We start from the raw sequence: 72,089 nt of genomic DNA, 5'->3' as shown, positions 1-72,089 counted from the left end.
GTCTGGGAGAAGATTAGAAGAAGCAGCCTGTTGGGAATGGTGCTCTGGGAATAGTAAGTCATATCAGAAACAAGTTTGGATCTAATTGTATCTTAAGATCACTGCAGACCTTCAATAAAGCAAAAACAATCATGTCATAGTCATACATAATCAATAAGTAACTCTCCAGCAGTTTCTAACCTCAGGAAATGGTTGGTAATCAATGCCTGTACCTAATTGCTCAAGTTGCAAAATCGAGAATATTATCAAGTGATACTGAATTGAGACCAGTGAAGACTCTGGAAAGATCTAAATTTAAAGATTCTTTCTTAAACATCTGACAGATTAAAAACCCACAACCAGGGTGTAGGCCCTGGACTTATCAAAGTCAGATTTTAAAAGACAACAAAGACCTCCTAATTCCTCTGGCAGGCAGAATAATGGCACTTGCAGAGATACCCACAGCCTAACCTCCAGAGCCTGCAAATATATTAGGTTATTTGGCAAAGGGGGATTAAGATTACAGATGAAATTAAAGTTGCTAATCAGCTGACCTTAATTAGGGCAAGGGCCTTAGATTAAACAGGTGGGCCCAATGTAATCATGAGTCCTCTATACCAGAGGAAGACAAAGAAGAGCCAGAGAGATGACAGTGTGAGAAAGGCTGGGCCCAATGTTGTTGTCTTTGAAGATGGAGGAAAAAGGATGGTCTCTAGAAGCTGGGAAAGGCAAGAAAACAGATTCTCCTAGAGCCTTCAGGAAAAAAAAAAAAAAAAAGCATTCTGCCAACACCTTGATTTTAGCCCAGTGAGACCCATTTTGGACTTCTGATATCCAGACTGTAAGACAATATATTTGCATTGTTCTAAGCCACTTAATTTGCGGTAATCTGTTACAGCAGTCACAGGGAACTAAGACGGTAAAGTAAGTTCGCAGATAAACTATTTCTCCAGGTAGTTCAGGTTTTTATTTTAACAACACACCTACAGGCTGACTCTTGCCTACATGAAACAATGTTAACAAAGCATCATAGACTTCCATTTGTATTCTTGACAATGGCAACGGTCTTATCCACAAATTGAGCGTAAAAACTGCTTACTGGGTCATATTCTATTTAGTCCCCCATTCATATTAAAAAGCCATGCTGGCAACAGTGATTCTCACATTCTGGGAGGCAACTGCTTCCTTTTCCAGGACATACCCCTAATTTAAAAGCAAAAGAGGCTTTGCTTTTAATGTAGTGATCTGTGTGAACATATAGGAGACACGCCTCTGTCTCGGCAGCATAATGTAAGGGGAAAACACCTTGCCAAACGAAGACACTCAAACTATATCAATAATTGGTTGGCATAAAAAGGAGAATGGTGAAGGTTGTGACCTTATTTTCCTCCTGCCAGCTTCCTCCTTTCCAGGGTGTTCTATAAGCCCGTGCTCTCAGTTAAGAGGCACAGCTCTTTCTGCCAAAGCTTCAGCTTTATTCTCAGCAGGGTTCTGGGTCTGGGGCTGTGTGGTCACTTTAAGATCAATGCAGCCCTTAACCTTATTAAGTAACAAGACAAGTCCAGGCAGTATGAGAGGCTGTAGTCCAATAAAAGTTCCTTTAACCAAGTCCCAAGTGTGATAACACAAGTGATGTCGCCTTGGAATATAAAATGAAACCTGCTCTATTCAGGGGTCAGAAAGTAGGGGAGAACTTAACTTGGTTAAAAGAGCCCTGTAGCTTATTTTAAACAAGTTCCTGCTCAGGGGTCTCTAAGATGGAGCCAGCACTGTGCTAGCTCAGCGGTATTACCTGCACTAGAAACCATATCACTCACCTGCTTAACTTTAGTCAGTTACAGAAAATAGCACTTCTGACTTCAGTCTAATACTTTGAATTTCATGGGTGAACATAGGTTCTGTAATAGAATAAATTAACCTCTGACCACAACAAAACCAACCTCAAAAACCTGAGCATGTTCCTAAGTGGAAAAATAGAAAACGCTGGAGCCAGGTAAGAATATATGTCGGGCTCAGAGAACTCCTTCTGCCAAGAAGACCTAGAATTTCTTCTCAGGTCCAGATGGTCAGATAATTAATAATCAACCGAGAGTTACTGAGAGTTCAACCAAGCATGGTGGAAGGACCCAACAAGCATAAGATGTGCCTAATGCCTTCAAGAAATTTGCAATTAAGTTGGGGAAATCAACCATGGGAAGGTTACAACAAGTAATTATACACTTCTTTGTGTATTTATTGGTCCTGACTTTATAGAAAGAGGGACTATATGCATCTTATTCTTTGCTGCACCCACAGTGAGTAGCACAAGGCATGAACTCAAAACTACTTGTTTAAGGGAAGAGTGAATCCCCAAATGTGTGAACAGTAGCACCAAAATGTCTACACAGAAGTGGTTTAGGAGCCACGGTCCGCTTAGAAGGGAAATAAAAATCCATATTTGCCCAGCACTATGCATAAGATTGAGGACATGTCAACTGCACATAATAAAGAGGTATGTGTGTGTGTGTGTGTGTGTGTGTGTGTGTGTGTGTTGTATGTACGGTAGGGAGGCCAATAGATATTACAGGATTATGGGATTACGGAAAAACGAAAATCCCCCAATTCCTTCTTACTGCAATGCAATCCAAGTGTAATGAGGGCTCAGAGCAAGGAGAGATCGGTTTTAGCTAGTTAGTGCTATATACTGTTTGTGTCCTTCAAAATTCGTATGTTGAAACCTAATCAAAAATTTGTATGTTGAAACCTAATCCCCAGCGTGGCGGTATGAGGAGTTTGGGGCCTTTGGGGGATAGTTAGGTCATGAGGGTGGAGCCCCTGTGAATGGGATTGGTTTCCTTATAAAAGAGACCCCAGCTCCTTCTGCCCTCGGAGGACACAGTGAGAAGACCACTGACTACAAACGAGAAAGTAGGTTCTTACCAGTACTGAAATTGCTGGCACCTTGATCTTGGACTTCCCAGCACTCAGAACTATGAGAAATAAATGTTTGTTGTTTAAGCCACCCAATTATTCGTATTTTGATATAGCAGCCTGAATAGACTAAGATAGCTAGTTAAGAAATATTTCCCAGAAAATAATCTGTTTTGCTCATTTTCCAAAAATGAGCAGAAGACATGTTTCACACAACAGTTCTTGACATCTTACTTTAGGAATTAGAAATACTATAAAGAAATGCCCACTGCATGCGGGACAGAGGGAGGGCCACTAGGAAGGCCAAAATTCAAAGCATATTGACCACTCTTTCCTCTCCATATAATATGGCACAGTGCTTATGAATTCAGATTGGGCTTTGAGTCCTGTCTCTGCAGATCACTAGCTGTGTGACCTTGGGCAAATTACTTCTTTATGCTTCAAATGTTCCTAACTATTTAATGGGGATAATAACAGTAGCTCACTTACTGGTTAAGGTGGAATGGCAGAGACAATAATGCTTATCAAAATATTCTATGTGCTCCCATACGTTCTCCATTTCCTTGCAGTGAAGTGAATCATAGGACTAGTTCTGGTCAACAGGCCATAAGCAAAAGTAATTGTGTCACCCAGACCACCAAAGAGTTTAGGAGCTGGCACACAATTTTCTCTGTTTTCTTCTTCCTCTGCCATAGTGAATGATGATGATCCAGGCAGTGGAGCCTCCGTCACATTGAGTACCTGGGTGATATTACGTGGCGAACACCCCTCATCACCATCCACATTAGATGTTACATAAAAAATAAATAAGCTTTGTTAAAACCTCTGAGATTTCGGATGAAGTTAGTCTTGCAGCATCACCAGCCTGTCCTGAGTAATACAGTTGACACAGCTTGAAAAAATAACCAGGGAAAAAAGCAGTCTTCCAAAAGCATGACTCAAGAATATAGCTAATAAGGAACTAAATGCTACAAATTTTGAGTACATGAACATATGAGTAACTCATAGTCATGACTCTTGGGTTCAAGATAAAATTTCTTAAAATTAATCCTCCTCACTCCCACTGAAGAAAACTCCCAGAGCCAGCAGAATTCCAAAATTCTCCCTAAGACATCTCTGAGTGCCACAGTCTTAGAAGTTCCAGGGTTCTTCTGCCCTCTGACACCCATTTATCTTAACCTGGCTTTGTCTCACAATTACCTAGACAGTGCTCTCAAGCCCTTTTCTGGTTGTTTCAAGAAATACCATATCAGTTAAGTACCACTTCTAAGATATCTCAAAGAGTTAGAATGTCATAAACATTACTGACAACATAAAGCATCGTCGTGTCAAACTACTATTTCTAACTTGTCTCTCTTCCTCCCAGCCTCCTCCCTTCTCTATCTCACAGGACTTCCTAATTATTCTTCCTCTTTAGAGTAGCTTCTCTGACTTCTAAATGACTTCTAAAGACAAGGGGCCTATATTTGTTTCCTAGAGCTGCCATAATAAAGTACCGAAAACTGAGTGGCTTAAAACAACAGAAATTTATTGTTTCACAATTTTGGAGGCTAGAAGTCAAAAATCAAGGTGTCAGCAGAGCACCTCCCTCTGAAATCTGTAGGGAAGATTTTTTTCCTCGTCTCTGCCTAGATTCTGATGGTGGCTGTCTATCCTTGGCATTTGTTAACTTCTAGATACATCACTCCAGTTCGTGTCTCCATCTTCACAGGGCATTCTCCCTGTGTCCCTGGGTCTTCACGTGGCCCTCTTCTTATAGGAAGAGCAGTCATATTGGGTTAGGAACCCACCATACTCCAGTATAAGCCCATAATAACTAATTATATCAGCAATGATGTAATTTCCAAATAAGGTAACATTCTGAGGTACTGGGAGTTAGTATCTCAATCTATCTTTTTGAGGGATATACAATCCAACCCATAACAAGACCCTATTCCTGTATAGAACAGAAACTACCCCAAGAATTTATCAACTCTATTTGCCTTTGCACTCCTCGTGCCTCAAACTGTATCTAATACGTACGTCTTAGATGATGACACAAACAGTCCTTCCCTGCAAAAGACATCCAGTAGGATGGTAGGTCAACATTTTCAGGAACAACTTAAAATTCAGAATTATAAAAAAAAAATATTTAAAGGCATCAGCAAGCTGCTGAAACAAGCAGAACACAAGGGGACAAGATTCTGAGAAGGAAAGAACTAGAAAACACACTGACACTGCACAACTGTTTTGATGATTCTGGATTTGGAGCAAAAGAATGCAAATCCAGATTGCACCCAGGCAGAAGGCCACTGCTAGGGACAGAAAAATGAGCAGAATTTTTCACTGTCTTGTAAGGGTATAGAGAGAAAATTTGAAACTTCAAGAGCCAAATTATTGATAACAAACAGAGGAATAGAGAACTAAGCCTGATATACAGCCAGCTTTTCCCTTAATATAAATGTCAATTTCTGAAGCAAGGCCAGGAGGCTTAGAAGCTAAGCAGATAAACTGAAAAACAGAGCAGTTTTTAGGAATCTCAGTTGTTAAAGAGAAAAGGACTAGAGTTTAGGTCCTGCCTGGGAGAGGGACCCAGTGAACTCCTTAGCATTCAGGAAGGTTAGGCCTTATAAGTAAGGGTGAACCAGGAGTAGAATGAGCTTTACCAAAATTGAAGCATAGTCTTTACTTGAATTAAGAAACAGCCCCGGGGGCTTCCCTGGTGGTGCAGTGGTTGAGAGTCCGCCTGCCGATGCAGGGGACACGGGTTCGTGTCCCGGGATCCAGGAAGATCCCACATGCCGCGGAGTGGCTGGGCCCATGAGCCATGGCTGCTGAGCCTGCGCATCCGGAGCCTGTGCTCCGCAACGGGAGAGGCCACAACAGTGAGAGGCCCATGTACTGCAAAAAAAAAAAAAAAAAAAAAAGAAAAGAAATAGCCCCAACTCTGCCCAGCAGAAGAAAGGTAAACTCTGGCTAGAGGAAAATAACGTTATCTGGAGCCATCACAATTTGTTTTTATATACAATGCGTGGAATTTAATTTTAAAACTACTAGGCATGCAAAAATACAGAACAATATGTCTAAAAATCCAAAGAAAAACTAGACATGGAAATAGGTCCATATTGATCCAGATATTAGAGCTAACAGAAAAGAAACTTTAGAATAACTATGAGCTATAACTTCAAGAAACTAAAGGAGAAAAAATTTTAAATAGATGAAAAGACAGAGACTTTCAACAAAGAATTAAAATGTATAAAGAAGAGTCAAATAAAAATTCTAGATCTATAAAATACAATTACTGAAATTAACAATTTATTGGATGGACTTAATATGACAGAAGACAAAATTACTGAACTGGAAGACAGGTCCATTAAAATATCCAAACTGAAGAACAGAGAGGAAAAGTGTTAAAAAAAAAAAAAAGCATAAATACCTATCAAACAACAAAACAGTCTAACGTACATGTAATTGATATGCCAAAAGAGAGACAGTGATAGAACAAAAGTAATACTTGTATTCAGTTATGGCTGAAAATTTTCCAAACTCATGAAAGACAATGTCTATAGTTTCAAAAGTTCTGAGAACCCTAAATTTAAAAAATTAATGTGAAGAAAATTATATCTAGCTATGTCCTATCGAACTGCTAAAAAGCAACAAAAATTTTTTAAAATCTTAAAAGTAGAGAGGGGAAAAAAGACATATTTTAGAGCACAGTAGGAGAATCAGCTAACTCTCATGAGAGATGATGAAAACTAGAAGACAATGGAATGACATCTTTACAGTGTTGAAAGAAAACAACAACCAAGATTTCAATACTCAAAAATAAAAGGAAAATTAAGATACTTTAAGACAAAGCCAAAATATGGAAAGAAGACATTTCTAGCAGACCTGAACTAAAAACTAAAATTACTAAAAGGATTTTTTTCAGGCAAAAGAAAAATAATCTGAAATAGCAACACTGAAATGCAGGAAGCAATGAAAAGCCTACATTTTCAAAAATCTGTCAGTAAGCCCCAGAACAGCAAGAAGCTCAACAACTTGTGGACAATTCCTAGTACCCTGATTATCTCTTAGTAAGTTTTTAACTGTTAAAATAACATTACCTGCACCTTGCTCCAAATGAATAGTTTCCTTACTCTTCACTTGAGTCAGAGAAATTTTATAATCCTTAAGAATCCATCAACCATTAAAAAGGAAGACAAAGAACGATCCAAGAGCCTATTCTTGGGTCTGAAAATGACTTTATTTCATTCCAACTCCCCAAATGAAAACTAAACCTTAAGAATATAAGTGCCCCCCAAACCTCTTCTTCCACTTAATACTTTCATTCCAAAAGAGAGAGATTACCTCAAATAATTCTCATTGTCAAGGAATAACCTCCTAAAGGAAGGAACCTCACAAATCAGCTGATTCTTTTCCTTGCCATCAGTAACAATCCTAAATCTTTTTGCTATGTTTTGTTTTATCTGCACAATAGGAAGCTGGGGGAAAGAAAGTATGGGAGTAATCCTTTGGACTCCTTAGATGCTTTCCATTACATAGTGGCCACCAAATGTATTCAATAATGAACCCCTTTAAAGGTTTAAAAGCTGCAGCAAGGTTTAATAGACCATATAAGTCTCTCCCCAGCCCCTTTAAAGAATGTCTGAAATCCAATGACAGGGAGAAGGAAAGACTGGCCTTAATCAGAAAAACAATGTTGTCTGCACGCCCTTTTTATTCCAGAGGCTTAGAAACGCAATCAGCTTTCTTGGCTGTGACCCTTTTGTTCGCAGAGCACATTATGCAGCTTTCTTCGTGGCACAGAAGCTCCCTGCAGTGAAAGCCTCCTCCTGAATGGGGTTTCTGAGCACAGACATTTCCTTGCGTCTTATTTGCAGCTTTCTACAATAAGCCCTCTCCCACACAAATATATATTTTCATTATCTTATTTTTAGAAATGCAATTTGAAGAGGGGAAGTGTGATTTGACATTCTAATTGTGGTGGATTCTTCATTCTGAGTCTCTCTAGAATCTGGCTGCAAATGCAACAATTCTAGCACTAGATTTCAGCACACATACATCAGTTCCACTTAGCTGTATTAAAGCCATGTGCACTGCCATCACGGGAGTGCCATCCCACACATTCATTAGTCAAAGCATATCATGCAATATGATTATCTTCCATTACAGCATTAAGTGTCTGATCCAGACCGAGAGTGTAGGAAATAAGTTTAGGGTTCTGTGGTTCGGTGAGTTGAACTCTCAGATTATTCTCAGGTCTTAACTTAGCTTCTACGTACTACACCAATAGTTTCAAACTAACAGCCCTCTCAAACTACTTCATTTACCAGCTAGAAGAACATTTGTTACCTGAAGAATGTGAGAGAACTAAATGCAATTCCGAAAGAGTGGAGGTTGTCTTAAAACTAGAAATTTACCATCTCTCATCAACTCCATCTTTCCTTCCCTCTTTCCTTCTTTCCTTTTCCCCATCCTTTCTGCCTTCTTCTTTCCCTCCCTACTTCCACCCATTCTTTCTTTATGAAAAATTATCTTAGCATCTAAGAAGCTCCAGATACTGTCTAAGGTACTGGGAAGGAAAAGATATATAAGCCAGGGCTCCATTCTTGTTGGGGAGACAGATCGGTGGAAAAAATAATTAAAATGCAAAGTGAGACAGATGAGCTGGATTCTGCATGACCAAGAAGTGTGGGAAGGGAGCACATGGGGGATAAATTCCAGCCAGAGAGGAAGGGAACTGCATACCCCACTCCCTTAATTAGAGTCTAAAGCAGTACTTGAACTTGATCTGAGCATGCTCGTCATCACAGGCAGGACTGGAACAAGCTGATGTGCATTTGGGTTGTTGGATCTAGAGAAAGTGACCAGTAAAAGGGATAGTAGGAAGGGTCTGTCTCAATGCATCAATCTGCAAATATTTACTTGGTACCTATTACACAGCATGTACTTTCATTACAACTACCCAAGTAAAAAGTATACCTTAAAAATTAAGTATTCTACTGGGGACTGGGGACACATGGGTGAACAAGGCAGATGTGGTCTCAGCCACAGGCAAGAATATTGGCCCTCTACCTTCTAGGACCTGTAATGGAGTGATACAGAGTGATGAGCTGCAGGCAGATACTAAGGGAAAAGTGTTCATGAAGGTTTCAGGGAGACTGAGACAGGGAGGCATGGGTACAGTCACTTTGGGCCCTAGGGACAAACTGCACACAGGTGAAGGAAAGAGGCCTTTTCCCTGCAGATGGAGCCGTAATTCTTGGGAAACTCAAGAATTAAGAATGTTCAGAGTACCCTTAGTCCAGAAAAACAGAACCAGTATTAGAGATGGAGAGAGAGAGAATGGTTTTCAACAACTGACTCACTGATTGTGAGGAATCGGCAAGTCTGAAATCCACAGGGCAGGCCAGCAGGTGGAAACTCAGGATTTCAATGTCTTGAGGCAAAATTTCTTCATTTCAGTTTTCACTCTTAAGGCCTTCGACTCATTGGAGGAGGCTCCCACATCATGGAGGGTTATCTGCCTTACTTAAAAGTCAACTGTTTGTGAAGTTTAATCATATCTACAAAACACCTCCACAGCAATACTTAGACTAGTGTTCAACCAAACAGCTGGGCACCACAGTCTAGCAAAGTTGACACCCACACTTAACCATCACATATCAGATTGGGAATTCAGTACCTTCGGCACAGGCATCGTAATTCCCACCAAAAACACAAGAAACTAGCGGGAGCAGCGTTGGTGGCTGGTTGTAGCGACCAGTCAGAACAAAAGAACATGAGGACTCCTCCTATGAGCACATGTGAAACACCCTCTGAACACCCTCAGAAATACTTGGCTGGAAAGGACTACGCAGGTGAAGGCAAGAGCCACAGAATTTTTTGGTGTTATCATTAGTTCCATTAACATGGGGAAAGACTTTGCAACTTGAGAAATGAATTTTGGAAATAATAAAATTTTTCATCTACAAGGAGCCTGTAGGTGACAAGAGCACAGGATGTGTGGATATTTTATTGCATGAAGTCTGTAAGGGCAGAAGGAGAAAGAAGCAGACATGTAGCAGCTGCTCCTGCGTTATGAGGGAGCTCTGTGTGACGAAGTTGGGAGGACAAACGCTCTGAACGGGGTAGAGTGGGAGAGACCCTTCCCTGTAGATCCAGTGGTCTGACTGCTGCGAGGTAGAGCTTAGTTGCGATACCACCTGTCTATTCCCCCGGAGGCCAGTAAGCGGAAACACTGTTTTCGTTCCCCAGGTTCTAAGGCTCAAGCCTGGGGGAGAATGGACCTCAAGTCATTCTGAGATGGGACATGTCTCTGCTTTCAAGCTCCTATGGTCTTGGAATGATTCAGGAGGGAATCAGTAGTGACAATCTTAACAGGGACTGCTGGACTGCATCAGCGGAGGCTGAGAACTTTACCATTATGTATGTATACAAGGTAAGCTGGGGCTGAAAACATAGCTCAGTATATAAATCTTGTCAGCTTCTAGGGATATACACATGTATTTTTTTCTCCAAACCTGCTTCTCCTGCAGCAGCCTTTTTCATTTATTTTTTTAACACCTTTATTGGAGTATAATTGCTTTACAATGGTGTGTTAGTTTCTGCTGTATAACAAAGTGTATCAGCTATACGTATACATATATCCCCATACCCCTCCCTCTTGCGTCTCCCTCCCTAACCCACCCCTCTAGGTGGTCACAAAGCACCGGGCTGATCTCCCTGTGCTATGCAGCAGCAGCCTTTTTCTTTTTTTTTTTTTTTTTGCGGTACGCGGGCCTCTCACTGCTGTGGTCTCTCCCGTTGCGGAGCACAGGCTCCAGACGTGCAGGCTCAGTGGTCATGGCTCACGGGCCCAGCCGCTCCGCGGCATGTGGGATCTTCCCGGACCGGGGCACGAACCCACGTCCCCTGCATCGGCAGGCGGACTCTCAACCACTGCGCCACCAGGGAAGCCCCAGCCTTTTTCTTAGAAACCAATGCCACCATTCACCCAGTCCCCCAGCCGGAGAATGTCCTTAGCTCCTTCCACTCAAGTTCAGTCACTCTCCAAGTTCTGTTGATTTTTACCTCCTAAAAAATCTCTTAAACTCAAACCCCTCCTCTTCATCCCACTACTACTCTTTGAAGCTGATTTTCCTGCCTCTAGTCCGCAGCCACCTCTAACCCATCCTTCATGTTAGAATGATGGTTCAAAACTGAAAATCCAGGGCTGTCACTTTCCTACTTCTCTCTCTTCCCAGAGCCATTACGATAAAGGAGAAACCCTTACTGGGGGGAAGTAAGGCTTCTGTAATCTGGTCCTTGTTTACTTCTTCCGTCTTACCCTACACATAGCTATATCAGCCACTCACAGTTTCTTTTTCTCTTTTTAAGACTTCACACATGCAGCCCTCCCTGGAATGCTCTTCCTACTTCTTTGCTAAGCTGACTCCTACTTCTTTAAGACCTAGATCAAAGGTCATTTCCTCCAATTCGCCCTGGCCTGAGTTGGACGTTTCTCTCCTAGCCTAGGATTATTTGAGAAGCCACATGTCTGGAGACTTTCTTTCATTTTATGTGATGATAGGTATGGGTTCACCTACCACCACCCCTGCCCACCATCCTGCCAGCCTCAGCTGGGTGCTCTGCCTGGATACGTGCTCCAGCACAGAAGCCAGGCTAACTGTGCTTCTTAGACTGAAGATCTTCTCAAAACCATACTCAGGAGTGTGCCTCATTATTACTGTCCCAGGCCCAGGAAGACTAGCACTCAGTGTTTATCACAGACATTTGTTTCGTCACAGCACAACTTACACTGAAGACAAAGCTTTACAGAGTTATACAGTAAACAGCTGCCTTCAGGATCTCCTGGTTTGAGAGACACAGCAGCATCTTTGTAACATCTCCAGCAGGGTTACTTTCAATCCCTGATTCACCCAGGTATCGGTTTATTGGCATTCTTTCCCTTCACTTGCAAATAAGTAGTTCTTCCAAAAAGGTAGCTCTTCCAAAAATAGGTAAATAAACACAAATTTTAAAAGAACAATCATTTCTATTATTCTCCAGCAAAGAGCAGAAACAGGAAATAGGAAAGGTCTTTATGTTTGTTATATCTGCCTTGGGATTTGGTTTCCTAAAATTAAGTCCAAAACAAAGTTTGCAGTCTCCTCTGACAATATATGTGGATAGTTAGGTAAGGTTATTTGCTTACCAGACAGCATTTGGTGTCACCCAGACAGCCACTTAAAGAACCACAGTGGATTAAGGAAATTCTTCAGAAAAGAAAGGCATCTGACAGCACCAGGACAATTGAGGAATTAACTTCAGGGAGAGTCATCTCCAGCCTGAAAAAAGCAAGCACAGGAAACAGAATCAGGAAGACAACAAGAATGAAGCAGCCCCATCTCTTCTCTTGGTTATTATTGCCTTTTCCTGAAGCAGTGTCTACACTGGTCAAATTCTTCTTCTGAAAATAAGCAAACCTCAGTGATTCAAACTAGTAAAATCACGAGGAACCACATTAACCAAGTACCTGGATAAAAGCTGGACTCAGAGAAACAGAGTAGAGTGGTGGTTACCAGGGGTTAGAGGGTGGAGGAAATAAGGGGATATTGGTCAAAGGGTGCAAATGTCCAGTTATGAGATGAACAAGTTCTGGGATCTAATGTACAGCATGATGGTTACAGTTAATAATGTATCATAACTTGAAAAGTTGCTGAAAGAGTAAATCTTGAATGTTCTCACCACAAAAAAGAAATGGGAATTATGTGATGGGATGGAGGTGTCAGCTAACGTATAGTGGTAATCATGTTGCAATATATATCAAATCAACACCTGTATACCTTAAATTTACACAGTGGTATATGTCAATTATATCATTATAAAGCTGGAAAAAATAGTAATAAATAAAAACATTTTTAAAACTGCAAGTTAGGTTTGCAGAGCATAGAGTATGGAGGTTTTTATGTAGATAAATTGTCATCATAATTACGTGTTAGTTAAAATTTCAAATAAATTCAAATTCTTGTGCTCCAGAGCATGGTAGTAGCGAGTATGTTGAAAAAAGCCAGCCACCGAAACTACAATTCATTCATTCATTCATTCATTCTACAATTTTTTTTTTTTTTTTTTTTTTTTTTTGCGGTACGTGGGCCTCTCACTGTTGTGGCCTCTCCCGTTGTGGAGCACAGGCTCTGGACGCGCAGGCTCAGCAGCCATGGCTCACGGGCCCAGCCGCTCCACGGCATGTGGGATCTTCCCAGACCGGGGCACAAACCCGTGTCCCCTGCATCGGCAGGTAGACTCTCAACCACTGCGCCACCAGGGAAGCCCCATTCTACAAATATTTTTGAAGCAACCATATATAAGTACTATATTCATCAGTAAAAACAAACAGCAACTATCTTGGAGTTAAGAAAATAGAGCCACACTGCCCAAGTTTAGTCCCTAACCATGCCACTTAGTTTTAACTATGGAACCTTGAATAAGTTCTTGAATCTTTGTATATAACTCAGTATCTTCATCTGTAAAATGTGTTTAATGAGAGTACCTTGACCTCATAGGATTGTCGTGAGGACTAAATAAGTTTGTAAATATAAAGCAGTTATCTTTTACACATTTGTGTATATACAATGCCTGCCAGGTCACATAACAATAACAACAACCACCAAAAAAACCACAACCAGTCTTTATGGGGCATTTACTATATGCCATGTACTAGGTATAGCAAATAGTTAATAAATGTTAGCCCTTATTATTGTTGTTATTACAATTATTACTTGGATCCTTTAGTTTTGTATTTTAATTAAAAATTAGAAATATTCTGATTTTTATAGTTGTCATTACTGCTAGGTCGATAGCTTTGGCAGGTTTCCACCATACTCTGAGGGTGAAATTAGAGAAAATAGACCCAAAATATACTATAGGTCTAACATAACAGTCATCTGACAATATCTGAGTTTAGAACATAAGCCTAAAAGGCCAGAGAGAAGTTTTAAGAATATATTTGCAGTCCATCATCTAGCATATTCTACATGTCTAATAAAGAATGTGCCCAAGGTTAAGAAGGGAGCCTGTCTTCTTGGACCTTGTTCAACAAAGCAAAGCAAGAAGGTAGGCCTATGTCAGGTCAGGGCAGTGGTTCGGAAAAAAATAATGATGATGGTAAGGGCTCTGAGTTAGTCAGACATGAGGTTTATGTCCAGAAAATTCAACTAAAGCAAGGAGGCAGGATGAAGACAGTTCTGAGTCCGGGCACACTAGAAGGAAGCTGCCATCCACATTCCAGAAGACTGAGAAACAACAGGAAAATATTCAGCCAGAAGATCAGAAATTCTAGCCATGGGTAACCAAGGCAAGGATCAAGCTTTTCTACAGACATGTGACAGTCTCCCACGAGGCTCTAAGAGATTGTAGGTACTCAGATAGTGGCTGTCTGACTGAAGCTATTTTTACTCTGTGGAGCAATGCCTGGAGACCTGTCTGGCATATCATGCTTACATCTGCATGTCTCTTACGCTTATGAGATTGTAACTACCCTAAAAGCATCAACTACTTCCTCAACTTGGCATTCCCAGAGAGACTCATATTATAGATATTCAATAAATATTTTCTGAATGAATGAATAACTACTATGAGCAAATGCGCAGACACCAAGGGGGTCTGATCCTGAGCCAACTGCTTTCTGAGAGAAATGTTCCTACGCCCTCCCCATCCACAGCAAAATGGTTTCAGGGTTGGGGGAACATCTAGCCGTGTCGTCTGCCAAGAATCAACAGTGCCATCTTCCAAGAAGAGCAAATCAATTTTCCTTTGGGAAATTACCCCACCCCATCCTCTCCTGGCTAAGGGTGGGGCTAAGAGTTGAGCCAATCCCCTTTCTCTCCCTGGCATTTGAACCTTAAGCAAAAGAAATTAAAGGAAAGAAAATGGTTGGAGCTAATTCATCCCAGCAGTGCCTAAAGAGTTTGTCCATTAGTTCATGCTACCTCAACGGCTATAGTTGTCTTGGTTTCCGTCCTTTCTGAGACCCGGTAATGTAACTCTTCCTTTGCATCAGTGAGTTTCCCTTTATCCTTTAACTAATTCCTTTGGTCCATAAGTTTAGCAAGAGTCCATTTCAATAGCTATAAACTGAGAATTCAATGGATGTGCTATAAGATCCTTGCTCTAGATCAGTAGTTCTTAATGTTGGCTGCACATTAGAATCACTGGGGAGTTTTTAAAATCCCAGCACTCAGGCCACACCCCAAGCCAATTAAAGGGGACTCTATGAGGCTAAAACCAATCCTTGTTAAAGTACCCCGGTGATCTCTAATGTGCAGCCCAAGTTGAGAGTCACTGCTCAAGAGTTAATGGAAATATGTCCACCTTATTCTCAGAAAATGAAGGAGCCTTGCAATACCCCTCGGTATTTTACAAGTGACACATTTTTTAAGACAGAATTTAACCCTAGAGAAAGAACTAAACTCCCACTCAGAATTCGTGTTTTCCCCAAGAATTAAAGAACTAGGAGAGTTTTCATCTTTAATTACTATTTTTACTACCAAGTATATTTAAAGAGTTTCACAACTGTAAGCACTTTCTAATAATTTTATTAACAACACAAGTAAAGCACAGTATCAGGGAAGAAGATATCCCTGTTGGTTCTCATTCAAAATAGATCACAATAATCTATTCCAAGCTTGGAAATGTTTCTACTGAAGAATCCCTAGATCCATGTTTAAAGTGGGGCTGTCTTTGGTGACATCTGTTGACTAGAAGGTGATCATGAGAAGGGAGAAAACTGACACCTTTTCACTTCCTCTACTCCTTCTGTCTTGTGAGAGACCATTTTCTTAATGTTGTGGGAAATGCAGTGAGGAAAAAGCCAGCTAAGGAGCCAAGCAATTAAATTGCACAGAAAACAATAAACGTGTCTATAACAAGCGTGAAAGATAAGTTGAAATATTTGACATTTAGTTTCCTAAAGTGAAGACTTGCCTTTTCTTAAGAACAGTTTCTATAGAGAGACTAAGACAATATGGTGACATTCCAGAAGAAATCCCAGCTGTGTGCATGCCCTGCACAGGGAATCAAACAGCTACACAAGGACTCAAAAGGAGATGCCTCAATGGAGGCACATTTCTACTGCTGCTTGGCTGCCACCCTCTTCTCTCTTGCCCATGACTCCTCCTCAGGGCATGCAGACTTGAGGCATACACGGGCTACTGTGAGCTCTGCCAGCCTTCGTGGAGTGATGCTGCACCTGTAGAATCAGCTCTGCTTCCCACAGCCTTGGGTGGGACTCGGTGTCCCTTGAAATCAACTGGGTCCATCCTCTTCTATCAGCTACACAAGGTGATGGTGTTTTTCTTTTTTTCTATTTTTGTTTTTAGCCCTGATGAGATTGAGTCAATTTGAGAACAGATTTATGTACAGTGAAGCACTGCATAAGTTGAGCAACAGAACTTAGGCACTTTATGGAATGTACTGCAGTTGAATGCAGAAAGGAAGGGAATGGGGCTCCACTCCCAAGGAACAAGGGAAAGGAGAGTGAGGGGAATACTGGTGTGTCTGGCACGTGTTCAGGGTGTCCTTTTTTTAAAAAATTCTTCCCGCTTCTAAATTCAAATATCATGTAAGAAGGCATTTTAAAACATTTTTTAAAGCCAAATAAATTTAAATTAGATGGCATTCATTTGTTGTCTTTTATTTTCATTTATCAGTATAAGAGGAAATAACTCCTTCTGAGAATAGGCCAATCACTAGGAAACCATTTAGAAACATGTCTTCCCACAGGTCAAATATTTTTGTTATAAACATGAATTCAAAAGATATTTAACTGAGACTCTAGTATGTGCTAAGCATATGCAGTCAAAAAAATAAAATTCACACTTTCACGATTATAATACAATAAGCCCCTTCTCGTGCTGTGCTTCAATTCATTATGTCATTATTCCAAAGCTATTTTTGAGCAACTAATTGGGGGAATCTTGGGCAAGACACTGTCTTTCCTAAACTGAGAATGTGATACTAATTCTCTCTTTATGGTAGAGTGCATAAGAACAGTCCACTTGGACAGTATAATGGGTAAAAATGCAATGGAATTGTTCCCTGTGCATTATTGACTGACCACAGGGCAATGCAACTCATGAAAATAGAAGACGTATATGATAATGGAAAGACAGCTGGACTTGGGATCTGAATACCCAAGTCTGAATTCTGGCCTCTCAAGACACAAGCTGTGAAACCACACACTGGTCACCTCCTGTTACAGTTTCTTTCATTATAAAATGAGGATGACAACTATAGCTGCCTCCCTAACTGTTAATGAGAAACAAATCAATAACATATGTTCACACACCAAACACAGTGGCCTGTGCTCCAGTTTTTGCTGAACCCCAGCCTGAATTCCATTAGCATCAAGCAATGAACATCTGAATTGGCGCCGTGAATGCCTTTTTACTTTACCATGCATAAGTCAGGAATGACCGTGGATTACCTGTGATCTTTACTTTCTTCTTTATACTTTTCTGTATTTTCCAGTTTTCCTACAGTGATCATGTATACATTTTATACATTTTATGACTAAAAAGATGTGGGTGAATTTTAGAGGCTGGAGTTAGACTGAAGGCATTGGATTCAGTGAACACACGTGAGTTAAGAGCATTTTGATAACTGTTCGAACTGACCAAAGGACAGAATGTCAGCAAGTCAGAACGCTAAAATTATTGAAGTGAGAAGGTTGCTCCATTCTTATTATTTCTGTATGAGAAAAACCGTCCTTAATGAGCTCATTGTATACTTATATATAGTTGACCCTTGAACAACATGAGTTTGAACTGCACAGATCCACTTACAAGTGAATTTTTTCAGTAAATACCTAGTACAGTACTACACGATCTGTGGTTGGTTAAATCCACGGATGTGGAACTGTAGATATGGAGGACCGACTGACTATAAAGTTATATAAAGATTTTTGACTGTGCAGAGGGTCAATGCCCCAACCCCCATATTGTTTAGGGTCATCTGTAGTTTAAAATGTTCATTTATTGTCTGTTTATAATAACATAATGGCCATTATTGAGCACTTATTATGTGTCAGGTGTTTTGCAAACAATCTTACCAACACTATAAGAAATGTATTTTTATCCCCATTTTATCTACAGGGAAATTCAACCAAAGTAATTTTCCCAAGGTTGTGGCCAGTAAATGGTTGTGTCTCGTACCACCATTAATCCACTCTACTCTCTCCCATTATACTTTCCCATACTATGGAGGCTAGTTTTCAGACTCCCTTGCAGCTCTGGTTCAGCCAAGCAGATACACCCATGCAAGACAAGGAAGATAAATGTGAGCACCAAATGAAGAGATAGGATTCTTTGCCAAGGGCGGTCTTTGGTTCTTCGAGTGCAGTGGTCAAGGAGGCTATGTGTTCAATGCATAGGAGTGATGAGCAGCAGACAGAGTCAGTAGTGAGGGCTTCTATAAAGAAGTCCCTTGCAATTTTGGAGTGTTTCTGCTGGCTGCATTATTTCTGTTTTTACAGCACGCAAACATGTTTCCCAGGCCTGGAAAGTCTGCAAGTTATCCAATACTCTGTAATAAAGTCATTTCCATTTAAACTACTTAGAGTGAATTCTGTTGTGTGCAACTAAAGAATTGAGGCTAACCAATGGGTCTTCTATACTCCGTGCTTTTCCCACCTTGTCTATGTTTTTTCTAACTATTAGAAACTGTCTTTTTTTAATAGAAATGGCAAAAAGGAAAAAACAAACAAACCTGGATCTGGGATTCCTAAGACCAAAGAGATGACTTTAAGGCAATGTAGCTGTGACTAAAAAGAGTTAAGAACCAAAAAAGTTAAATAAAAGGACTTGCTTAAGGCAAGAACTCCAGGAAAGATTAAATCAACAAAGATCTGAAAAAGCAGCCGAAAGAGGAAAGCAGAAGTGTCAGCTAGGGTGAGAGAGCAGTTCAAAAGTATCTGGACACACATTCCAGAAGAGTTCAGGGGTAACACTGCTGTGGACAAAACACAGCAGTTTGACCTCGGCCTGGTCACAAAAATCACACTGGGAATCCCATTAACTGTTTCAAAGATTGCAGGCTAAAAATCATACAGCCTAGGTCAAGGGTTAATAAACTCTGGCTTACAAACAAATTCCTGCCTGTTGGCTTTTTTGTAAATAAAGCTTTATTGGAACACAGACACACCCATTCACTTACAAATTGCCTACGGATGCTTTCACATCATAGGGTTGAGCAGTTGTCACAGAGACCATATAACCCACAAAACCTAAAATATTTATCCGGCCCTTTACAGAAAAATTTGCTGACTCTTGGTCTAGGAGGTTGGGAGGGCAAAGTCATTTGGAATTGATAAGTCAGTTTTTTATATCTGTCAACAGAAAAGGGACTATGTGGACAGATACAGGGACCAAGATTGCTTCCTGAAGAGGAGAAGACTTTTAACCCCCTTTGGTGGAAGCAGTCTCCAGGACTATTTAGTCTGCAGGTGTCCTTGTGTGTGTGTGGGGGGGGTGGAGCTTGGGAATGAGGAACATCAGAGTTGCTGAAGTGAGTAAGGAATTGAAGAGGTTGAAAGAAATAAAACTGTAACCAGAGGATGTAGATGATAAATCCGGAGAGAGAATACAAATAGAGGTGGAAAGTTTAGAAACTCAGGCTACAGCTCCAGAGGTATTTAAGTGAGAAAGAGGAGGTACAGATGGGTAGTCAGAGAAACAACAGGCAGCCCATTTGAGACCATAACTCAAGGGCCAAGTCATTGTGGGCGATGATTTTTCAATGTGTTCCTATTATGCACTAGGCACTGAGTTGGGTCCTCAGAGAGTCTGCAGACTAGAGAAGGATAAAGGTGTAGCTCATAGCTCCAAAACAGTGGAGTGGCTAAGAAACAGCCTTTGAATCTGACAGTTGAGGGAACCTTCAGCGATCTTAGTAAAGAGAGGTGGACTCTGTGTAATTTGGAGGAATAACAGTTGCTCTGAAAGGGGTCTCTGGGAATTTCAAATAGTGAGATGGAACAGTGCTCCAGAAGTGATTAAGATGAAAGGAAGGAGATGAAACGATAGCTGGAAGGCATAAATGGGTCTCATGTTGCTTTCTGAAAGATGGGTGCTATAGCCAAAAACCCTTTTCATCATACAGAGATGGCGGCCGTGGCAGCATTCTTTGTAACAGAATTTGACCTGTGGGTGAGCGGTTTCCCATTCTCTCTGACTACCAGAAGATTTTTCTTAGCTGTGTTTTGGAAAAACAGAAAGAAATGCCAATTCTACTGCAAACCACTATAAATGTTACCTACACTGTGCCTGTGGCTACTTTATCCAAGGGTAATGAGAGGATGCCCAGAGTAAAAATACTCTGCAGCCTTTCTCAGCAGCAAACAGGCAGTGTGACTGGGTAAGCACAGAAGAAAAAGGGAGAGCCCTTCCTGAGTGGACGAGAGCAACAAAAGGCAGTTATTCAACCATCAACCCACTTGGGCCCCTGCAAGAACCTGCTGCTGCAGCTGCCTCAGCTCTGCCAGGGGAGGGGGGCCAAGTCAGCCCCTGGGAGTCGTGCTAGATAAGCTGAAGAAGCGAAGAGAATCTTATACGGCCCAAACTCATGAGACTCTGAAAGTTCAGATTTCTTCATTTTCCGGCCACCATTTTTGTCACCTCTGAAGACTTGCAACTCAAACCTGAGGAAGCCACTTAACCTTTTTGGGTCCCTTTTTCCATCTGTAATAATGAAGATGATAAAAATTGTGCCTTCCTCCTCAAGGAGTTTGAGCTACTGCTATCAAAATGTCTTACAAAGTTGCTTCTGTAGAAACTCAACACTTATGTGCTAAGGTTTGGCAATTTTCTCTAAGGAGCACTTTGGGAACCACTGAGAAGCGAGATTTAGATGCTTGTCGTGCCTAACAGTAAAGCTAAAGGAAGTCTGGATTCTGCAAGATCCTGCAGAGTGACATCTCAGCAGATTTTCCGACTACATGGGGCATTTCCTAGCAAAGCAAGGTGTATGTGAGAAAGGCTGATGGCTGCAGGGGAAGTAATACTTACAGGATACTGGTTAAGAGACTGGATTCTAGAGACAGACCACCCAGCTCCATCACCCTCTACTGTGTGACTTGTTACAAATCCACCATCCTCTCTGACCTTCAGTTCCCTCACCTGTAAAGTGTAGATAACTGTACATACTTCACTAGGTCCTATTAAAGAGTAAAAGAAATAATGAATGTAAAGTACTCAGCACAGTGCCTGGAACACAGGAAGCAACCCAAAATGTTAGCTATTAATATAATTATATTTTGATACTAATGAAGCTCAAGGAACCTGCCATGGGAAGGAGGTTACAGAGGGACTGACCTCACTTGGAATCAGGGAGTCAATAAAGATATTTCTGGAGAGGGAATTCCCTGGCGGTCCAGTGGTTAGGGCTCCACACTCTCAAGGCCGAGGGCCCAGGTTTGATCCCTGGTCGGGGAACTAAAATCCCACAAGCTGGGTGGTGTGGCTAAAAAAAAAAATTTTTTTTCTGGAGAAAGAAGAGGGGAAATAAAAAATACTAATGGTCTGGGCAGGAGCATACCTACACCCAGAGGTTGGGGATTAGATGGAGAAACATCTAATGGAAACACCTGGGCTTGAATCACCTAAGATAGGAAATCTGAGGCCCTGAGAAGGAGCTATAAGGGAAGAGGTTCCAGAGGAGCATGCCAAGGACATCTCCAGGTGTGTGAGCAGCAGGGACCAGCTCTGAATTGAGGACCAAAGCTCATTGGCCATCGGAGGCCCAGAGATACATGAGGTCATATAAAGTAATCATCAGACTCACTGAGCATGTAATATGGGAAAAAAGGAAACATGTCTCAGACAGCCCAGAAATAAACTCCAGGGACTCTTTCCAATTAAGGGATCCAACTCCCCTTTGGCTCCAAAATGCTACCAAGAGGTAAACTGGTAAAGAAACAGAAGTCCACACCTCCCAAGTTCTACTCAAAACAACTTTGTTTTCTGTTACAGTTATTTGACAAAGTCAAATATAATTTTCAAGACAATGAAAAAGTAAAAACAATATTAAAAACCTTCCAAAAATGAAATTATATGCCCCACTCTCTAGATTTAGCAAACATCTTTCTTCCTGCAGTGCTGCCCTTTATTAAAATCTAATACTAATGTGGGGTTAATATGACAGCCCCAAGTACACAGATTAAGTTATAAAAGAAATAAGCTTTTATTACTTTTCCAAAGACAAAGCAATAACTTAGAATAACAGAATGATGTTAAACTTTCTACCACTTTCCACCCTCACATTTTCCCGTTTTCTTTCTCCATATAACAGGGAAATTTTCTTTAAAAAAATTAAGACTCCGTTTACAAGTTTACAATAGAGCAATAAGTAAGAATAATACCATATTCTTTGTGACAACATCTTCTAGAGGCAGGGAAAACTGTCTTTGAAATTAGCCCCCAAATTTAACCCTATGTTTCTTACTTTTAAGTACACTGGATTAACATACTGTTACACAGTACTTCCCCCTTTTGCTCATTCCCCACAGTTCTTTTTTTCTTTAACCTCCTGAATATCTCTCAAATCTGTTGTCTCCTTTCAGGCCTCCCCATATTTCAGATGCTGTCAATCTCAAATACATCCTCCTAGCCATCAGATCGGGACCTGTGTCAAGGGAACATCTAATTTCCTCCTTCCCTGCTTAAAAAATGAACTTCCTGTCACTTACAGAATCATGGCATCACTCTTGGGTATGCCCCACTTAATGTGCATCTACTTTGTCCTCGATCCTCCCTGCCCCTCCCACCTGTCCAACACCGCCACACCCATAGCATGGCCACCACCCAACACCACCATCTCAACCACTACAGCTCTGGAGAGTCTGTGGGTCTCTAACCCATCACGCTGTTGTAATCTCTGCATTTTCACAACCTGTGTCTCAATTACCCTTCCTTCTTTTTTTTTTTTTCTGCTATTGCTTTTATTTTATTTTTTCAATTTTTAATTGAACTATAGTTGATTTACAATGTTGTGTCAATCTCTGCTGTACAGCAAATGACTGAGTTATACACATACTTTTTTTTATATTCTTTTCCACTTTGGTTTATCACAGGACATTGAATGTAGTTCCCTGTGCTGTACAGTAGGACCCTGTTGTTTATCCATTCTAAATGTAATAGTTTGCACCTACCAATCCCACGCCTATTGCTTTTTTTTTTTTCATTTTTTTAACATATTTACTGGAGTATGATTGCTTTACAATGGTGTGTTAGTTTCTGCTGTCTAACAAAGTGAATCAGCTATACGTATACATATATCCCCATATCCCCTCCCTCTTGCAACTCCCTCCCACCCTCCCTATCCCACCCTTCTAGGTGGACACAGAGCAGGGAGCTGATCTCCCTGTGCTATGCAGCTGCTTCCCACTAGCTACTTTACATTTGGTAGTGTATATATGTCCATGCCACTATCTCACTTCATCCCAGCTTACCCTTCCCCCTACCCCTGTCCTAAAGTACATTCTCTATGTCTGCTTCTTTATTCCTGTCCTGCCCATAGGTTCTTCAGAACCATTTTGTATTTTAAGGTTCCGTATACATGTGTTCGCATACGGTATTTGTTTTCCTATTTCTGATTTACTTCACCCTGTATGAGACTCTAGGTCCATCCACCCCACTACAAATAACTCAATTTAATTTCTTTATATGGCTGAGTAATATTCTATTGTATATATGTGCCACATCTTCTTTAAGCATTCATCTGTCAATGGACACTTAGGTTGCTTCCATGTCCTGGCTATTGTAAATAGAGCTGCAATTAACACTGTGGTATGTGACTCTTTTTGCATTATGGTTTTCTCGGGGTATATGCCCAGTAGTGGGATCGCTGCGTCGTATGGTAGTTCTATTTTTAGTTTCTTAAGGAACCTCCATACAGTCCTCCATAGTGGCTGTATCAATTTACATTCCCAATAGCAGTGCAAGAGGGTTCCCTTTTCTCCAAACCCTCTCTAGCATTTATTGTTTGTAGATGTTTTGATGATGGCCATTGTGACCGTTGTGAGGTGATACCTCATTGTAGTTTTGATTTGCATTTCTCTAAGGATTAGTGATGCTGAGCATCCTTTCAGGTGTTTATTGGCAATCTGTATATCTTCTTTGGAGAAATGTCTATTTAGGTCTTCTGCCCATTTTTGGATTGGGTTGTTTTTTGATATTGAGCTGCATGAACTGCTTGTCTATTTTGGAGATTAATCCTTGGTCAGTTGCTTCATTTGCAAACATTGTCTCCCATTCTGAGGGTTGTCTTTTCATTTTGTTTAGGGCTTTCTTTGCTGTGCAAAAGCTTTTAAGTTTCATTAGGTCCCATTTGTTTATTTTTGTTTTTATTTCCATTACTCTAGGAGGTGGGTCAAAAAGGATCTTGCTGTGATTTATGTCATAGAGTGTTCTGCCTGTGTTTTCCTCTAAGAGTTTTATAGTGTCTGGTCTTACATTTAGGTCTTTAATCCATTTTGAGTTTATTTTTGTGTATGGTGGTAGGGAGTTTTCTAATTTCATTCTTTTACATGTAGCTGTCCAGTTTTCCGAGCACCACTTATTGAAGAGGCTGTCTTTTCTCTATTGTATATTCTTGCCTCCTTTATCAAAGACAAGGCGACCATATGTGAGTGTGTTTATCTCTGTGCTTACTATCCTATTTCATTGCTCTATATTTCTGTTTTTGGACCAGTACCATACTGTCTTGATTATTGTAGCTTTGTAGTATAGTCTGAAGTCAGGGAGCCTGATTCCTCTAGCCCTGTTTTTCTTTACCAGATTGCTTTGGTTATTCAAGGTCTTTTGTGTTTCCATACAAATTGAGATATTCTTGTGCTAGTTCTGTGAAAAATGCATTGGTAGTTCGATAGGGATTGCATGAATCTGTACATTGCTTTGGGAAGTATATTCATTTTCACAATGTTGATTCTTCCAATCCAAGAACATGGCATATCTCTCCATCTGTTTGTATCATCTTTAATTCTTTCATCAGTATCTTACAGTTTTCTGCATACAGGTCTTTTGTCTCCTTAGGTAGGTTTATTCCTAGGTATTTTATTCTTTTTGTTGCAATGGTAAGTGGCAGTGTTTCCTTAATTTCTCTTTCAGATTTTTCATCATTAGTGTATAGCAATGCAAGAGATTTCTGTGCATTAATTTTGTATCCTGCTACTTTACCAAATTCATTGATTAGCTATAGTAGTTTTCTGGTAACATCTTTAGGATTCTCTATGTATAGTATCATGTCATCTGCAAACAGTGACACTTTTACTTCTTCTTTTCCGATTTGGATTCCTTTTCTTTCTTTTTCTTCTCTGGTTGCTGTGGCTAAAACTTGCAAAACTATGTTGGATAATAGTGGTGACAGTGGGTAACCTTGTCTTGTTCCTAATCTTAGAGGAAATGCTTTCAGTTTTTCACCATTGAGAACAATGTTGGCTGTGGGTTTGTCATATGTGGCCTTTAATAGGTTGACGTAAGTTCCCTCTATGCCTACTTTCTGGAGGGTTTTTATCATAAATGGGTGCTGACTTTTGTTGAAAGCTTTTTCTGCATCTACTGAGATTATCATATGGTTTTTCTCCTTCAGTTTGTTAATATGGTGTATCACATTGATTGATTTGCGTATATTGAAGAATCCATGCATTCCTGGGATAAGCCCCAGTTGATCATGGTGTATGATCCTTTTAATGTGCTGTTAGATTTTGTTTGCTAGTATTTTGTTGAGGATTTTTACATCTATGTTCATCAGTGATATTGGCCTGTAGTTTTCCTTTTATGTAACATCTTTTTCTGGTTTTGGTATCAGGGTGATGGTGGCCTCGTAGAATGAGTTTGGGAGTATTCCTCCCTCTACTATATCTTGAAAGAGTTTGAGAAGGATAGGTGTTAACTCTTCTCTAAATGTTTGATAGAATTCGCCTGTCAAGCCATCCAGTCCTGGGCTTTTGTTTGTTGGAAGATTTTTAATCACAGTTTCAATTTCAGTACTTGTGATTGGTAAGTTTATATTTTCTATGTCTTCCTGGTTCAGTCTCAGAAGCTTGTGCTTTTCTAAGAATTTATCCATTTCTTCCAGGTTGTCCATTTTATCAGCATATAGTTGCTTGTAGTAATGTCATGATCCTTTGTATTTCTGCATTTTCATTTGTTATTTCTCCTTTTACATTTCTAATTCTGATGAATTGAGTCTTCTCCCTTTTTTTCTTGATGAGTCTGGCTAATGTTTTATCAATTTTCTTTATCTTCTCAAAGAACCAGCTTTTAATTTTATTGATCATTACTACTGCTTCCTTCATTTCTTTTTCATTTATTTCTGATCTGATTTTTATTATTTCTTTCGTTCTGCCAACTTTGCTTTGTCTCTTTGTTCTTCATTCTCTAATTGCTGTAGGTGTAAGGTTACTTTGTTTATTTGAGATGTTTCTTGTTTCTTGAGGTAAGATTGTATTGTTATAAACTTCCCCCTTAGAACTGCTTTTGCTGCATCCCATAGGTTTTGGGTTGTCGTGTTTTCATTGTCACTTCTTTCTAGGTATTTTTTAATTTCCTCTTTGATTTCTTCAGTGATCTTTTGGTTATTTAGTAGTATATTGTTTAGCCTCCATGTGTTTGTATTTTTTACAGATTATTTCCTCTGACTGATATCTAGTCTCATAGCGTTGTGGTCGGAAAAGATACTTGATATGATTTCAATGTTCTTAAATTTACCAAAGCTTGATTTGTGACCCAAGATATGATCTATCCTAGAGAATGTTTCCTGAGCACTTGAGAAGAAAGTGTATTCTGTTGTTTTTGGGTGGAATGTCCTATAAATATCAATTAAGTCCATCTTGTTTAATGTATCATTTAAAGCTTGTGTTTCCTTATTTATTTTCATTTTGGATGATCTGTCCATTCGTGAAAGTGGTGTGTTAAAATCCCCTACTATGATTGCGTTACTGTCAATTTCCCCTTTTATGGCTGTTAGCATTTGCCTTATGGATTGAGGTGCTCCTATGTTGGGTGCACAAATATTTACAATTGTTATATCTTCTTCTTGGATTGATCCCTTGATCATTATGTAGTGTCCTTCTTTGTCTCTTGTAATAGCCTTTATTTTAAAGACTGTTTTGTCTGATATGAAAATTGCTACTCCAGCTTTCTTTTGCTTTCTATTTGCATGGAATATCTTTTTCCATCCCCTCACTTTCAGCCTCTATATGTCCCTAGGTCTGAAGTGGGTCTCTTGTAGACAGCATATATATGGGTCTTCTTTTGTATCCATTCAGCCAGTCTATGTCTTTTGGTTAGAGCATTTAATCCATTCACATTTAAGGTAATTATCCATATGTATTGTTCCTATTACCATTTTCTTAATTGTTTTGGGTTTGTTATTGTAGGTCTTTTCCTTCTCTTGTGTTTCCTGCCTAGAGAAGTTCCTGTAGCATTTGTTGTAAAGCTGGTTTGGTGGTGCTGAATTCTCTTAGTTTTTGCTTGTCTGTAAAGGTTTTAATTACTCTGTCGAATCTGAATGAGATTCTTGCTGGGTAGAGTAATCTTGGTTGTAGGTTTTTCCCTTTCATCACTTTAAATATGTCCTGCCACTCCCCGCTGGCTTGCAGAGTTTCTGCTGAAAGATCATCTGTTAACTTAATGGGGATTCCCTTGTATGTTATTTGTTGCTTTTTCCTTGCTGCTTTTAATATTTTTTCTTTGTATTTAATTTTTGATAGTTTGATTAATATGTGTCTTGGCATGTTTCTCCTTGGATTTATCCTCTATTGGACTCTCTGCACTTCCTGGACTTGATTGACTATATCCTTTCCCATATTAGGGAAGTTTTCAACTATAATCTCTTCAAATATTTTCTCAGTCCCTTTCTTTTTCTCTTCTTCTTCTGGGACCCCTATAATTCGAATGTTGGTGTGTTTAATGTTGTCCCAGAGGTTTTTGAGACTGTCCTCAATTCTTTTCATTCTTCTCTCTTTATTCTATTCTGTGGTAGTTATTCCCACTATTTTATCTTCCAGGTCACTTATCCGTTCTGCCTCAGTTATTCTATTGATTCCTTCTAGAGAATCTTAAATTTCATTTATCATGTTGTTCATGATTGTTTGCTCTTTAGTTCCTCTAGGTCCTTGTTAAACATTTCTTGTATTTTCTCGATTCTATTTCCAAGATTTCGGATCTTCTTTACTATCATTATTCTGAATTCTTTTTCAGGCAGACAGACTGCCTATTTCTTCTTCATTTGTTTGGTCTGGTGGGTTTTTACTTTGTTCCTTCATCTGCTGTATATTTCTCTGTCTTCTCATTTTGCTTAACTTTCTGTGTTTGGGGTCGCCTTTTCACAGGCTGCAGTTTCGTAGGCCCATTGTTTTTGGTGTGTGCCCCCAGTGGGTCAGGTTGGTTCAGTGGGTTGTGTAGGCTTCCTGCTGGAGGGGACTAGTGCATGTATTCTGGTGGATGAGGCTGGATCTTGTCTTTCTGGTGGGCAGGACAGCGTCCTGTGGTGTGTTTTGGGGTGTCTGTGAACTTATGATTTTAGACAGCCTCTCTGCTAATGGGTGGGGTTGTGTTCCTGTCTTGCTAGTTGTTTGGCATGGGGTGTCCAGCACTGGAGCTTGCTGGTACTAGAGTGGAGCTGGGTCTTAGCATTGAGACGGACATTTCTGGGAGAGCTCTCACTGATTGATATTACATGGGGCCTGGAGGTCTTTGGTGGTCCAATGTCCTGAACTCAGCTCTCTCACCTCAGAGGATCAGGCCTAACACCCAGCCAGAGCACCAAGACCCTGTCAGCCATACGGCTCAGAAGAAAAGGGAGAAAAAAGAAAAAGAAAGAAAGAAAAAAATAATAAAAGAAAGTTATTAAAATAAAAAAAATTATTAAAATTAAAAAATTCAAAAACTAATTTAAAAAAAAAGAGAGCAACCAAACCAATAAACAAATCCACCAATAATAACAAGCACTGAAAACTACACTAAGATAAACATAAAAATCAGAAATTGGTCCGTCACATACAGCAAACCCCATGTCTACAGTTGCTCCAAAATTCACTGCCTCAATTTTGGGATGATTCGTTTTTTATTCAGCTATTCCACAGATGCAGTGTACATCAAGTTGATGGTGGAAATTTTATCCGCTGCTCCTGAAGCTTCTGGGAGAGATTTCCCTTTCTCTTCTTTGTTCGCACAGCTCCTGGGGTTCAGCTTTGGATGTGGCCCCGCCTCTGCATGTAGGTCGCCCTCTGGCATCTGTTCTTCGCCCAGACAGGAGGGAGTTAAAGGAGCAGCTGATTAGGGGGTTCTGACTCACTCAGGCCCGGTGGAGAGGGTGGAGTATGGAATGTGGGGCAACCCTGCAGTGGCAGAGGCCAGCATGACGTTGTAACTGCCTGAGTTGCGCCATGTGTTCTCCCAAGGAAGCTGTCCCTGGATCATGGGACCCTGGCAGTGGCGGGCTGCACAGGCTCCCGGGAGGGGAGGTGTGGACAGTGACCGGTGCTTGCACACAGGCTTCTTGGTGGCTGCAGCAGCAGTCTTAGCATTTCATGGTGTCCGCGCTAATAGCCATGGCTTGCGCCCGTCTCTGGAGCCCGTTTAGGCGGTGCTCTGAATCCCCTCTCCTTGCGCACCCCGAAACAATGGTCTCCTGCCTCTTAGACAGTTCCAAACTTTTTCCCAGATTCCCTCCCATCTAGCTGTGGTGCACTAGCCCCCTTCAGGCTGTGTTCACACAGCCAACCCCAGTCCTCTCCCTAGGATCTGGACTCCGAAGCCCAAGCCTCAGCTCCCAGCCCACACCCTCCCTGTTGGGTGAGCAGACAAGCCACTCAGGCTGGTGAGTGCTGGTTGGCACCGATCCTCTGTGCAGGAATCTCTCCACTTTGCCCTCTGCACCCCTGTTGCTGGGCTCTCCTCCATGGCTCCGAAGCTTCGCCCCCACCCACTCCCCATTTCCACCAGTGAAGGGGCTTCCTAAAGTGTGGAAACTTTTCCTCCTTCACAGCTCCTTCCCAGAGGTGCAGGCCCTATCCCTATTCTTTTGTCCTGTTTATTCTTTTTTCTTTTGCCCTACCCAAGTACTTGGGAAGTTTCTTGCCTTTTGGGAAGTCTGAGGTCTCCTACCAGTGTTCGGTAGGTGTTCTGTCGGAGCTGTTCCACATGTAGATGTATTTTTGATGTATCTGTGGGGAGGAAGGTGATCTCCATGTCTTATTCCTCCACCATCTTGAAGGTCTCCTTAACCTTCCTTCTATAACAAATAGTTATAGAGCTCTTATCATGTGCCACGTCTTATTTAATGCTTTATGAGTATTAACTCATTTAATCATTATATCCTTGTGAGAAAGATACTATTATTGCCCTCATTTTATAGAGGAGGACACCTAAGTACAGATCAGTTAGGAAACTTGTCCAGAGTCACACAGCCAGTAAATTGGTGGAAGAAGAAAGGAAGCATTATTCAAACTCAGACATTCCAGCTCCTTATCCATACACTGCACTGCCTCTTTCTGCTTCTTCAATCCCTCATTCTGTGTCATCTCCTCTGCAAAGCTTTCTCTGAGAACCTCAATTGCTCATCAATCCCTCCTATGTACCTCATGAAGAGACTTACTATATGATAACTATCACAACTCTTCTTCTCATTTTAGACCATTAAATTACTAGAAGGCAGACACCATAATTCATCACGGTATCCTAACACAGGTGCTCAATACCTATGTGACAAATGACCCAGTAAGGATGACAGATAGCCTTATTATATGTTCCATAGTTGGTATAAGAAGAAATTCAAAGAAATTGGAACCTAAGGATTACTTGGTTCTTTTAGCATTTAATGTGTCCAGCAAACATTATACCTAAGCCATAAACTGCAGGCAAAACTTGCATGCGTGTCCCTACCCCATTCTCAGTAGCTCTGTTACATAGATCGGTACTGTCCAAGAGGATGTTCTGAGAGCCTAGAAATGCTCTATATCTGCACTGTCCAGAGGGTGGCCATGTGCCTGTCGATCGCTTGGCTAGAGAGTCTGAGAAACTGAATTTTTTGTTTTACTTTATTTTAATTATTTTAAATTTAAATAATCACATGTAGCTAGTGGCTAACATATTGTACTGTGCATGTCTGGACCACTGACAAACTATAAAGTGGCAGAGCACAGAGCAGTGAAGGGAAATAGGATGTAGAAAGTAGGAAAGAATATGCAAAGAACACTCGGTGCTGGGGTGACCACCTGCCCAGTTTGACTGGGACCATGCAGTTTCACGGGACTTTCAATGCTCAAAATATGACAGTCCCAGAAAACTGGAACCATTGGTCAACCTACTCAGTGCCTAGGAGGAGCTAAGAGAAGATTCCACACAAGAACTAAAGAAGCTGAAGCAGGAGATGGAGTAGGATAAAGACTGAGATTGGGACACAGTGAAGATAAAAACACACGATGGTTGAGAGGAAGGTCGTTGTCTTGGAAACCCTACACTCTTCAGATTTCCATGTATCTGCAGATTCCAACACTCAGGTTGTAGTGTAGAGATTTCCAAAAAATGCGTGTAACTTGCTTTTATACCTGCTTTTTTTTCAAATACACATGCTTCATTTTACTCATCTCTTAGTTGGGGAAATCAAGAAGACAGCCTATTCAGCTCTTTTTGATCTGTCATTTAAATTTCCATTCTCATCCTATAATCTGTTAATCTTTCCAGTATCTCGGCGCAAGGCTGAATTAAATTCCCATATTGAATCCCAACATGAAAGGCATTTCTTTGTGAGCAGCTCAATATAATGTTCTTCTAAATGACATTTAAAGTGTTCAGCTCAGTAATGGAATGATAAAGAAGGGCACCCGGTGTTAGTACACATCAGTAAAAAGAACATTTTTTTATTAGTCAGAAACCAAAAAGATAGAACAAGGTAATTAAAAAAGAAAGAGCTTTTCCCTGCTAGATTGCCGCAGGAGCATTATGACTCAAAGTGTAACAGTCACTGAATTCCTGCAGGAATCTTTCTTAAAAAGACATCAGACATCAAAGTCTGAGTCACGCCACATTAACCACCAATGGCCGAAGAAAAGTTCGAATGCCACTGGAAAAGTTAAATATTAGACTTTCCCTGAAACATTTAAAGTCAGAGAAGTAGGTATTGCAGTTGTCATACCAACTTGTGTGCATTCTTTGCAGGCTTCCAAACCCATCTTTGTACCCCCCTTCTGTTGCTATGGTAACCCAAATAAATTCTCTCCTGGGATTCATTTCTCTTCGATGCCAATGCATCCGGTCAAGCGGGCAGGCTAGCAAATGATGCCCTGGCCCTGAACATTCTCGCTCTCCAGGCAGCCACAAAGAGCTCTTCCTCCACATATCCCACCCTATTTCAACGTTTTCAAAGCTATAATTCCATTCGATTGAGAAAAAAATATTCTATGCTTTGGTACTTCTTTTATTTGTCTAACCAACGAGAGGAACCCCTGCAAAAGGTGAAAAATAAAGGAGCTAAAAGTACGAAATTCTCCTAACATCCACTTCATCACTCTTATGTTCACCAATGAGAACTGAATGAGAGTTCTCAGTGGAATGAAGAGAAATCCAAGCACTCTCACTGTCTGACCTCCGTATAGCACTAGTAGATACGTTGTTTAGTACTTAGAATTAGGCACTGGGGAGATGGTTGTGGGGAAGACTGAGGTATTACCAAAAAATTTTTTGAAAGAAAGCACTTGATTCATAGAAAATATGCAGACATAATTCTAGAGAAAAAGGCTTAAGGCTTTTTGTCATTGCAGATACTATCATTTAAAGCCTCTAGAGTTTGGGCACCCTCCCCTCCATATATGTTAAATACGTATTGCACATGGTGCAAATATTTCTCAAGATAGAGCAGCCAGCCAGACAAGCAGCATTTCACAGTAACAGTATATATGTAACAGGAGACAAAGAAATGCTACCTGCATTCCCTAAAAATCTAAGTCTATTAATTTTACCCAGAGATGGACAACATTTTGACCTCAAAACTAATACAAGACACCCAATAAGAAAGGATGATTTGGGCATTCTACTCTGGAGCTGCTAGTAATAGCAGCTCACACTATGAACACTTAGTCTCTGTCCCTTAGTAATGCCTCACCACAATCCTATTAAGGTCATTATCCCCATTTTCTAGATGATGAAACTGAGGCACAGAGGTATAAATAACTTGCCAAGAGTCACAGAGCCAAGAAGAATTGGTACTGGGGTTTAAATCTCAGCTCAACTCTCTGGGCTTGCTACACCCATGCTCTATGGTCCCCAAGGGTCCCCAATGCACTTGGACAAACCAAATCTTGACTAGAGATTTTCTACCTTCAGATGCCTCTATATCACTATCTACCTTCCACCTCTCAACGCACATCCCCCCTCCCTGTCTCTCTCTCCCTCCATCTCCCAGTGCTGCTAGATGAGAGTATCAGTGGCCAGAAGTTCTCTGGGGCGTTAGCGCTGCTGGGACAAGACATGTCTCCTCTACCAATTCTGTGGTCCAGAACAGAGCTGAAACTCTCATGAGCCAGAGACCACATGCCAGAGGAAGTTTTCACCGAGCCCAGGAGAGCAGCCAGAGGCTACCATCATCCTGGAAGGATGACACGGACGGGAGTGGTGAGACCAGGAAGACGCAAAGCAGCACGTCTACACTTTCTATTTTGATGCCATGGTTTCCCCAGAAGCAGTAAGAAAGAGAGGATTGACCACTCCCACACATGCAGTCAGGGACTTCGGTCCGACTGTAGGGAGAGGGTGATTCAACCCCAGGGTTGGATAAGCCAGAATGTAAAGCTTCGAGCACACAAATAACAAGTGCAGTGAGATTAGAAGAATTCAAAGAGAATAAATAAGAGCAAAGGAGAGCAAGTGAGCACGTCAGTCCATAACGAGGCCCCTCGTCGCCTGCCCTTCCCAGGCTCCGGGCCCACACGGTGAGCTCAGCGAGGGCCTGGCTATCCTTCCCTGTTCATCAGCTCCTTAGGATTTGCTCCTTCCTTCTCTCCACTACAGGTTTAAACCGAGTTTGGTATTTTGAGGGTCAGCATGGGTATTTTTCAGGGATTTTTGAACATTATTAACCTTTTCTCATAAACCACTGTCTTTTTCTTCCTAGGAACTCAACACTATATATGCTGGAGAGTCTTTGGTCTTGAAATGCCAGTTGGATTTCTTAATGGCCATCCCGGCAAATGGGACTGAAATGTGAAGAAATTTGCCTTAAAGGCAGCTAACTTTTGGAGGGGAATACATCTATTCTATATACCAAGGGATACCTGTTTTCAACATCAAAGGGGTTCTAAACATCCCTATTCCTCCCCAAAGGACAGCTGGGAATCTTATAAGCAGAGTCCTAGGATGACTTACTTGTTAGTGTTTGCCGACCGGGGCAAAAAATGTCTCATCAACGGGACTTGGGGTTTCGAGTAACTGCCTCTTAAGTGGATTCAGCTCTTAACCTGGATTTCACATTTTCCTCCTTCATTACAAATGATTTAATTTCTCAAGAATTAAATTATTTTTTAGAGTTCTTCTAAATTAAATGAAGAGTAAATAAAAAGGCCTTAGACAAAAACTGAGTAATTTTATTAGGAATATGATAAATGGATAGGTTGCAGTAGCCTGAAAATCCCATTATATGCAATTAAGGAGCTACATTAATATAACTGTAGACTTCCTAGCATTTTAGCCAAGCACATACAATATTTACAGATAATTGCATGGTAAGGGGGAAAATGCAAGCTGTGCGTCTAGCATGCACGTGACTCACATCAAATTAAAACCTGGCTGGGTTTCTCCTTGAGTTATTATCTCTAAAAAGCTTAGTTTCTTTCTTTTCAAGATGGGAAAATGCACAGGTATGCAAACGAAATGTTTCCTGTTAAGAACGATACAAAGTGCAATGAAATTACAGATGCTATTAAAATAAAGTAATAGTCATTTGGATAGTACTACTTTGTACTATCCAAATTTGTAACTCTTTGACTAGAGCTTTACTGAACAACAAAAAACCCCAACAAAATCTAAGGCAAATTAATACTGTAAACAGTACGCAAGAGGGCAGGTAACCCACTTTTACATTTATGAGACCTCTGATATAAACATAGTTTGCATAAAAATGAGGCTAAAACTACAAAAATGTCCATGAATGACAGGAAGATATCACTGAAAAAGCGCTCAACTAGGCTGAAAGAAATCTGAGTTCAGAAATCTGAGTTCATACTCTTGAAGCAGGCCCTGCAAGACACATTTATTTTTAAATACCTAAACGTTTCATTCAAGTTTATCTACACTCAGATATGATAGGGGAATAACATGGGCCAGGCATCTTCAACATATCAGGAAATGTGAGAGCCACTTTCACATATACTGGATATGTGGGCCATATGGGTATGCTCTATTGGGGGAAAAAGTTACCAAATGGAGTTTCTGCAGGGCTAATTTTACATTAAAAGAGACTATAATCATTTAAAGCCATTTACCTTAAATATGTGTCTAAGATCATGGTCATGATCACAGCAGGCCTCATCCTAAAGCCTCCTTTTGACGACTAGCTACTGCACTGAGTACACTGGGCCCTTAACCCTCAGAAGCATGCTACAGAGAAGGCACTAGGATTATCTCCATTTTACAGATGCACAAAGTAAGCCTCAGAGAGGCTGGGCAACTTGCCCAAGGCCACCCAGCCAGCATGTGTAGGAGCCAGGACTTGAACTCAGACTCTACATTTAAAGCAATGCACAAACTGGCTTGCACATGGACTCAAACAAGAAGTTAATCCTTTCTTCCCACTGCCCTCTACTCATTAAAGAAGTCAGAGGGAAGTAGATAAGAATGAAATCTCAAATGATAGCTGCCCGGAACCACACAACAATACGTTATCACTCATATAGTTCATGGAACATTCACTGATTTTCTTTAACATCAAGTTTAACTTTGCAAGAGGCGAGTTGTGTTATAAAACTGCAAAAAAAAAAAAAGAGTCCAAAAATTGGAAAATGTTGATATGATTGTCTATCTAGCAGAAGGGAGACAATTTGCAGTGAAATAATTGGTACATTTTCCCACTGCATTATGTTTCTCAAAACATGTTACTGTGGGAGGAGATTAGCTTCCCCTTTCTTCAGGAAGAAAATGACTTGTCTCATATAGTGAATAGAACTGTCATTCTGAGAGCTGACAAATGCTAACAACCTTTGGAGGCGCAGTGTGCAAGCATCTAAAAAACAAATAAAACGAAGAATCCAGTGACCAAAGAAAGGTCATGAAAGGAAATAATAGGGTAGGGACCCTTAAACACACACACAAAAAGTACCGGGAACCTGCTTAAATCTTCCTAATGTTAGAAATAACACAGTCATACACTAAAGTGGAAGGAAACAGAAACAAATCATTCTAAATTAAAATCACTTCAATTAGTTTACTTTCTTATGTAAGGTTCCACAGCACCAAATTAAATATAATGGATTCTATTCTATTTTGCTAAAAATATAGTTACCCTAGGAAGACAATTAATACAGCCAGCCACAGATGTTCAAAATAATAGTGGCCAGAGTCAGAGACAGGCTCATCAGCTGAGGTGGCACCTGCTCCGTCATGTACCTTTTGTAGCCTTGGTCCCCATGATCCTGGTGGGATTAGAATAAGATTGGTGACAGAGGAAAATGGACAGAGACCATAGGATGATGCTCTGTGAGTAACGGGTCCCGAGAGGCAGTTATGACAGAACTGAGATTTTGGCAGATGGCAGCAGTCAAGAGAAGCTTCTGGCCAGTCCTGGTCTCCCTCTTTCCTGTCAGAAGAGGCTCCCAAATAATGATATTTTATGGCATTATTTTATTTTTGCTGTTTTTTTCCACCAAATAAAAATCTGCAATGACAAAACTCAGATTTTTGTCTGTCAAGATAGAATATTTACATTCTGGTTACCTTAAGTATATCCCCAACTACTTATCAGCATAAAATTGGGGGAGGGAGGTGCTGCTAAAAACCAAAGCGTACCTTATGAACATTCAGATGTTAGAGGTAGAAGGATCTTCAACAGATGTCTGAAAGTCTGCATAAGAAATGCGGTTCTTCACAAATAACCACAGCAGTAACATATGACTATTGTCTATTGAGCACTGGCTATGCACTGTGCACTGTACTATGTACTCCACATGTATGAAGTTATTTGCTCTTTACAATTCTATGAAATGTACTATTATTATCCTTATTTTGAAAATGAAGAAACAAAGGATTAGAGAATCTGAACACTCACTCAAGGTGGTCAGTGTTCAAGTTTAGATTAGGTAATTTTTTACTGAAGATAGACATTGTGAATTTTACATTGTTGGAAGTTGGACATTTTTGTATTATTTTCTTGAGCTGTGTTCCGGAATGTAGTTAAGATACTTGGGAGAAATTGTTTCAGCTCTTGCTTTTAAGCTTTGCTAGGCAGGACCAAAGTAGTGTTCAGTCAAGGGCTAAAGTATTCTCCACCACTGACGCCAAATGCTACAGAATACATGATCTGATGCCACGTGAGTTACAAGGTTTTATACTCTGGCTGGTGGGAACAGGAACTGGTCTCAGGTCTGCAGGAGCTGCTCAGATTATCCCTGTAATCTTTTCAGGTGATTCTTCCCCCACTCTTGCAGTTTCCTCACATTAATTTGCCGATCAGCACTCAGTCAGACTCAAGGGGGACCCTCTGCATATATCCAGAGTTCTCTCTACTCTCTTCTCTCCTATACTCTGCCCTGTAAATTCTGGACTCTTAGCTCTGTCTTCTCAACTTAGGGAGACTGCCCTGTTCTATCTGGGTTCCCCTTCCCTGCACCTCAGCCTGGAAACTCTCTCTGGGCAGTCAGCAGGGGCAACTGTAGGACTCACCTAATTTGTATCCCATATCTCAGGGATCACTGTCCTTCACGGCATGATGTCCAATGTCTTAAAAACTGTCTAATGCCACACATGTTGTCTGGTTTTCTAGTTGTTTCAGGAAGGAAAGTAAATATAGTCCCTATCACTCCATCTTGGCCAGATGTCCGCAAGCTCAGATTTGAAGCTACGCAGTCAGGTTTCAGAACCCGAGACCCGAACTGCTACCCTAATTTTTTATAAAGCAATGAGTTGGGACCAAAGAGGTTAATTAAAGAACTAAAGAATATACCATAAAAAACTGAATCTCCTTCCTTATAATTCAGTTTTTTTTTCCTCTAAAATACCATTATTTGTACAGTGATAATAGAAAGGGGTAAAAGAAATAGATTTGGATCCTTTGTGGGTTAAATATTTTCCACTAAAGGGCTTCCCTGGTGGCGCAGTGGTTGGGGGTCCGCCTGCCGATGCGGGGGGCGCGGGTTTGTGCCCCAGTCTGGGAGGATCCCACGTGCCGTGGAGCGGCTGGGCCCGTGAGCCATGGCCGCTGAGCCTGAGCATCCGGAGCCTGTGCTCCGCGACAGGAGAGGCCGCAGCAGTGAGAGGCCCGCATACTGCAAAATATATATATATTTTTTTTCCACTCAGCTCAACGATCACATTTTCCTCTGAGGGAATGCTCACATTTTCTGGGAACATTAGTCCTGGGAGATCATCCATAGAAATTTTAGGAAAATTGCATGAAGCATCCTTTATGTCCTTCACGAATCTCACATCATTACCCACACACAGCATGACTGAGGTGGGGTTTACTGATCTCTGACCATCAAAGGAAATCTGAGCACTGCAGACATGTCTCACTTAACTCAACACATCTGTCCCTAAAGAGTTGTGCTTAAGTCAAATTTCAGTCAGTTGAATGATTTCAAATGTACCAGTGAAGATTACTGTTTAAAACAATAATAAGCTCTTTTATGAATTGAATCAAAGCCCCCTTAGATGCTGAGTAGCATAGCGGTTAAGGGTACAGGTTTAGGAAGCTGGCGGGCCTGAGTTTAAATCCCCGCTTCCTAGCTATGTGACCTTGGCCAAGTCATTTAACTCATCAAAGCCCCAGATTCTTCTCCCATAAAATGAGGATGATAAGAATACCTACCTCTTGGTAGGTACTGGGTTGTTGGAAGGATTTGGTGAGCTAATCCCCGTAAATGTGCTTAGTGAAAGTCTGTTTCTTAGCACTAAATAAAAGTTAACTATCATTAGCTCTCTTATATAGAAAAATGTAAAATTAATACAATCAGAGAAAATGAGAAATAAGTTGTCATCTCTAGTTAAAAGTCTTTTGAGGCATATGCTGGGTTTTAGTCTAATTTTAAATATATTAAAAGTTGGAATACCTAGCAATTTCTTAGAAGAGTTTTATACTTAAAATATTTCACCCTGGTATCACTCTCTTTAAATCTTCATTTACTGACTGATATTTTATGGCAGAACAGGGCAGTCTCCCTAAGTTGAGAAGACAGAGCTAAGAGTCCAGAATTTACAGGGCAGAGTCATCAATACTTATGTACCATGGTAATTAATTCTGCAGTGTTCGTATCCTTTGGATATTATTAGATAATCACCTCAACACACTACATTCCCTTAGTTACCATCTCAATCAACTACAAATATTTATTTCCTTTCTTTTTTTATCTTTCTAACTTACATGAATCAAATCTTTCAGCACTAACCATTCCTATCACTTTCCACAAATACAATTTTTAAAATATAGTAATTCAGAATAATGCTTCCCTCAGAATCATAAGAAAAATTCCAATGTCCTTTTTCAATATGCTATTTCTAATTCACACCCAAACATACCTACTTGGATAACCATGTCATACAGTCACACTAGACATTTATATCAATCCGTGAAAGCAGGTTAGGCCTAAAAGAATTGACCCAGCATGCTTAGATGACTAAGTATAATTACTATCATTATTTTCGTAACTTTTTCTTAGGATCTCCTAAAGCATCTGTGTTTGAAAATGAATTCTAAGTACACTTAGGGTTGTCTGTATTTTCATTTGATAAATCTGGCAACCCTTAATATGTTTGAAAGAGGTATATGCTTATATATTTACAAAGTCTAGAAAAGACTATATGTAAGCTATGCAACTTGGTAGAATATTTAAAAGGCTGAAGGTTGTCAATGGTATAAAATATGAATATTTATGATATCTGAGCACACCTTATCGTAATTTCTCTTTTCCTGGTGATTCCAACAAGTTTTAATGCAATGCAAATATAAAATGTCACCAACTTACTTATTTAATACAGCATCCAAGTCAAACACTAAGATGGCAATGCATTTTTGAAATATCACCAGATGCATCATTATTTTATGTTAGCAGCCTTTTGTAGCATCTAGCAGACATCAATAGGTTCACACCAAAGCCAATTTCAATTAATTTAAGATGGAAAATTTAATGTGACACTATCAAACACTTTACCAAAATTGAAATAGATTGCATCTACCATTTCACATTACTGTTATCTACTGATCTTGCAACTCTATCAAAAAAAGCAATCAAGTTTTTCTGGCATGATGTGCTCTTTTTAAATTCCTATTTCATAATGTCCATTATAATTATCCTTATATGTTTCATCAATGCTTGCAGATTTTCTATTAATGTTCATTCTATTCTAATATAGATTTACCTTGATTTCGCTAGATAATTATGCCAGTGTTGTTCATTTTTTCGAAGAACAATAATCATTATCATTAGGATAATGTTCAAGAAATTACTCCTCAAATTTGGGTTGATAAAGGGATTCAAATCAATTCTACAAATACTTATTGCACATTTACTAATTGCTTATTCCTCTGCCAGGCAATGTAGGGAAGATAGATTAGAAGAAGGACACTTTCCTCCGGAAACCACTGATCTCACTGAGGAGATAAAATACAGACTAACGGGAATTCTGCATCCATCGATACCCAGTAGGTAAAAAAAAAAAATCTTACTGTTAAAATCCAAGTTTCGTACCTTATTTCTAGAGGTTCTGATTCAGCATTTGTGTTTTTAACAAGCAGCCGCCACCACCCAGGTGATTCCAACATAAGCGTATCTTAAACTACACTTGAAAAACACTGATATGGATAGTCAAAGTATCAGAGCACCAGAATAGAGTTTAGCCATTATAGGTCAATGGTGTACAAAAGGACTTCCCAGTAGAATCAGGACTTAAGGATAACAGACTAACAGAGTTCTTACCGTATCACCTGTATTAGCAGATTAGCAGTGCTAGAATTGTTCTGAAATATACTTGATTTACAAAGGTAGACATTTTCATTCACCATGTTCTTCTGCTCTTTGACCAAACCAATTAAGCAACGGAGGAACACTACAATCACTTACCCATGCAAAAATAAGCATGCATCCCTATCAAAGGAGCTAAAATAAACTTAACATTGAGAAGCATTTATCTGGGGTGCTTTCCCTTTATATACACTGGATACAATCCAGAACTCGGGAATTTATCAATTTTTAGTGACGATCCAGAAAGCAATACTTAAAAGATAATTTCAGAGTCACCAGGAGATTTTTATCTCATGGGTAAGCCTTGCAATACTTCTGTGAAAGCCTGTAGTGTTAAATATGATTACTCTAGATTCATGAAGTATCAGATAAAAATTATTATTTGAACGTGTATAACTGCCTCTCTCCAAATATCTCAGACTGGTCTACTGTATTATTTCATTCCTTGTATTATCCATGTAAAACCAACGTATCAGTCAAGGTCCAACCAAGGAAACAGTATTTAAAATAGAGGGAATTTAATACTGAAGGGATTTTATTGAACAGGTGATGAAAGAGATGAATAACCAAAGGGGACAGTAAAGCAACTGACAGATTAGCAACACAGGAAGTTTCTTCCTCTAAACCAATGAAGGAGGTTAAGTGTGCGTTTCCAGAACCCAGGGGCAGGGTCACCCAACTCAAGCCAGAGCAACAGGGGCTCATCTGGAATGACTACAATCAAGAAGCAGCAGCCAAGGCAGAGAGAGTGGGGAAGAAATATCCTGCCTTTCCTGTCTTCCAATCATCTGCAAGTGCTTCCCACAGCTGAACCCAGCAAGACGTTAGCTGGCATGTGACCTTTGGAAACAGGCAGGCCTCTGCTCCTCAGACTAGAACAGGAAAAGGGCAAGAAAGGGGTCCAAGAACAAATAAGCCAAGGACTATCTAGGAAAGGTGATGGTGATGGTGGTGGTGATTTTTTTTTTTTTTAATAGCACTCCTTCAAAATGGAGAAACTGAGTTTGCACAAGAAATTTGAAATTTTTATAGATACGCAATCTGGTGCTTCACTTAAACAATTCATGATGCCTCCAAATACATAACATTTTATCCCCTCATTCTTTACCACTCAAGTTTCCTATAATTTAGAATTCAATGCTTGAATAAGCTTCATTATTCTTTTTATAATATTACAAAATGCAAATCCATTCTCTCTACTCATCTCTCTCACCTATACATCAGGAGATATTCTTATATCACTCCTGATATCTTTTTAATTGTCCAAATGTCTTTACTTCATATTTTTTAAATGTACATTTCTATAGAACAATCTGGTATTTAAACCATCTACCTACCATAATTTTGCTCCCATCTTCATGCATTAATGGAATTTTTGTATCTAGTAATTTCTATTTCCCATACTGAAGGCCATGTATCAGTCTCTTAAGCCAATTTATTGAGTAAGAAGAATGTGCTCAGAACGAAGTTTGCTATTTCTCCCAACTCCAGAAAAATCCATCATATTAATTACACACTACATGGAGCTTTATGTTTAGCAAAGTGCTTTGCATACTCTGTGTGTGTGTGTGTGTGTAAACAGAATGGCTTCAAAGATAAAAAAACAAAGATAGAATTGTAGGACCTGGTGTTTCCATCATTTATTTATGCCTAAATACATAAATGCAACAAGTAAATGCTATACAATTATGTTCTTAGAACATATTGTTCTTTTTCACCTCAGTTATCCAAAGTCCACAGATTATAATTCAGTTGATCTTCACTTCTCCTTAACAATCAATTCCTAGTCTCATCAGGTCAGTCTCCTCACTGGCCACCCAACACCCCCATGTTCAACTGGGCTCAAGATTGTTCTAGTCTGCTTTCCCCCACACTCTATTACCCATAACTTCTCCATTCCCCAGTGCCGTATCTAAGTTCTATCTCCTTCATGGGATTCACCCTGATGGGCCAGCCCAGAGGGCTCTCTCTGTCTTCTCCTGAACTCCTATTAGACTGATGTCTGTGGCTAATTGTTTATTCATTATTTCATGTACGTGTTTTGTATCCTCAAAAGTCCTTTAAGTTCTTGAGGGCAGGGCCTGTAGTTTAAATCCTACAATATTATTAAGTGAAGAACAAGCACCCAAAATGTATCCACTGAATGCCACTGAAGTTTCATAATCCGTCCTGGAGAGGTGTTTCTAAAGCCACCAAAAGATGATGGGGAAAAGGCAAAAAGGAATGATGTCATAGTACAAAATACAGAAGAACAGATGAGAGACAGTGACCCAGAAGGAAGTAGAAATAAATCGATTTCCAGCATGCAGGAATAGATTTCTAAAGAAACTTTTCATACACTTTGGGGAAGTTTCCAAGACATTGTTTTCCCTTTGGAAAAAAAGTCATATTTTTATCTTCACTGATTAAATTTCTTTTGTTTTAGCGAGCAATATATTTTTGCTGCCTCTCGCATCTTGAAAACTAACTCAGGAATTTCATCTCATAGTCACTCCTTATTATCTGTCTTCTACCCTGTCTTAATTCAGTTTCATCAGGAGGATCAAATCTAAAGCCCATCTGTAGCTGTGACTAGGTGTTCACTAAATGTGATTTTAAAACTCAAGTCTCATGATATCACCATTCTTGGAGCCCCCTGAAGGTCAACAGGGATTACACCAGTGACAATTAAACAACGTGGCTTCCCTGAAGGGTGCTCCCTCCCCCCTGCCCCCCCTACCTGGACCTTATCGTTCTGACCTATCTCCTCATTTAAACCTCTCAACGCCAATACATCTTCAGCTTAAGAATCAGTTTTCTCTCCTGTTTCAGTTTCTTTTTCACAGTTGCTTCTTCATTTAATCTTCAGGGTCATCTCAATTCCCGTAAATCTAAACATAGCAATCAAATGTCTCGTCTCTTTAAAATGTCTCGTCACGGATGGGGCACAAATCCCCCCTCCTGATTGATTGGGCAATTTAAAAGAAAGAGGGTGAACAGAAGAAATTATATCTCCAGAGAAAGGCCATTTCATCGGAAACATGGGGGTGGAGGGGAAGCTTTTGTTTTTCGTTATTGAAAGGGTTTATGTTTTAATCTCTGCTTTGAGAATGCTTTTTCTTGAAAAAAACCATCTTGCCATTTATGAATAAGATCTGAAAATCAAGGTTTTGATAACCAACTGCAAGTGTTGTGTTTACTAAAACGAGAAGCCTCCTACTAAAGCTGAAGTGGGCTCAGTCTCCCCCAGACCACCATATATAAATAACTACTATGCCACTTAAAATGTCTGCAGTAGGCTTTCCTGCTAGGGTTCTCTGTTTCTATGCTCACTAATTTTTTACTAAGTGTCTACTTAGTGAGCACTTATGATCAGCAAGGCATTAATCTAGGTGTTATGAAGCCAATTAGGATTAATACGACTCAGCCCCTGTTCTCAGTGACACGAATGTGAGAGGCATGGATACAAACAGCCGTAAAGCAAGGCAGTATGTAGCAAGTAATATACTTCATGCATTGATTCCGCAAGCACTTATTGAGTGCTTTCTCTGCCAGGGACTAAGGAGACAACAAAGAGAAAAACAGGCACCCTTCCTCCCCTTTTCAAGCTTCCAGTCTTGAAAGTGGGTGACAAACATTAATGGAATGGTCAGACTGAGATAAGGGTTGTGAAGGCAGCATATACCAAAGGGGACTAATGTAGACCCAGCAGATGGAGACGGAAGTTTGGGCTGAGACCTTAGGACGGATAGGAGGCGACAAGGCTGAGAGGCTAGAGAAGAACATTCCAGACATAGCCAAATAAAGGAAACTGCCATGGGAACTTCCAGAGGGAGAAACCCTTTCAGGAGTGGCGGGGGAGGGAGAGAGGGTACATCCTGGAGTAGACGGAGCACTGGCACTAGCTAAGGGCTGGTGAGGGGAGAGTCTAAGCCAGAGAAGGTAAAGAGGAAGGCCAGGCTCAGCAGTGTTCAGGGAGAAAAAAACAGCATGATTTAGTTAAGTGTATGCAGGGAATTCAGTGACGAGCATGAAAAAGAAAAGAGATTCAAACATGGAGGCCCTCACCTATCTGGGCTAAGAGGTTTGGGATTTTTCTAGGCATGTAATGGAAAACCACTGAAGGCTTCAGACCAGACCTGTCATACATTTGGAATCATGTTTTAAGGGTATCAGTCTGAACTCGGGATACCAATCTGCCATTCCTGGCAGCAGGAATGAAAAAGAAGATACAGATGCAAGAGACAGTCACAGAAGTAGAGCTGACAAGATGAATCTTTAAAGGAAGTTTTACATGTCCAGGAGCTGTAAAGACATTTTATTTTGAGAAAGATGGAGAAAGATACTAATATCTATTGAGAATTATATCTGCTAGACTCTATGTTAGGAGCTCTCGTGAACTGCTTTATTTAATTAATAATCCTTGAAATGAGTACTATTACACTTTTTATACAAGTGAGAAACTAAGGTTCAGAGAAATTAAGTAACTTGCCAAAGAGCAAGACAGTAAGTTATGGAGCCAAGATCTGACTTCAAGATCAGCTTGTTTTACTTCAAGACAAAAATATCCCTCTAAGGTCTATCTTCTTTCCTAGTTCATGATTCTTACCCTGTTCACCATTCCTCAGACTCTATTGACATTCAAATAGATTCTCGTGCTCTGTAAACCTCTGATTGAATATAAGAACCTCCCAAAGGGTCACCTAGCCAATGTCATGCATATTTATCTCTGGAATAAGAGAGAGAAGATCTCCAATAAAACACACAGATGGAAGAGGCAGGGGGAAATAATCCATTTCGAAGATGCCTGGTCCAGCTCTCCCTGAAATTTCAATGGCAGGACATTTGTAGTACTTGAAAACTAGTTAGTGGATTCACTATATTAACTTTCACTTTGTTGTTTTTATTTTCCCTGTAGGGATCAAAAGATGACAAACTCTTGTCAAAGCTTGTAACTCCCTAATTACTTAATTATTAACAGTGAAAATCTGATTTTCGAAGTTGTTTAATGGTCATGTAATAAACCAACGTCAGAGGACTGTTGATGCTGCAGCTCAGGTCTCCAAAGAGTTGAGTAATGTTGTAGTTACTGTTATTTCCAAGGTGCAAATAGAAAAGCCAGGACTACAATACTGCCTGGGATTCCCAATCACACACTGAACAGGCAATAAGTCTTTTAGACTTCTATGGGATCAAGGAAGAGACTGTTAACGTAAGTTTTTCCCCAACCAGTCTTTGTCACAGCAGGTAAAAATAAAGTTAGGCAGAGGGGGAAAAACTGAACCAATTATTAAGCATATTGCATTATTCTTAGAGTTGTTTTCTGACTCCTGTTACCACCACTGGCTGTGAATTTCAGCATTAATTATCTAAAGGCATAAAAAGTGTACTGATATTATAATTTGAAACCATTATTCCAAGTATCTCCACTCCAGCTCATCATGCCTGGCAACAAATAGGAAGGTGAAATGCAAAGTAGCCATCAAAAAGAAGAGGGAACAAAAGAATAATACATAGACAACTTTATGTTAGTCACGGGAATGATGAATACCCATGTACAAATACACTACACTGACCACAATGCTCTGAAGGTCTGTCCACAGAGTGGTAATGTCATTAAGAAAGGGAGATGGCTTATTTCTGAACTAACACCAAAAGGAAGTATTTCAAGAGGACTTGGCAATTCAGAACATTTTAGAGTAGTCCTTACTGAGGAGAGGTAGCCCCTAAAAGGGGTGGTCCTAGCACAGACTTGTCTTCCTCCTGCACAGAGAAAATGGAAGCCATTAGATGGGGCTCTGGCAATTCTGACCAAATCCACAAGTCAGTCACAGCGCACATGGTCCCTCCTCCTTCCTGTGAGAACATAGGTTGTGCCTTCCTCCAGTGGAAAGCTACTCCTAATCGTACTTTGGTTTCTATCTCCTCCTACATTCTGGTTCTAGCAATTACCTCTCTCTACTTAATGTATCACTGTCCATCATCCTTTCTCTCTCTTTCTCTCTTCCTCTCCCCCCACACCCTCTCTGTCTCCTCCCCTCTCTCCCCCTCTTCATTTCTTTCCTTTTCTCTTTTCCTAGACAGCATTTCTCATGCTCAAGTCTCTTCCACATTAAAAAAAAAAAAACAAAAAAACCTTCCATCCAATCTCCAGTTGACAATGTTTCTTGCTTTTTCCTTTTCTGTCCCAAATAAATTCCGCCCATCTTTCTCCTCTCCCTCACTCCTCATGTCCTTAAATCTGGACCTCTACTTTGCACTCCACTGAAACAGCTTTGCAAGATCATCACTCTCCCCCATGTTGCTAAATCACGTTTTAGTTACAATTTCCTGACCTCTCAGCATCATGTGACACAATTGACCAGTCCCTCCTTCTTGAAATTCTCATTTTTTCTTGACAGCACATACTCTTAAGTTTTCTTCCTACCACTTTGGCCACTTCTCATCTTCTATTGATTTCATAATTTTAATGTTTCTCTGGGCTCACTCCTCTCACTTAAAGGAGCCTAGACACTCCCGTATTTCAACCACCATCCTTAGGCTGATGAGTTTGCAGTCAGTATCTCCAGATCAAAATTGATTTCTTAGCTCCAGTATGATATATCCAAAGGCCAACTGGACATCTCTGGGGGTCCTGCAAAAATCTTAAACTACTTAAGAAAGAACTTAACTTCTTCCCTCCAAACGTGCTCCTATCTTGGTAAATGGCATAACTAAATAACCACTTACTCAAATCAGAAATCTGTGAAGGATTTTGGGCACCTTTTTCTCCTTTCTCTGTCTCTCACCACTCACATTAAATCAACCATAAGTCTATTCATTTATCCACTCATTCATTCATTCCACAAATATTCATTGAGTCTATCATCCATGTTAGGTGCTGTGGAAAACAAAGCAACCAAATTCCCTGTCCTCATGAAACTTGCAGTTTAGTGGGGAAAAAAGTAGTCAATAAACAAGTAAACAAACAAATAAGAAAGCAGGAAATACAAGAAAAAATTAGACAGGTTGAAAAATAACTCTCTGGACTAGAGGTGGGGCAGTGAAGAAAGAAAGAGGCATGTAGCCCTGAGAGGTGGAATTGAAAGTTTTCCTGATTCATTGGATGTAGGCATTAGAAAAGGAGAAACCAAGGAATATTTCCAGCTTCTCAATTGAGTATCTGGGTGGAAGGTAGTGCTATTTGAGGTGGTGGAAGGGTAGGGAATCAACAAGTAAGTTTAGATGTGTTGAGCCTGAAATGTCTATTAGACTTCCCCATGGGCTTGTCAAGTAACAATTGGGGAATTATGAGCCTAGAACTTCAAGAAGAAGTCTAGGCCTGAGACATAAACTTGTGAGTCAGCAGCATACAGACAGTAAAATCAACCAGAAAAACAGCAGAGACACTACATTGTAGAGAGAGAAGGAAAGCAATCCCAGGATCAACCCTGCTGAACTTCATCACAGGTGGTTAAAAGGGAGAAAAATCATTAAAAAGAGACTAGAAGAGTAGGTTAGAAAGAAGAGAAATTGGTGAAAATAAACTGAGAAGGAGAAAAGTAGCTAAAAGAAAAAATGTGATCCAAAAGTCAAGAGGTCAACTATCTACAACACTGTCAAATAAAAAGGGAACAGAGAAGTGTTCATAGGCTCAGCAACATTAAGTGACTGCGACTATGACAGAGGTGGTATTAGGGGAATGATGAGGGCATAGATCAGAAATCCTATAGTTCCACGTTCTAAATATTTCCCAGATATGCCTCATTCATTCCATCCTAACTCAAGTTGAAACTACTATCCTGGCTCACATGTATCATTCTTACATCTCCTTCACCTTACTCCCCATCCCACATCCAGAATAATTTTGCCAAAACAACAGCAACAACAATTCTAAGCATGTCACTTCCCTGCCCAACTTAGGATCAGACCAAATTCCTCATGATACCTTCAACGGTCCCCAGAGTCTGGCCCCTGCCTGCTGCTTCCATCTCATCTCATTCCACTCTCCCTTTCAAGTTCAGAGCATCAGTCACATTGAACATCGAAGACTCCAGGCACACCTAATATTAAGGCATCACAGGATTGATTGTGAGGCAGAGCAAAGTGAAATGAGAAAAGTGCATATATGTAAGCTTGATGGAAATACCCTAAGTGTGAACCAGATAAGTGTTGTACAAGTGAACTGATCTTCTTTCCCACTCTTGCTTTTTTTCTTTAGCCTGGGTCATTCTCCCACTTCAGAATTGTACTTTCACCTCTGTTGACATCTCCCATGATCAGGGAGGAAGCCTGATGCTACTTGTTTTATGCCTACCTTGCAATGCTGGGCCTTTTCCAGAGGAGTTATGTTCCTTGTGTTCCCAACTAAGATTGTAAACTCTTTAAAGTTAGGGAACATCAAGAGGCCAAGAGTACAGACAGCTGTGTTTGAATCCTGGTTTCTGGAGTCCTTGGGCCATTTTTTAAGTCTCTCTGGGATTCAGTTTCTCCATCAGTAAAATTTATATAATAATAGGGTTATTTTGAGGGTTCCATGATATAACAACTGTAAAGTGCTTACTACCATGCCTGGCACACTGAGAGAGCACTCAACAAATTCCATTATTCGTTTTCACTATATTATTTTCTTGATCTTAGAATGCTTTACACAGTACTGGGCAGAGCCAGTACTTAACAGATACTGATTGGCTACCTGATAATGCTATTGCACCGACCGTTTTCCCATGGTTGTTATGGTGTATTATTCAAGGACAAGAGTGGTGCACCCATCCTTATGATTAATTCCTTCTTCCGTTTTCATGTTGAGTTATGTAAATCGAGCTTGCACATTTCACCCTTCACACAGAAATGGAGTGGTTCTAATTTGATCTAACTTTAGATGAGGGGGGGAACACAGGAGACTGTAGAAGTTAAAACTTTCTGGTGTAAATGAAACAGCAGGCTGCCTTATGTTTTCAACATTAGCATTTAAGTTCACTGCAGCTGAATTCAATTCATATCAGTGGAGATTTATATCAAACAGTGGGAAGGCAAGTCATATCCTACTGCTGTCTTGCAGAATTATCATCAGGAACGTAGCCAACTTCAGCACAAATAAATGGTAGTTAGGGAAGTAACTTGTATGATCAAGTCCTATAATGGTCATTCTTTGATTTAGAAATATGTTCTAAACCTGTCACTTTGCATGAGGCTGATTTTCAAAGAAAAGAAAAAAATCACTATGCTTTCTCCTGTGGGAATAGCACATATACAATAACAAAATAGAGAAAGTTAAAGAAAATTCTGCTTACTATTTTATCATTTTAAGTGTACAGAAAATAACTTTAAGGGGTGGATGCATGCTTAAGGATTAAATTATATACAACACAGCTCACTATCATTACTGCTACACATCACTAAACCAAGATATTCCTAAAACTGTCATCTTGTTGGCAGTCAAAAGACAGCTGAAACGCTGGTTTGAATTTTATCTCTTTTATCTCCTTTATGAAGTAGGAGAAGCACTTTATAAGAGTCACATACAAATGGAGAAAACAACCTAGTTTTAGTGAATGAAATGAAGGTATTTAGACCAGGAAGGGACCTGAAAGGTCACCATTTCAACTGCCTCAGTTTAAAAATCAGAAAAAAAAGACCCAAAAAATCAAAATAGCCAACCCAGGGATACATGTGACTGGGGGTGGCATCTATATCTCTTCCTACCACTAAGTAATTCCCAAGCCTGGCTAAACAACAGTCACCTGGGAGCAAACATACAGGTTCCTGGACACACACACTTGCAGAATCAGACTCTTTAGGGAGTGGAATCCAAAATCCTCTGGATTTAAAAAACTCCCCAAATGATTCAAATGCAGAACGTCCAGTGACCAATGTTTATGAAGCACTGAGCTACGCCGTCTGTGACTATAGGCTGGACATTCAACTTGGGACTAGGGGCAGACATAACCTGTTTATATTTAAATAGCTGTGTTATTTAGTTTAAATAGCTAGTGATTACAAAATACCAAATTGTAAAATGTCATTTTCTACCAACCCAACTATTTACTCTACATCCGCCCTAAAAGCACTCAGGTTTACTATAATCTTTTCTGGTTTATAAAAGCATAGTACGCATTATTGTGTCCCTACAAAGCAACTCACAGGATGCTTTGCAAAATACACATTTTGTTTTTCCTAAAGTGAAAAATCAATGTCTTAATTACCTGATAGTGCTTCTGATATCAGCCGTGTGATACCAATGAACATCAAATGGATGAAAAGTATAGTCACCCCAAAACAATCCTATACGTGGTATTTATTTGTCCACCATTCGCCCTTTAGTCTACTTACATATCCTGAGTGCCTGCCATGGGAACAGCCTTGCACCACTAAAGGAGAACTTGAGAAAGACATAACTCTTTCCTAACCACAAAATCTGATGGATTCAAATCTGTTTCTCCAGCTCTAATCTCTCTCTTAAGTTTCAGGCTCATTTATCCATGTGTCTACCAGACATGTCTATCCTCTTTCCCTATGAGTAATACAAACTCAACATGCTCCAAACCAAAGTCATCATTTTTCCCCAAACCTGTACCTCCTCTATGTTTCACATATTGGTTAATCCACCCAATCACTCAAGGCAAAAATCTGAGTTTCACCTGTATTTGCTAGAATTTCAAATTCAGTTTCAAGTAAAAGAAACTCAACTGAAGCTGGCTTGACTAGAAAACATAATTTATTGAATCACTTGATTGGAAAGTCCAAAAGGAAACTATCCCTAAGTGTGACCAGACCCGGCTAGGTGATATTATAAAATTACTCTCCTGCTCTCTTTCTGTTCTCAACTCTTCTCCATTGTTGGCTCCATTCTCGATTGGGTATGTCAAGTTTACATCCATCTAAGCTTTAATCCCTAAGAAAAGACATTCTCCTTCCTAATAATTTCAGCAAGAGTCCTGGCCTCATCAGACCAACTTAGTTCATGGACCCACTCCTGCCTAGTTACTGTGGACAGGGATATGGAACTGTTGGGTCATCTGCACACATCCTGGGTGAATGGGATTGGTTAATGGACTGAGTATGGGGGGATTAATCACCCAGAAGAAAACTGAGATGCTATTTCAAAAAAAAAAAAAAAAAAAAAAAAAAGAAGGAGGAGGAACACTGTGTAGGTAGAAAATCAGATATCTTCTATATCATCCTGGACTCCCCCCTCACCCCTTAATCCAAAGAATTCCTTAAAATGTCTCTAATTTGCCTCCTCTCAGATACCACTATTACTGACTTACCTCAAGCCCTCACTGTGTCTCACCTGCAACTGTAATGTCCCTACTTACAGTCAAATAGTTCAAATAGTCATATAGTTCAAATCTGATCATGGTGTTTCCTAGCTTAAAAATCCATCAAGGCCTGACTACTTATAATGTAAAGACCAAACTCCTTAGCAGGACATTTAAGGCCCTCTAGAATTTGTCCTGCTTTGTCAACACTTCCTATCACACACCTTAAGGTGGCTGATATCACACTAACACTAATAAAAAAATAATAAGATTTGTTGAGTTCTTACTAGGCATCAGGTTCTATATAAAGAGTCCCTTGTGCCCTCATGACAACCTGATTACAATCCTCATTTTACAGATGAGAAAACCCAGCCTTTGTGAGACTAAACAAGTTGCCCAAAGTCACACATCTAAGAAGAGCTAAAGCCAGTACTGGAACTCAGACAGGTCTTAACTATTACACTATATTGCCACACTAAACTACTTGCAGTTCTACAGACTTGCCATGTTTTCTTCCTCCACTGGATATGTTCTCATCTTACATGTCTGGCTGGTCAACCCCCTGGGCAACTTCAAGATTTGGCCTAAGTGCCTCCTTTTTGATGAAGCCTTTCCTGACATACAAGCAGAGTTGAAAACCTTCCCTTTTATGAGTGACACATAACCACTCATGAATATTGAAAACCTAAAGATTTAAGATAATAAAATAATTAAACAAATGATGGTCTATGGTAGAATATTAAACAATACCAAAAATCATGTTTTAGAAAAATATTAATAACTTGAAACACTGCTCCCAATACAAGGATACAAGGTGACTGCGGAGGGGACAGAGGACTAAAGTACTGAATAATGCATGCTTCTACCTTCATAAAATTGACATACTCAAAATATAGAACAGTGGTTAAGAGAATGGGGCTTTAGTATCAGACAGAAATGGATCTGAGCTCCATCTTTGCCACTTACTAGCCCTGAACCCTTGGAAAAGGTCCATAACCTGTTTGAATCTCTGAACCTCTGAATATGTGTGGGTGAACACATACATGCATCTATATCTATCTATATTTATATCTATATCATATCTATATTGTTCTGTATCTGTATCTCTACCTATAGAGAGAATGAGAATGAGAAAAAGAGACTGGAAAGAACTAAATACCAAAAGATAATAATGATGGTAATTGGATTGATGTTGACTTTCTTCTTTATATTCTTCTATACTTTCCAAATATTCTACAAGGCATATGTGTTTCCCTTATTTATATTCTTATCCATTCTCTGCACTAATACGCTGTGTCTAATTTAAAATTTGGGCTCCAAGAACAGAAATCACATCTAATCATCTAATTATGCATCCTACATCCCACCCTACATGGCATCAGTGTGAAATGACCTAGTGGGTAGCATTGTCACAGCCATGGTAGATCTATCTGGAACACATGGGAGGTCTTTTTTGGAAAATAGTCAATTTTTAACAATTTAAGGGAAGATTATCTAGTCTTAAATTATCCATATCCTTATATTCTACAACACTTCCCTCCTGCTGACCAAATTTGAAGGTTTCATGGCTGCTTAATATCTCTACCATGACAAGAAGAGAGAAGCAAAAGTGATGATATTGTAATCAATCAAATTGCTTTCTCTGTGGAGCCATTGATCATTATGTTCCCTTTGGAAGCTCCAACATGAGAAATTTCTGTTTAAAACTTTGTCTCTCCTGAGAAAATACTCTATTTTCTTTTTTATTGATAAAACAATGTAGCTCATGTTTCACTTTTTTGTCTTGGATATTCGAAGGCTTACCATTATTTGCTGCTCTGTCTTCCTCCTTTGCTAAATCTGATTTTCCTAATCAACTTATTTTTATGCCCTGTTTTGGTAGTTTGTCTCAACTTATTTTTTGAAGAAGTTGGGGTAGAAATAAATTCACCAAACAAATATCAATTTTGAAAATTTGTGCTAATAAATATTAATACCTTATATTTTGGTTTGCTTTTTTATAGTAGTTTCACATTCATGATTTCATCTATTTCTCCTCATGCCATAAATAGAGCAGCCATTATCCCCATTTTACATATAAGAAAACGGACAGACTCTGGGAGAATAAGAAGGAAAGACTATATTTTCAGGAGCTAGACTGCTTGAGTTTGAAATCTGGTTCTATTTTGGTTCTACCTAGAGCTATGCCCTTGGGCAAGTTGCTCAACTTCTCTGTCCCTCAGTATTTTCATCTGTAAAATGATAATAATATTAGCTACCACGGAGGATTATTGTGAGGATTGGTAAAGTAAGTTATATACTTAAGGCACACAGATCAGTACCTGGTACATAGTAGGACTCATAAGTGTTTGATATTGTTATACTTATGTTTTTGTTATTTAACTTCCTGCACTGACTATTCCTCTGTATTCCATTCATTTGCACTTTGTCAGTGTCTTAGTCAGCTGGGGCTGCCATAACAAAATACAGTGTGGCTTAAACAATGGGAATCTGTTTCTCACAGTTCTGGAAGGTGGAAAGGCCAAGTTCAAGGTGCTGGCTGAATTGATTCCCTGATGAGGGCTCTCTTCTTGGCTTGCAGAACAGCCAGCTTCTTGCTGGGTCCTCACATGGTTGAGAGAGAGAGGGAGCCCTGGTATCTCATCCTCTTCTTATAAGGGCACTAATCCCATCATGGGGACCCTAATTCCATAGCCTCATCTAAACCTAATTATCCCCCAAAGGTCCCACTCCAAATACCATCACATTGAATGTTAGGGCTTCAGCATATGAATCTGGTGGGGATGCAATTCAGTCCAAAGCAGTCAGCATACAAAGCATATTGGACAGAGATCTGCTTTTGCCATAGACAAGAAGAAATGGTTTCGTGAAAACAGTGAACACATGATCATGGGGTCATATTAAACCTGATTTCAGAAGGAGAGAAAAACACCTTTAGGACTTTATATCACTAAAAACATATAAATTTCATTAAACAGTGCAATGGTTAACAGAGGCTTTTAGTAGCAGACAGGCCTGGGTGTGACTCACCCGTGCCACTTGCTGGCTGTGTAGCCTCAAGCAAGTCCCATAATGTCCAGAGCCATACTGTCCTCTGTTATAAAATGAAGATACTAATGGCTCTTACTTGGGATGATTATTCCATAAAGCACATAGCACGGTGCCAGGACCATACAGGCAGTCAACAAATATGACAGTGATCACTGTTGTGTTGCTACTATCATTATACAGTAGGCCAACTGTACCAAAAGCCATCAAATTCAATTTCTTTTACAATATTTTGCATTCAGACTTTAAAAAATTAATTCAGAACTTTCTCTGAGTTTAAATTACAGAGGATTTACTTTAGCTGAGGGAAAAATTATGCACCACAAAATACAAAGTTTTGTTGAGTTACTTCCCCCTGGCTTCTGGCTAACTCTAGTGCTCATTACATCAATTTTTTTTAACGGATTTAATATAGAATTAATCCGTTTTGTTATAAAGAATCCCAGAATTATACGATGAGTATAGACCTTAAAAGCTGTGATTCTCACCCTGATTCTGATAAATGTTGATAAAATGTAAGGCTTAGAGTTTATAGTTGGGTATGTTTTTGTTTTGTGTTTGAGGTTCGGTTGGGGGGACGGTTATGTGTTGAGTACTGGGAAGAATTAAGTCTAATTGTCTTCAGTGACCAAAATAAACTTAATTAAATTTGTGCTTAAATTTATACAAAAGACTTTATTGAAGGACAGTATTCACTGCATGCCTAGGGCTTAAAAAAATCACATCAAGAACACAGGTAGGCCTTCCTTTAGGAAAATCTAAAATGAAAAGTTCTGAACCCATAAAATGGAGAGAGGGTGGCTATTTGCTTTTCAAAAGAGACTCTGTTTCATGAAAAAGTAGGTTTCTTTCAACATCAGGCTTTATGTGGTATCTGAAATGATTCAATGGTAAGAAATTTGATTTGCACAGACCACAAATATTGAATAAAATGAAATACGCTTGTGTCTGGAGAAAATAAAAAGCTCACTTTTTTCACTTTGATGTCATTGTTTTCATGCATCTTCTAGCAGATTCCTGTAGTTTAAAAATAAAAATCAGTTTGGATGTACTAGCCTTTACAATTTTAAAATGGGTCTGGTGATCGTGTGTACCTCACTGCAACTGATGTGAAAAATGCAGTGCTCTGACAGGTCACGTTAGACATCACACAGAAAAAGCATAATTAGCATTTCTGTGCTAATTAAAAGTGATGCTGGGTTAGTTCCAATATCATGCTTTTAAATGGCTGATGTCTCAAGAGAACAAAGTTGAGGAGAAAAAAGGCATTTCAAATGGAAAAACCCTGTGCAAACTTTCTTAAATGTCTTGGATTTGTTGCTGTTGTTATTTACATCTCATTATAATGGGAGACTTCAAGATGACTTCTTTTAATCAGGCTACAATTTTCACCTTCCCCACTTTGCAAGCAGTAGGGAATTCAAGATGTTTTTCTGCTTCTTTAAATCCTTTGACTGTCTGCTTTCACACAAAATTAATTAAGGATTTTCTAAATAGAGAACATGCCATGAGAGAAAGAAGCAATTCAGGATTTTCAGTTTTTCTTTTGTACAGTGCAAAGTACACAGTGTACTCAGCCACTTCAGCTTTTCCTACAAGTGAAAATTTTAAAGACAATACCACCTCCCCAACCCAACAGTTTTTCAAATAAACAGATGATTGCCACTGATTAAATACTTTTTTCAAACATAGTCCAATTATTTAAAACCACAAAGGTTCTACATGGTGTTAAATCTGATTTTCTTTCCAGATGAAATGTCGGAGGATCACCAAGAGGTGAGGAGAGAGGGAAGCTATTGTTCCACCACATTCCATTCCTGTTAAATCAACTTGATATACGTGATAAATTAAGTCTGCACTGCAGGTCAGTGAATTTCTATTAACTACTTATTATGGAAGAAAGGAAAGCAGCCCAGTCAAGAACTCTTACACATCAGCTAAAGCAAGATGTCACTCTGTTTAACTTTTACAATAAATGTTCCTCCATCTTACACATGTGAAAGAAAAAAAAAAAAAAACATCATTTGGCATTTAAGCCCTCACTGCCAGTGTGCATTAAGGCAAAGAATCAGCCTAGATTGATTACTTCTCCTGATTTAAAAGGCTAAGAAACTCTGGATTTTGCTAAGATTTTGCTGATTTATAATGTCACCGTTTTAAGACACGCCTCTAGGGACTCTGAAAATACGGCCACCTGGCTAAGGTTTGTTACAGCTGTACTCCCAGCTCTAGTCTATCTGCTTCTTTTGGGTCCAACAACTGCTGCGTGGAAATGAGGCCTCCCCTCAGAGTGAGACCCCAAAGGAGGAGATGGTTCACATTTTTCACCTAGGAGCTAAATGAGCAAGAGATTATGGGAGACCAACCTCAGACAGGCCTAGCATGAGGATAACAACTCCTGAGATGCTGGAGAGAGCTTGGTCCACGGCACTCAGTGGGTTCTAAGTGTCCTGAGCACACCTAGGATCCTTAGACAAGAAGTAGTAGATAAGTGGATAAAAAGGAACTAAAAAGGTGGGCCTGGTCCTCCCTGTCCCCAGGCTTGCAGAGTCTGAGAAACACTGGGACATGATGATTCCTCCTGGTGCCTCTGTGGGAGGCTGGAGCTATGCCAACTGTCCAGAATGCAGAGCCCACTGCCTCTATCACTCACTTCCTGAGCTGCTCCCACTTCCGATCTCCAACACCAGACCCTAGTCTCAGTGAGGATGCCAAAAAGTAAACAAATGAATGAATGCATAAAATATATATTTTTTAAACTATAATAAAGCCAGAGAGAGTAAGGTCTTTCTAAGAGTAAGGAAATTTGAACACAAAAAGAGATATGAGTGATCCATGTGCACAGAGGAAAGACCGCGTGAATTCACAGTAAGAAGCTGGCCACCTACAAGCCACAGAGAGGGGTCTCAAAAGAAACAAAACCTGTACTGTGATCTAATAAACAGATAATTCCAGTGTTGTTTAAACCACTCTAGGGCATAGAAAATTGAGGCAATCTCATTAGTTAAATCTAGCTTTACTATAATACTAAATTGTAATAAGACAGTAGGAAAAAAACCCCACTGATACAATGTCACTTAAAAATCAGTCCATGTGGGGGATTCCCTGGTGGCGCAGTGGTTGAGAGTCCGCCTACCGATGCAGGGGACACGGGTTCGTGCCTCAGTCTGGGAAGATCCCACATGCTGCGGAGCGGCTGGGCCCGTGAGCCATGGCCGCTGAGTCTGCGCGTCCAGAGCCTGTGCTCCACAACGGGAGAGGCCACAACAGTGAGAGGCCCATGTACCACAAAAAAAAAAAAAAAAAAAAAAAAAAAAATCAGTCCATGTTATCAGATAAGAAGACTTAATACCACGAAAATGTCTATATAAACACCTATCTATACACCTATATAATTTTACCAACTTCAATTAGAGTTCCAATATTTTTAAAATTTTGTCTCTAATGGTTCATACATTTTATATGGAAGGACAAATCTCTAAGGACAGTTGAGAAAAGGATAAAAAGGAAGAAAAAAGAAGATTTGGTTTACCAGCTATCAGAACATACTATAAAGAGAATATGGTATTAACTTAGAAACAGAAAATTAAATCACTGAAACATAATAGAAAATCAAGAATCAGATGCCAGCATATGAGGATTTAATATATGACAAGGGTCGCATTTCATTTCACTGGATAAAAAATGGATTACTCAATAAATTATTCTGGTTATCCAACTGGAAAAAAACCATTTGGACTAACATCTTACACTATATACCAAAACAAATTTTATATGCATTAAAGACATAAACATGAAAATACTGAACAAAAATATTTCAAGAAAGTCTAGGAGGTTATGTGTTTGTTGAGGGGGCAGGGGAGAACTTCCTAATTTCAAAGTGAAAACTCACATACTATAAAAGAGAAAATAGACATTTGGCTAAGTAAAAACAAGACGCTTTTGATGACAAAAGTTACCCTAAACAAATTCAACAGACAAACAATGTATTTGGAAAAATATACTACAAAATAGAGGAAAAACAGACAGTTAATATATGATGTGTATACAGAAAACTCCTACAAATTAACAGGAAGACAGTTTTTCTCCATAGAAAAAGAACAGGAGGAGAAAACTCACAGAAGTGTTGATATAAGTGGCATGAAAATATTCAAAGATGTTTGATTTCACTAGTGGTGCAGGAAAAGTAAATGACAATAAATGAGATATCCTTTATGCTCCTCAGATTGGCAAAGTATGAAAGACTAATAATTACTATTGCTGATGCTGAGCTTGAAAAACATGTCCATTTCACATTTCTTAAAGAGGACAAAAATGAGGGCAAAAATGTTAAAAGGAAGTGTGAATTGTAAAAGGCTTTTGATAAGCAATCTGTCCACATTCATTAAAAACACACATAATTTTGACCCAAAACTACCCCCTACTGGGAGTTTAGGCAAATAAATAAAAGCTGAAATACAGAATATTTATTATATCACTGTTTGTAAAAGCTAACAACAACAAAAAAATAGAAACAAAGTGAATGCTCATCAACTGGACCCATGGTGGAATATTATACAGCCCTCAAAAAGAATGAATTGCAGCTCTGCCATTTGGGATAAAAGGGGTTTCCATAAAGTGTTCTGAGTGACAAAATCTAAATGTAGAAAAATTCTTATAAGAAGCATATTATTCACTGTTTGCAGATGACATGATACTATACATAGAAAATCCTAAAGATGCTACCAGAAAACTACTAGAGCTAATCAATAAATTTGGTAAAGTAGCAGGACACAAAATTAATGCACAGAAATCCTTGCATTCCTATACACTAATGATGAAAAATCTGAAAGAGAAATTAAGGAAACATTCCCATTTACCATTGCAACAAAAAGAATAAAATACCTAGGAATAAACCTACCTAAGGAGACAAAAGGCCAGTATGCAGAAAACTATAAGACACTGATGAAAGAAATTAAAGATGATACAAAGAGATGGAGAGATATACTATGTTCTTGGATTGGAAGAATCAACATTGTGAAAATGACTCTACTACCCAAAGCAATCTACAGATTCAATGCAATCCCTATCAAACTGTCAATGGCATTTTTCACAGAACTAGAACATAAAATTTCACAATTTGTATGGAAACACAAAAGACCCCGAATAGCCAAAGCAACCTTGAGAAAGCAAAACGGAGCTGGAAGAATCAGGCTCCCGGACTACCAACAATACTACAAAGCTACAGTAATCAAGACAGTATGGTACTGGCACAAAAACAGAAATACACATCAATGGAACAGGATAGAAAGACCAGAGATAAGCCCACACACGTATCATCACCTTATCTTTGATAAAGGAGGCAAGACTATATAATGGAGGAAAGACAGACTCTTCAATAGGTGATGCTGGGAAAACTGGACAGTTACATGTCAAAGAATGAAATTAGAACACCCCCTAACACCATACACAAAAAGAAACTCAAAATGGATTAAAGACCTAAATGTAAGGCCAGACACTATAAAACTCTTAGAGGAAAACAGAGGCAGAACACTCTATGACATAAATCACAGCAACATCCTTTTTGACCCACCTCCTAGAGAAATGGAAATAAAAACCAAACATAAACAAATGGGACCTAATGAAACTTAAAAGCTTTTGCACACCAAAGGAAAACATAAACAAGACGAAGAGACAACCCTCAGAATGGGAGAAAATATTTGCAAATGAAGCAACTGACAAAGGATTCATCTCCAAAATTTACAAGCAGCTCATGCAGCTCAATATCAAAAAAACAAACAACCCAATCCAAAAATGGGCAGAAGACCTAAACAGACATTTCTCCAAAGAAGATATACAGATTGCCAACAAACACCTGAAAGGATGCTCAACGTCACTAATCATGAGAGAAATGCAAATCAAAACTACAATGAGGTATCACCTCACACGAGTCAGAATGGCCATCAGCAAAAAATCTACAAACAATAAATGCTGGAGAGGGTGTGGAGAAAAGGGAACCCTCTTGCACTGTTGGTGGAAATGTAAATTGATACAGACACTATGGAGAACAGTATGGAGGTTCCTTAAAAAACTAAAAATAGAACTACCATATGACCCAGCAATCCCACTACTGTGCATATACCCCGAGAAAACCATAATTCAAAAAGAGTCATGTACCACAATGTTCACTGAAGCACTATTTACAACAGCCAGGACATGGAAGCAACCTAAGTGTCCATCGACAGATGAATGGATAAAGAAGAAGTGGTATATATATACAATGGAATATTACTCAGCCATAAAAAGAAACAAAATTGAGTTATTTGTAGTGAGGTGGATGGACCTAGAGTCTGTCATACAGAGTGAAGTAAGTCAGAAAGAGAAAAGCAAATACCATATGCTAACACATATATATGGAATCTAAAAAAAAAAAAAAAAATGGTTCTGAAGAACCTAGATGCAGAACAGGAATAAAGATGCAGAGGTAGAGAATGGACTTGAGGACACCGGGAGGGGGAAGGGTAAGCTGGGACAAAGTGAGACAGTGGTATGGACATGTATACACTACCAAATGTAAAATAGATAGCTAGTGGGAAGCAGCCGCATAGCACAGGGAGATCAGCTCCCTGCTCTGTGACCACCTAGAAGGGTGGGATAGGGAGGGTGGGAGGGAGACGCAAGAGGGAGGAGATACGGGGATATATGTATATGTACAGCTGATTCACTTTGTTATAAAGCAGAAACTAACACACCATGTAAAGCAATTATACTCCAATAAAGATGTTTAAAAAAAAGCACATTATTATAGAACAATGATAAAACCTCCTAAAATCTTAATTTATGTGTTTGTGTATATAGGTTTATATATGATCGTATATATGGATAAATGGAAGATAACTATGGATTATATATAATATACATTTTTATATATTAGATTATACAATTTAAATTTAATTATATGATATGTGTGTACAATTAACTATATGAGATAGAGAGATAGATGATAGATAGATAGATAGATAGGGAGATAGGGAGATGGAGAGAGAGAGATAGAGCAGCAACGGTGGGGGAAAGGAGAGATAAATAGACTGCACTATAATAATGTATTTATGTAAAATTATAAGTGTGCTATATAGTGGTAAAAAGTCAGATATATACACCTTATTTCACTGGCTCTAAGATATCCTTTTCTGCCTTTTATTATCTCTGAAGTCAAATGCATTTTCCAATTGATGGCATCTTGTATCGCCTAATGAACTGGCAACATTTTTTCCTTAATGGTACATAGAACACTGGTGCCTTGAGTGGATGAGATATGGTATTATACTAACATCATACCCCTCAAAAAGTGCTTTTAACACAAATTGAAAACGGTGCATCCAACTGAAGAGCAGAGCTTTAAAAATCACTTATATTTTTCACATTTCTTAAGTGGATTAAAAAAAGTTAAAGGGTGAAAATGGACCATTAGGACAGAGTCCTCTAGTAGACAAATAATCTAACAGTGTTATACTCTTGTAAGTGGATTAAAGGAAGAGAGGTCATGTCTTGAAATCCACATTGGAGGACAGCTTAAGAGTATTTCATTGTCTCTCCTGCAACCCTTAGGCAGACAACCAGAGCAAGACAACAAAGGATTTCTCCAGCCTCAATTGCCATCTCACTGGCAACCTCAGGCCCTGATCTCTGCAATCCCCTTCCTTCTACTCTAGAGGGAACAGAAGGCCAGGAAGGCAGTGTTTCTCTGATGTGAAGTAACTGAATACCCAGAGGGAACTGAAATTTGGCCATAGGGCTCACTAAGGTAGAATCCTTAGTGTGAATCCTAGTGGGCCCATTTAAAATAGTAGATCTTTCTGGTTTCACCTGAGATCTCTCCAAAAGTCACCATTTAGAAACATGAAATGTAATCAGCACAAATTTTCCATTTGCTTTAAAAACAGTCCCTTATGATTAATATGTAATAAACAGAATGCATTCATTTACAGTCTCTCAATGACCAAAACACTTCCATTCTTAGAATTTGAATCTTCAGATGATTTTCAGACAATCTAAAGCCAGTTTTTATACTTATGACTCCTAAAGTCATTTTTTCCTTCTCTTTTTAAGATCTCCTCGCCTAGAAAGGAAAGAGAAGAAATGCGGATCCACAAAAGAATAAAGGCACTTTGGGTGTAAAGGCCGTTGGTCAGAAATCAAATTGAATTTTACTCCATATTTTTTTACCAAAAAATATTCTATTTATTTACTCCATATTTTAATGGCTTTATTACAGGCCTGGCACTGGCTGGATACTGGAATATATAAAATAAGTATCTGACCCAACTTCAGAGCTTAGATGACTTATACTCAGGAAATAAATCACAGAATAATGTACAGACTGTAGTACTGCTAATCAATCCCTCAGTATATGCTATTTGCAAATGTACTATTTATATGAATGTCCTTCCTTCCAAAAATGATGCCCTTTTGCCTTCTCCCCCGATTTCCTCCTCCCCCTGTGCAGTATCCAAGCTGTCCCTGGCTAACAGGGTCAGCTGGTGGCTGGCACACAATGGTGTTCTGCCCCAAATCCTCTTCATCACCTTCCCCACCCCTCCTCAGTAGAATCCTGCATGCTATCCTAGCCCATTTTCCCATTCTCCTATTTATAGCTCATTAGTTTTATCTCAGTAACCATTTTTCACCAGTACACATTATCTTTAACTTACTTCTTTGCCCAATTTCTTCTAATGCCAATTTCTTCAGGAAAGATTTAAGAAAATTTTCAAACATATTATAATGAGTGATTTAATTTGAAAGAATTTTTAAAACTTCTCTGAGTTGATAAACATTTAAAACTTGGAAGTTTTTAAGAGGAAAGAGAATTAGCACTTTTAAAATACTTGATCCCCAAAAAAGGATCCAAAATAGAAAATACAAATCACTGAAACTGGGTCTTTTAGAAACAATTACCTACTACTTGAATAGTTTGAAGTATGTTACAGAAAGGGATGGGGGTGTGGGGAAATCAAGTAGAAAATGAGAATATTCAGTGACAGGTAATGTGAAAACCTTTTTTAAATGACCAAGCAAAGAAAGCCCAGGATCAGCAGAAGCCACACGTCAAAACATAATTTTAGGGCTTCCCTGGTGGCGCAGTGGTTGAGAGTCCGCCTGCCGATGCAGGGGACGCAGGTTCATGCCCCGGTCCGGGAAAATCCCACATGCCGCGGAGCGGCTAGGCCCGTGAGCCATGGCCACTGAGCCCGCGCATCCGGAGCCTGTGCTCCGCAACGGGAGGGGCTACAGCAGTGAGAGGCATGCGTACCGCAAAAATAAATAAATAAATAAAAATAATAACTTTAATTAAATGGAGTCAACTGCATGGAAAAAAAAAATAGAGGTAGAAAGCAAGGCTGAGAGTTGCATGGAGAAAGGTAGTCTTCCTTTTGATTTTGAGGCGTGATAGAAAGTAAGCACTTAAGATTCACTAGGTCCAGGGCCTACGTGTATGGTTGCACAGGTTGTGAACTGCACAAAGGCTCCCAATAAAGATACTGAGTGAGGCTGGATGCAAAGTGTTTTCCCTGGTGTGGGGCTTCATATCTTTGGAGAAAGGGGTAGTTTTTTCTTGCCTGAAGGGATATGTCTGTCCCCAAGGGAGCATCTTTTTCTAAATAGCATGTGGTGATTTTAGTTTTTAATTTATTTTTATTTATTTATTTATTTTCATGGAAATATACTTGATTTACAGTATTATATTGGTTTCAGGTGTACAACATAGTAATTTGATATTTTTATAGATTATACTTCATATAAAATTATAAAGTACTGTCCATATTCACTACGTTATACATTACATCCTTGTAACTTATCTATTTTATACCTAGTAGTTTGTATCTTGTAATCCCCCTCACCCATTTTTTCCTCTCCCCTCTGGCAACCGCCAGTCTGTTCTCTGTATCTCTAAGTCTGTTTCTGTTTTGTCTATTCGTTTGTTTTATTTCTTAGATTCCACAGGTAAGTGAAAAATATACAGTATTTGTCTTTCTCTCTTTGACTTATTTCACTAAGCATAATACCTACAGGTGGGGACTTTTTAAAATGGTTTCCAAATTCTTTGATATTCCTCCTGTCAAGAAGTGTGATCTATACTCCGTTCCCTTTGAACCTAAGCTTTTAACTGCTCGATCAATAAAACATTGGAAGTGACAAAGTGGCAGCTTCCTCTTCCTGCCTTTTGGGACATTCACTTCTGGAATGTGGCCACCATGCCCTGAGGAAGCCCAGATAACATGGAGATGCCACGTGCAGGCGTTCTGCCTGACAATCTCATGTCTAAGCTCTTGGTCAACAGCCAGCATCAACCAGCAAACACAAATGTGAAGACAACTCCAGGTGATACTGGGCTGTTGCATCACCTCCACCCTTCTCGTCTCTCCACCAATGCCCCAGACATTGTGGAGCAGATACAAGCCATCACTGCTGGGCCCTGTCTAACTTCCTGATCCACAGAGTCTGAGAGTATAATGAAAGGGTTGTTTCATGCCACTCTGCTTTGGATTGGTTGGTTCTGTGGCAATAGATAACTGGGACATCATCCACCAGGACCTATTTCTAACTCATGCAGAGGCTCTGTACAGGCTAGCAGCAGCCCCAACTTAAGCTCCTTCTAAATGCTGAGCCAGGCTAAGGTTACTGAATTGAATCCTCAGGTTCACACTATTGTTACTTCCATTTCAAGGAGCCAGGTCTCTGAAGCTCAACTGTCTTCTCTTGGTGTACAGGTCCCTTGGCTTCTCTCTCTTGAATCATCTTTCTCCAGGTTCCCAAATCCCACACCGTGTTCTACCTGCACTCTCACTTCCCAGAACACAGCTCTCTCTTGCCTTTGGGTCTCTGCATATGCTGATGCCTCTACCAGAAACATCTTTCCTCCCTTCCCACCCTTCAACTCCATTGCAGTATTCTTGCGTTCTTCTTTAAATTTCTAACACCAAAACTGTCAGTATGCAAGGTGGTTCCGTATTCTTTCATCCTAAACTGACCACAACTCTGGAAATTTCTTCCACAATACACCTTTCTCAATAGCTTCCCGAGGAGCTTCCTAATACACCTCCCTCTCCACTAGAAATGCCTTCTGATGGTAGCGAGGGGAGAAACGTGGCTGCCGGCCAGATTCCAAAAAACACCACCTTAGTATTTGTCACTATGTAGCAGACTCAGATGAAAAGTTTGGAAACTCATTCCCACAAAGAAATGATGTAAATTCAAACAGCCATAAAGTCAATTCGAACCCACTTTCGCAAGGGCATGCATCACAAAGGCTTCAGGATGTTTAAATCTCTTACTGACTAGAAGCTTAGGAGTAAGCAAAAGTGGAAATTGCCTAGAAATCATATTTAGGCTTCATTTCATTTGGCCTGAGAAAAGCTGTTATCAGGCGGTGGTGGCACTGAACTAGCAGTAACATGATGACCGCAGCCTAACCTGGCTGCAGTGGGTGTTTGAGATGACTAAGCTTGAAATTAAGGCTCTGGAAGTTTAATACAACAGCCTAAGAGCTGTGAGCAGGGAGGAACTGATTTCCTCCCAATGAGTTTTTCACTCTTACTTTTGGTTTCTTCTACATGTAATCCCCACCGTGAAACAATTAGGACAAAAGCAAAAAGTGACTGGATTTGAGAAAATGATAGCTTTGATTTGAAAAAAAAAAATGTACACAGAATGAAATGAATGCTGGTCTCAATAAAATCTTTCAGGTGTTGTGAAACAAGACAGCCCTAATCTCTCAAATAACAAAGATTAGGCAAAAATGATTGAATGTCAGAGACTCACAGGTATAACTGGAAAATTGATAGACACCCTGGAGTTTCCAAAACGCTTTTTAAAAACCCGAACACATTCTCTGACACAATAAAAAGTCTGTGGTATTCCATGGGAAAATAAATGCTTATTTCCAATATAAGCTTTCAAATTTGTAAATGAAAGTAGACAGGCTCTTCTCCCCAATGCTGAAGGCACTGGCATGCTAACAAGCATTTCAATGAAAAAAAATGTATGTATCCCTCGAATTAAAGAAAATGATGTCTGTCTATCTCACTCTTCCTCGTCTACCTGCCTTTTTTTTTCTTCTGTCAGCTCCATTTTGTCTGTGTGCCCTATCTCTCCTTTATTATTATTATTATTATTATTACCCTTTAATTTTTCTTCTCACTGTAACTCTATTTTCAATCAAATGACCTCTTATTGTGGTCCTACCCTATGCAAGTAAATTTGCTGGGCCTCAGGACAAATGTGAATACAATGTGGGGTCCTCGTCAGACTGGAGAGTACAAACAAGCTGCAAGATAAGACAGGAACCCAGACTGTCACAAAACAAGGCAGAATCTGACCGTAAATGCTGACATGTTTCAAGAGCTGGACCTTGGAAGATGACCCTAGTAGGAAGGAAGAACATTCACCCAGGGGATTTTGTGAGCAAAGATCTAGGGGTAAGAGAGGACAATATTTGCTGCAAAGTTCAGCCCAGTAGACTGCTTTGCCATAAATGAAGGGTTCACGCAGGGAGTGGTAAGACAGAGGGCTGCAAAAGCAGAGTGGATGCAAATTGTAGGTGGACTTGAATGCCAGGTAAGGGATTTAGACTCCACTGTCCACCACGGAAAGCCAACGGTGTTTTTCTGGTGGGGTTTTAAAGATCTGCCTTTGAGAATCCTCCCCTCCCTATCCTCTCATTCTGGCCAACTATCCTTTTGGTTGTCTGTTACATTTACAGAATAAATAAAATATATTCCTCATTCTACTCTCTATTATAAAAGTAGTTGAGCTAAAGGTTTCATATTACCTTTTTAAGTCACATACATTGCTTGGGCTTCTGCAAATAAGTAACAAAAAATAAATAAATAATAATACAGTTCTGATTATTTAGAAGTATAAGATTTTGAAGATTCCATCTCAGATAAAAAGAAAAAAAGATAAGTCCAAGTCCAGTATAAAATCCAGGAAATGTCATTTGGGATATCCAACCTATCCCATAGAGGTTGTAAAGAATTATAACCAAATACTTCTGATTTAAATGGAATCTGGGGACTTCCCAGGTGGCACAGTGGTTAGGAATCTGCTTGCGAATGCAGGGGACACGGGTTTGATCCCTGGTCCAGGAAGATCCCACATGCTGCAGAGCAACAAAGCCCGTGCACCACAACTACTGAGCCTGCTCTCTAGAGCCCGTGAACCACAACTACTGAGCCCATATGCTGCAACTACTGAAGCCCATGTGTCTAGAACCCGTGCTCCACAACAAGAGAAGCCACCTCAATGAGAAGCCCATGCGCCGCAACGAAGAGTAGCCCCCACTCGCCACAACTAGAGAAAACCCACGCGCAGCAACAAAGACCCAACGCAGCCAAAAAATAAATAAAATTTAAAATAAATAAATGGAATCTGGCTGGCAACCCTTGATATGGCTTTTCTTGATTCCTAGCTGAAATACTTACAAAGTCATAGAAAAATACAAAACCCACACTGCCATCAAAAAATAATAAGAAGGCTTCCCTGGTGGTACAGTGGTTGAGAGCCTGCCTGCCGATGTAGGGGACGCGGGTTCGTGCCCCGGTCTGGGAAAATCCCACATGCCGCGGAGCGGCTGGGCCCGTGAGCCATGGCCGCTGAGCCTGCGCATCCGGAGCCTGTGCTCCGCAACGGGAGAGGCCACAACAGTGAGAGGCCCGTGTACCGCAAAAAAAAATAAATAAATAAGAAGAAGAAGAGTTAAGACAAGTATTACTAAACTCTGAGAAGTATTTCAGCCAAATATATGGTTCACAAACGTGGATTAAAATGTTTGCTCGCCAGGCCACCGAGACCCTGGGCTGAAGGACCACAACCTAAGCAGCCAAGGCTGTGTATTCCCTCTCCCCACTCTCCTCCCACCTCCTCTAACTCACCACTTTCTCCATTTCTTCAGATTGAAAATCCCAGAAAACAGTAAGGCAAGAACTAGATAGTAGACGGTGCATGATGTCCTCTTCTCTTGCTGCACACTGTAGGAAGACCTCTTCCCTTCCCAAAGGTGCTCGAAAAATGGTATGGAAAAGGAGGAATAGAAAATATCTAGGATCTTGGAGGAGGAGCACACTCCTGAAAATGCTTTACTTGGAGCAATCAGGAAAAAATTCTAAAAATTAATTTGACCGTCAATTGTATATTATTCAATACTGTCCAAGAGGCTGTGCCCTCTATGATACCCAAAGCAAAAGCCATCAGAAAAGAAAAGATCAAGAAAAAAAGATAACAGGATGAGTTTTGAAGGCAATAAGCTGAGTGCAAAAGAAGCTGGGTGGAACAAGAAAGACTTTCAAGAAAACTAAAACTGCCGTAACAGAATGAAAATTCATATTGAAGATGGTGAAAAGTAGAATTCACACTGCATAAAATCAAATCAGAAATGAGGATGGGGAAAACATGAGTACTGAATTCTTTATGAATGGCAGGTAAGAAGGCAGGACAAATAACGGCACGTGATTTGCAGGACATCGGTTGTGGTAAGAGATTCAGGCAAAGGCATGAAAGATCAGCAATGCAACTGTATGAGTGGCGGCTCTTCATTTGCATGAAGAGCTTGCAAATGAGTGGAGTTCAGTCAGGCAGCAAAGAAGGGGAAGGAAGTTAACTACAATCTTAGTTGTATTGTAAAACTAAAGGCATAACTTGAACCTAGGAAAGGTCACCCTCTAAAGTGTTTGGACTCAAAGGCCTTTTTGATTTCAGCTACAACAGAGAAAGAAATTGCATTTCGTAGTGAGTAAGCCCAAAGACACTGCCAGGAATTGAAATCCTGGCTCCATCACTATGTGACCTTGGTCAAGTTACTTTATTTCTTTCTGCCTAAAAAATTAAATTTATAATTAAATTATAAGATGGGAATAATCATAGTTCCTTCCACGTGGGACTGCTGTGAAGATGAAAAGAGTGATGTTATGTAAAGCACTTCATCTGGCACATAGCAAATGCTCAGTAAGTCAGTTGTTGTTGTGCTGCTGTTGTCATTATTCAAATCAGAGGACAGAATTATATACATGGCCCTGGAGATGAAGAGAAATACATTAAAATAACTGAAAGAAGCTAAAGAAATACAAATTTCAAACAGGCACTTTTGGAACTAGTTGCAATACTTAGGAGGGGTGCAAGATCCCCCCGCTACCCAAATCCAAAAAATTGAATTGCATAATTCAAACCAGAAGGAAAAAACTTCATCTAAAGGCAGTGGACTAGGAGTCCCCTGTTGTCATAACAACTGTACTATGCTATCACCCTCGACCCTATGCATCCTAGTCAAAAATCTCTAGCCAAAATGCATTCTCAGCCAACTGATGGAACACAGCACCCAGGTCTCCCTGAATGGTAACTCCAACTTGTTTAGAATGGCAACCTTGATTTATTTTACATAATAAAATCTAGCAAGTAAGTGTCTTTTCCCTCCAGGAAGTTTGCATTAAATATAGAAATGATAAAGTAAATCAAACCTACAGAATTAATACTTTTATGGTACATTTAGGAACCGGTTTCAAATCATGGGGCAATATTTATATATGTAGTTTATAAAGAGGTTTAAGAGCATATGTCATATCAGTGAATATGACACATTAGCCTTGGGATTCCAATTTAAAAGGTGTAATTGAGTAACGGATTTTAGACTTTTACCTTTAAGTGGAAAGATTTAGAGAATTTAATCAAGTTTGAAAGTATCGGAATGGCCAGGAGAACATGTTATTCGTTATTTAAGGTTAACTTATTAGATTTACTGGCGTTGTTAAGGTTTGGCTGGTAGGTCAGGCATTTGAAAAGCTGAAAAAGAAAACTGAATGTATTAAATATATAAATGGATTTTAAATACTTAAGGGGATTTTATTAACTAAGTTTTAAAAGGACCTGCTTGGGAGTTCAATGTGTTCAACTTAAATTGATCAAACATTATTCAAAGGCTCCCTTGAAAGCAATTGTTAAAATTTACTAGATTCATAAATCAAATAATAAAGTGTGTAAGGTGAACTTAAAGGTTTGAGAGAAACTGGGAAACTGTACCTTTAATAAAGTGAATACCAAATTAAAACCTTGAATAACAGCATAGCCTTTTTCTCTGTACAAAAGCAGCCCTCAGACATTTAAAAAATCATAATTGACATGGATTTTAATCTAAGAATTATAAATGTTTCTGGAAAAGAAACCCATATACATGAAACAGAAGCAACAACCAGACATGATTAAAAATTACTTTCCAAAGCTAGAAAAAAATGATTTGAGTAGACGGAATGGGCTTATTACGTTCTAGGCAAAATTAAGAACTAAGATTACATGCTAAAAAAAATTGAATTACAAGGTTAAAGAAGAAAAAATTGTATTAGACTCCATGTAGGAAAAAAAAATGGGATCCACAAGGGAAAAAATCAGGCTGGTCTCAGACTTCTCCTCTTTACAGTAAAGGCTTCAGAAAAATAGATCAACAACTACAGGGTTTGAAGGGAAAAACTTACTATCTAAATATTTCTACTTCACCAACTTGTTATCTACATATGAAGTAACGATAAAGACATTCTCAGATATGTAAGAATTCTAAAAATATGCTAGAAGATACATTCCCATGAACAAAGATGAATCAAAAATAGGAGCCTACCGATCAGGCAGTTGTGTATAAGAGGACCGTGGTAAGCATTACATGAGTTAAAAATAAAAAGTTAAGCTTAAATAATTGCACTTTCTTGGCGGGGGAGCCAAATGGCACGAAGCAC

Source organism: Leucopleurus acutus (genome assembly GCF_964270905.1).
Source record: "Leucopleurus acutus genome assembly, chromosome: 11".
Lineage (NCBI taxonomy): Eukaryota > Metazoa > Chordata > Mammalia > Artiodactyla > Delphinidae > Leucopleurus > Leucopleurus acutus.
This window is presented reverse-complemented; position numbering follows the sequence as displayed.